Genomic DNA, 66,059 nt, shown 5'->3' with positions numbered 1-66,059 from the left:
ATGGAGGGCGGGGGGCGCGATTGAGTTAACGAGGTGACAGCCCTATCTTGCGCTTTGCTCCATCTCCAAGATTATTATGGTCTGTTGAAGTGCATTGTTAGTCAGTTGTCTATTGGTCTACCGAAGCTGTGAAAAACAGAGGTTTTTGTCACCACAAATAGCTGAATTACACTGTACATCTCAACTCTGTCACCTGAACTCTCAGAGTGTGATGAAAAGCTCCTTCAGGGCTCCTTGGTGATTGGGTAAAAGCCCCAGCAATTCACAAGTCTCTCAATTGGACCTAAAGGCAAAAAAAAAAGCAATCAAATGCCATGTGACAATTCACAGGATATGGACGGCACTCACTCTTTTTAAGATGAATGGCTTATCCTCTTGCTGTGATGCTAGCTTGGGAATTGCTTTTTTTTCTTTTTGCTTCTGTGTGGAATGAAAATCAGGGTCTTTGTTGGAAATTGAGGTCATTCTCGTGAGGGGCTGGGGTTTAACCAAACCTGTGACATAAATTAAACATAACAAGCCAAGCACAGGCCCCTCCTGAGAATGAGAAATTTCGTTTCAAGGGTAAATACAGTAATAGTCAATTCAATAGGGAAAAGTATTACATATTCCACTTAAATGTGAGAGATGCTGATAAAAAAACAAAACAAATCAAGCTCCTTGTTCCTCTTGTCTCCAATTAACTCCACCATTCACTGGAGCACTGCATTTCTTGACTTCAATGCTCACTTTAAGCTTCTACATTGAAAAATCTATTAGGACATGACAGACTTTAGGACCACAATAAAAATGTATCAAACAATATGTTTATCCTTTATTTGACTGGAGGTAACAGCAACATGAAGAGAGCATGCTGACCGACAGCTGCCATATTTAATTTTCACCAAATTAACATTAACATTTCACTAATAGCACTGGTGACATTTGCCATCTTCATTCCCAAAGGTGGCGCACAGAGTGTGAGACGCTGCTGCTGTGAGCCACAAGTCATTTATCATTGTTAGCAAGTCCTTTTAGTTATTTAATCAGCAATTTAAAGATACTGATTAATATTAAGTTTTCAGCATGCCGTTGAAAAATATATCATGAAACTAAATCAATCATATACTGTATAGTAGATAAGGAAAAGCAGTATTAAGAGAGCAGAATTATTAATATCATATTGCTACTGTATGTTTTTCTAACTACAGCCCATGTATACCACACTGTAGGTACCTATATTGCTACCCCTGAACGAATCTCTTTTCATAAATGATAATGATATTCCACCTGCCACTGCTACACTCCTCAATCCTCCATACAGCATCACAGGGTCACAACCTGGGTAAAAAGTGGTTTGTGCATGCGTGTCATACAGTATATGTATGAATATTTCCCCCCCTGTGGAAAACGCACTATGCCTTTATCATTTCAGAGGGAACATTGATCACATACTTTCATTCCATCACCCCTCATCCCCACTTCCTATTCTCTTAACTTGCCAATCTCTCCCGTTTTTTCCCTCACCCATGTCACATTCACTCATCTGTGCTTCCTCATCATCTCGTCTCCTACCTATTATTCAAACCAACCCCCACCTCCTTCTCCATCTCCTCACTAAGGTCGATAATGAGCCTCGCTGAGCACTGATCTGTTTCCATGGCATTTCCACAGGGTTTTCTACCCATTCACATTACAAACGTTTGTGCATTGTTTCTCTTGGGCTTGTCTGCAAGCAGTAGATTTCCCACCATGAACCTTGCATTCAAACACTTTATCTGGGAAATTATTTGCTGCAGTATTATTTGGTTTAGAACTTTATTTGAGTTGAATTGAATGAACATTTTTAGTTCATAATTTACTGTAACTTTTGTATGTTGTCAAAATGCTATTGTTTACTACTGTACATTCGGTAAAAATGCTGCTAGTCACATGCAAAGACTTCAACTCTATATTTTGTTTGATTGTCATACTAAAAAAATATCCATTTGATTTGTATGATTCAGTCTGAGAAAGCCTCACATCAGCCCAGGCTGAACCAAAGTGTTTTAAAATGGTTTATGTGCAGAACTTTTAACATCATGTAGTGCATGTAGTGAGCACTAGAACATGATCTTGCAACTCCCTAAACACATTCATTTTTGAGCCACGTGGGTTTTGTTGCATTTTCCTCTGCATTCATTTTTTAGAGGAACTGCTGTTACTGTAACACAGAAGTGAAGTCGTCTCCTGCCAGCATGCATGAACTGTGCGGATCGAAGCCTTTGGTCGGCCAGTTCCTCTTTTCCAACTGCAACCTTTGGCCTGGGTGAATTTCTCACAGCTCTTGCCCTCTCAGAAATGCACACAACACATTACTCCAAGGTAAACACTGCACACACACAGTCTCTTGAGCCCACCCACGCACACAAAACACTTAATCTACCACCTTTATGTAACCACCACAACAACAGCAACAATCCTTACATGACTAACCACCTATTCCTAAGTCTGACAGTATAACTTATTGATTTAATCATGCAGTGTGATGATCTGTTGTGTTAATGGAGGGAAAATCTGGAAGACTGTTGTGTAGCTGAAAAAAATAACACCCTCACAACTACACAGTGGCTGTATATTCTGCAGCAGACACAGTCATACTGTACTTGAGACTTGTTTTAAAATAATGTTGAAGCAGAAAATGGAGGCTGCTGTCAAACTCACCCACTGAATTCATACTGCAAATGCATGTAGATAGGCGTTACTGCTGTGTGCATCGTGTGCACAGTATGCATTCCTACTCTTCAGTGAACATCATTTTCATATGTCGTGTACAGTCTGCACTGTTGTGTTCTGTATGTAAAACACGCTCTCACAGTTTTACTTTGTTAAACTGTAGCTCTTGAATCACACAAATGCACACATGCATGTGAGTGGAATTATTATTGGTTCAACTACAGCAAACGGATGAACTGTCACTGATTAAAGTTTGCTGATTGCAATCACTAATCACACATTTGTCAGCAACTAACCCAAGGATCTGAAAGTGCGGAGAAGCTGTATAGAAATCAGTACAGGTTTGCTCTACATAATGAACAACCCATGTGATTTTTTTTTAAAAAGCATGCAGGAGAGATGGTATGAGAAGGGCAGGGGCGCCGAGGGCGAAGGACATCCATTCACATTAGGAACTGCACGAATGTATTTTGATGCTAATGTCCCATATTACCATACATCTCCCACATATTCTCCACTGAGATGGGAACCACAGATTTCAGACAAAAGGGGAGATCCCTGGACAAACAAACTCATCACGTTCCGTCGGCACGATTCTGTTTTGATCAAACAAAATTGCAAAGTGTCATAATCATCTACAAGCCGCTGAAACAATGAAAATAGGTCACCGTTTTTTACATCATACCAGATAGATAGGTCATACAAAGTATCGCTTCTGCTAGAGACTGCTGTCACTCACGCAATAACCCCGGTGAAAGGACTTGAAGTGAATACCAAGGCCCAGGTGATACACCCTTTCCCATGTTTCCAGGCACAGAGGGAAGCGTGTGTGTTTGTTTTTTCAGCTCTATCTTTAGAGTGTGATGAAACTGTCTGTAAGCCTTGTCATTTGTGAATCCTCAAACATCTGTTGCAAAGGAAGACAAACTCTCCAGAGGGGGACAAAAAGGACAAAACATCAGTTACAGACCTTCACCGTGAAGGCTTTTTGTTGTTGACAAGGAAAAATAGATAGCTGCAGCACAACTGAAACACCACTATTATATTTTTCCAGCAGTGCAAACTAGATCTCCAAACTAATGAGTTGCAACAGCTGACTTGTGTGTATTTCAGTTGTGTTTCTGTGTTAATGGAGTGTGTGGAACCGCGTTTGTTCTGCATACAGTATTTAAGCTCTGGACAGCAATCAGTCCTACCTTCTTTTTTTGCCCTCCTTCACCTCTCTCTCACTCACTTTCTCTTTCTCGCAGTCTTCACCACTTTGGTTGATACCTGTTACAGTTATCAGTCACCATGGAGACCCAGTGCCACTCTGTTTAACCGACAAATGGGATAATGAGAGGAAACACAGTCCACCTGGCCAGAGACAGGGCGCAGTCTGCTCTGGTTATTGCAGCAATAGTGTCAGATAGCAACACCACAACAAACATACAGTACTACACTGAATGCATGAAGAAATATCCAGACTTTTGTTCTGAGTCAGTGGAAACCTTTAAATCATACAGCTCTGGCAGTTCATTCTGTTAATTATGGTAAATTAAATATAATATGTGGAGCATAACAATGATCTCAGTGACAAATGGTTTAAATTATTTTTGCAATACTGAATGCAGCTACTTTTTACGTAAAATAACATTATTATGTGTACTGTTTTATCAATTGTATTTGCATTATGGTGGAGAGGAAGCTATAAAAACACATGGCATTCATTTTAATCAGACATGTTGTTTAGACTACAGCAGGGCCGACATGCTCATGTTGCATCTTTACAACCCCAACACTAAAATCACTGCTCCACCCCTGGTTCTAACTCTCTATCCTTTGTGTTCTTCTTCAGTATTTCTTTTAAGCAAAGTTGGCCTGTCAGTGACAATAACTTGCTTCCTACAATGTGTGATGTTACTGCCAGTGACAACTTGCCTCTACAGTTTATTGGCAATATATCAGCTGCAGCACTTGTGAGTTTGACATGACAGTGACATCTTTGCTGTATAGTGATGTAGCTGCACAGAAACAAGCAGGCTCTTTCCTGTCTGTTAGATTTTCCTAGACCTGCGTCAAGCTGAGATGGATGTTTTTCATCCTTCAGGAGGACACAGAACAGTACACACTGTTAACATTTACACATCTGTCCCTGCTCGACTTAAGAGAGGAAGGATATATAAATCCAACCATATGTTAACTCCACTGCATGTCACCAGGGTTATGAAATCATTAGGAGCTGTGTAGTCGACTTGGAAGATATGGCACAATCACCTCCCTGTACCTTTCTTTGTAGCTTTCTGTCAGTAACAGATGGCATCATGATTATATTTACTAGATGAGTTGTTTACATATTTTTGTGCCCAAACGAGAGAAATGGAAAAACCAAAATAGAACAAAAAATGAACACACAAGCTTGAATGTTCACACACCCACTTTCACCATCACTCTGCATGTCTTTAAACATCAGTCAAGCATAAATATCAAATGTCAAACAAACAGAAAACCTCTTGTGACTCTTGGATCAAAAGTAAGAAAGAAAGAAAGAAAGAAAGAAAGAAAGAAAGAAAGAAAGAAAGAAAGAAAGAAAGAAAGAAAGAAAGAAAGAAAGCGGGGACTTTGGGTTTTGACAGCAACCTCATCGGTTGTGTGTGTAATGTGCTTGTGTGAGTGTGTGCGCGCGCTTGTGTGTGTATGAAAAGATGACCGACAGCTCTGAGGTCTTGATTCATCTGGAAGGCTCTGCAGGGTCTCTATAAAAAGATCAAAATCTGATTGATCGCGGACCAGAATTTTCTTTTTTGAAGAGGTCAGAACAACCTGGATTGGCCTCCTTCGTCCTCCTCATTTACACAGCCGCTCCACCGTCTCCAGCTGTGTTCTTACGGCGGGTTAGTCTGACATTGGACTTCTTTCATGCAGCCAATGTACCTGTTTATGCAGCTGCGACATTTAGCTTTAATTCTTATTTTACCTGATGGTGAACTCACAGAGCAATGAATCTACATCTTAACTAGAAAGATGTTTTTCTTTTATGTCTCTGTACATACAGTACGTCTTAATCTGAATTAATCTTTAACATTATTCTACACACTGATGCAAACTTTGGGCCATTAAGCTGCAAATGAAGGGCATATTTTTTTGTCTGAGGCACAAAAAGTCCAATGGGGCAATCAGCCATGGTAAATTGCTGCTTGCTGATGACTAAGTGCTTCACAATTTTGCTGTGGCCACTAAACGGTGCCTCCAAGAGATTCACGTGGAATTGTAGAGTGTTATTTTTATTCCTGTGAGCAAACTGAAATGTGCAACAAGACAGGACACTTCAGTATGTACTGTACTTGAACCCCCTACTGCGATTTAAAGCTACAGTGAATGACTCTGGACCTCTGGCTGGAAAACATGCAATTGACTGAGAAGAAAATCAGAGCTGAGACTGACCTTTAAAAGTCTTATGAGACTTTATGCCAAGATCTCTTTTGTAATTTACATGCACTGTTTCGTCTCACTGAGGACAACATACACCCATTTATTGTTGTTCTCACGAAAGTGCCCTCTGTGTATATACAGTTGTTGTGCAGTGGGCTGCCAATCCATGTACTGTCGATAATGAAAGTGTTTGCACTTGCCAATTATGTCTGCATATGCAGCTTTTTTCCCCATTTGTCTTGAAAGGGGTTGTGTTTTTGTCTTTGTATATTTTGTATCTAGTAGTGTGTGTATGATAATGTATTCTGGCTTCCTGCAGCATATTTTCAGTTCCTTGTTTACTTTGTATGTGTTTTTGGTTGGGCATTGTTTGTGAATTTGCAGTACCTTTCTCTTTTAGGCTAGTGCAACGTGTTTGACAATGTGAGCCACTGTAGATACTGCGACCATGGCAAATATGTTGTTATCATTTTACTACTGCACTCACAATTGCAACTTGTCAAATGAGTTATATTTTTTCTGGCAATTAATAGAAAATATAATGTAATGTAATTATGTTTAAAACACATGTGTAGTTGCAAGCTCGCAGAAAGTTTGCATGAGATAGACTGTGCACTGTATAATAATAAGTCCTAGTGGGTTTAAAGTTCTTTGTTAATGTTGTGTAAAATATCTTTACCATGGAATCTTTACTGTGATGGAAACAATAATACATGTTAAAACAATTGTGAAGGCTTAGATTAAAAAATGGATTTATGTTCTTTAATGTTAAAATCAAAATTGTCAGTAAAGTGCAAAAACTATTTACAAGATTAGGGTAAAAAAAAAAACAACAACAACACAGTTCTTTAATAAGTCTTAAGAGGACACATGGCTCCTCCTCTGCTAGGCCAAGCCATACCTCCTCTCACTTTGTCTGATAATTACCAAGAAAAAGCAATAGTACATATATTTGACATCTGCACTCTTTTCACTCTTCAATCACAATTTGCGTTATATTTTCATAAATTGCTAACATAACCAAACCATAAGAATACCGGTCACATGACCAGGAAAACGCGCCGGATGACCATCAGCGGAAGTGCTTTGTCACGGTTTGGCCGAACATGCAGACAATAGGTGAGTTGTAGCTAATGCAGGTACGTGGACACAGTGGTCAGTTCAGTTGTTTGCAGAACTTCTAAGTGTGCACTGTGCAGCCTTGGTCGATGTGGAAGGAGAAAGGGGGTTTGTTGGCCTGAATATACGTAAAACGAACAGATGTAGTGTGGCACGCGTGGTGTATGTTTATGTGTGTGCGCAGTAGACTACTACGTGACGGAACCGCTGCGTCATACCGTGGTTTCCTGCTGGTCTGACTTTTATTGTTGAGTCATCTTTGCTCTCTGACCTCCTCGGTCCGTGTACTTCGCGGCCATTGGTTTTCCGTTTCAAACAAAAAACAAAAAAACAAAAATTCAGGCTGTTTTTTTCGTTTTTTGGTTTTTGGTTTTAAAACTAAAAAACGAGGAGACCAAAATCAAATAACGGCCAATTTTTAATTTTGATTGTTACAAAATCTCTCTTTTCGTTTTTGATAATAATATTAACGCTGATGACAGACCGGAAGTGTCTGGACTTCAAAATAAAAGCCCAGTGCATTGACTTATAGCCAAGAAAAAAAAAAAAAAACTTGTTTCCCCCTTGTAAATGTTGTGTTTTGAGTAGGTTTTGAGCATATGCATACATTTTCGCAGCTGTTTGCCGCTGATACGTGTGTGTGTTTGTTTATAAATATATATTACGATCTGCTGCAGTAAGGCCACCGCTGGGGGCTGGGTGCATTAGACCATACTTGGCATATTTGGCAGGTGGCAGACCCTTTATGGTTCTTTACTACTCTTTTCAGCCACATGAGATCCAGTCCCAGACCTCGGTTACAGTCAGGGAACTAGTGGAATCACCTCCGCTGTGCGTAATAGTCGCGCGTAATGACAGCTCCTCGCCGGATGAATCTACACAGTTTTCCCACTATGTCGGCCCATTTCAAAACTCATTCCGGCGCCAGCATACAATTTATATTATCATTGTTAAGATTACATCAGTGACATATTTCTTTCCAGTGTGATGTTTACTGAACATTATGTGTAAATCCTCTCTCCACACCCCGGGGATCCAATAACAACTTTTATTCTCAATCCATGCTGTGCATTTACAAAGAATTACCAGCAGGTGTCGCACTGCGAGCATACCCTTGGGGGTCGCCGTTTTACCTGTTCAATCTTTGATGTTTTATCAGAGATGGACAGAGTACTCGACCCCAGTAGGCTACTTGAGTAAGAGTACAAATACTACTGGTCAAATATCAATCAATATCAATCAATCAAATATAAATTGTATGCTGGCGCCGGAATGAGTTTTGAAATGGGCCGACATAGTGGGAAAACTGTGTAGATTCATCCGGCGAGGAGCTGTCATTACGCGCGACTATTACGCACAGCGGAGGTGATTCCACTAGTTCCCTGACTGTAACCGAGGTCTGGGACTGGATCTCATGTGGCTGAAAAGAGTAGTAAAGAACCATAAAGGGTCTGTCACCTGCCAAATATGCCCGGGGTTGGAGATCTCAGGGTCAGAATGAGTCGGGAGTAGGAGTATGGTCTATCATACACCCAGCCCCCAGCGGTGGCCTTACTGCAGCAGATCATAATATATATATATATATATATATATTTATAAACAAACACACACACGTATCAGCGGCAAACAGCTGCGAAAATGTATGCACATGCTCAAAACCTGCTCAAAACACAACATTTACAAGGGGGAAACAAGTTTTTTTTTTTTCTTGGCTATAAGTCAATGCACTGGGCTTTTATTTTGAAGTCCAGACACTTCCGGTCTGTCATCAGCGATAATATTATTATCAAAAACGAAAAGAGAGATTTTGTAACAATCAAAATTAAAAATTGGCCGTTATTTGATTTTGGTCTCCTCGTTTTTTGGTTTTAAAAGCAAAAAACGAAAAACGAAAAAACCAGCCTGAATTTTTGTTTTTTTGTTTTTTGTTTGAAACGGAAAACCAAATTACCAGCTTACTTTCGTTTTTTGACAGTTCTGTTTAAAGGAAAAATCGAATGGCCGCGAAGTACACGGTCCGTGTACCTTTTGTCAGTTTGATATTCCGTTTTAATAAAAAACGGGAAAACGGAAATACCGTGGTTTTTTCCTTTTTTACTTTTCAAACAAAAACCAATAAATGAAAAAACAGAGTCGTTTTTCCGTTTTTGGTTTTCTGAATCAAAAACGAAAAACGAGAAAACCACAGTCAAATAACGGCCCGAATTTGGTTTTTGTAAATGTTCGTTTTTCGTTTCATGTTTATCAATATAACGGCGGGCAGAACGGAAGCGGAAGTGACACGTAATAACTTCAAAATAAAAGCATGCTTATTTTCATCCAGACTACCGTTCTCTTTATACACTCATTTTTACAGTTTATGCTATATAGCCTACATTTATTTCAGTGAACTAAAGTATAGTTGTAGATGCCATGTACTAGTGTTTTGTGTGTGTGTGTGTGTGTGTGTGTGTGGGGTGGGGGGGTGGGGGGGGGGGGTGTCAGGTGGGATGATACGTCACCAAGCGTAGTAAAATCAGCTGTTCTTCACCTGTGACCTGCTATGTTTTAGCTTATCGACATTCCTCTGGAGCTCAGTTTTTATTATTGAAGCGCGTCCGGCCCTATTAGCCATTAATTGTTCCATCCATAGTCGCCCTAACAAGTAGGTTATTTTTAGCTGAGTGTGAATGCATATTGTGGGAAAGTTTTACCCTGCGAACGATACCAGCAGAGGTCCCCATCACACACAAAATAAAAGTAGCGTGCTGCTTACTTTCATACAGCCAAACGTTCACTTTATAGCCTAGCTACAGCCCTACACCAACGTTAATTAAGCATTATACAACAGTTAGTTCCGACCATGAGTGCTGATATACAGTATAACCAACAGCAGTGGGACTTTTTACAGGCGTGTGTGTGTGTGTGTGTGTGTGTGTGTGTGTGTGTGTGTGTGTGTGTGTGTGTGTGTGTGTGTGTGTGTGTGTGTGTGTGTGTGTGTGTGTGTGTGTGTGTGTGTGTGTGTGTGTGTGTGTGTGTGTGTGTGTGTGTGTGTGTGTGAGAGAGAGAGAGAGGTTACACCTAACAGGGCCTAATGCATTTTAAACAGGAAAAAGGCCTTATACTCCATTTTTACTGTAGGCCTACTATAACATCACTTTGGTCCATAGGTTCGGTCAATACTTGGTACAGTTGACTTCAGGTCCACCCTGGCTACTTCCTCAGTCATGATCAAACATTTTTACTGCATTATTTTGGAGAAATTAAGTCTCAAAATTGCATTTTTTGCTTTTTTAAACATGACAAAAAGGTCTAATACTCCATATTTACTGTACAATAACATCACTTTGGTCCATAGGTTCGGTCAATACTTGGTACAGTTGACTTCAGGTCCACCCTGACTACTACTCCCTCAGTCATTACCAAACATTTTTACTGTATGATTTTGGAGAAATTAAGCCTCAAAGTTGCATTTTTTTATTTATTTATTTTTTTAACAGGAAAAATTGCCTTATACTCTTTATTTACTGTACTATAACATCACTTTGGTCCATAAGTTTAGGAAATGGTTGGTACAGTTGACTTCAGGACCATCCTGACTACTCCCTCACTCAATATCAAACATTTTACTGTATCATTTTAGAGAAATTAAGCCTCAAATTTGTAAAAAAAAAAAAAAAAAAAAAAAAAAAAAAAAGTTTTGCAAAGCCTAATGTTCCATCTTTACTGTACAGTAATATCACTTTGGCCTAAAGTTCTGACAATGGTTAGTGTTGACCTCGGGAATATCCTGACTACTCACCCATGCAGTGTCAAGTATTTGGACTGTATAATTTTTGAGAAATGAATCCATTAATTTTGTTCAATATTCACGCAAATGTATCAATCCCTATGATACATAATTTTTGACAAAAGTTGATAAAGTTGTTTCCAGGACCATCCTTACAACCCACTGATCCACTATTAAGCATTTTCCTGCATCATTTTAGAGAAATTCAGCTATACAGTTCCATTTTTACATAGAAAGAGGCCTTATGCTCGGTATTTATTCTCATTTAGAGGCTTAATTTCTCTAAAATGACAGAGCTTTTCCAGTGCAAGTCCAAGGAAAGACAACTTCTAGGCTTAATTTCTCCAAAATGATACATTAAAAATGTTTGAAAATGACGGAGGGTGTAGCCTAGGATACTCCTGAAGTCAACTGTACCAACCATTGTCAGAACTTATGGGCCATAGTGATGTTACAGTACAGTAAATGTAGAGTATTAGGCCTTTTTCCTGTTTAAAAGAAGCTAAAGATGCAAATTTGAGGCTTAATTTACAGTAAAAATGTTTGATCATGACTGAGGAAGTAGCCCTCGTGGTCCTGAAGTCAACTGTACCAATGACAGAAGTTATGGACCAAAGTGATGTTACTGTACAGTAAAACTGGAGTATAAGGCCTTTTTCCTGTTTAAAATGCATTAGGCCCTGATAGGTGTAACCACCACTCTATAGAAGTGATTGCTGTCGGAAGATAGAACTATTTAAGACTTATATTAACACAAACATTCCCCTTACTTCTGCTTTAATGATGTGAAAAAAAGTGTTGAAAACACCTCATTACACTAACAGCCAATAAACAATGGTTATACACACACACACACACACACACACACACACACACACACACACACACACACACACACACACACACACACACACACACACACACACACACGCCTCGATTGCCTCCGTATTATCCTCGTCTTATTTTGAAAACCGGAAGTCATCTCGCTTGATTCTACACTAGCGCTAGCTTTGCCGGTGGACTCGGAGCATTCGCCGTAAAAAGTTCTCTGATACGGGCGCAGTTAAAATGACTGTGCGGCTGGCTTGACTCCGCGAAGACGAACGACGGCTCATTTGACCGCAGTTGTATGGGGAGGGAGCGTGGCTCTGACTTTACAGTCTATGCTTCCTACTGTCCAGCTGAACAGCGGAGTGATAATGCCTGTAAAAAGTCCCACTGCTGTTGGTTATACTCAGAGCGATAGATATAACATCGCTCTGGTTATACTGTATATCAGCACTCATGGTCGGAACTAACTGTTGTATAATGCTTAATTAACGTTGGTGTAGGGCTGTAGCTAGGCTATAAAGTGAACGTTTGGCTGTATGAAAGTAAGCAGCACGCTACTTTTATTTTGTGTGTGATGGGGACCTCTGCTGGTGACGTTCGCAGGGTAAAACTTTCCCACAATATGCATTCAGCTAAAAATAACCTACTTGTTAGGGCGACTATGGATGGAACAATTAATGGCTAATAGGGCCGGACGCGCTTCAACAATAAAAACTGAGCTCCAGAGGAATGTCGATAAGCTAAAACATAGCAGGTCACAGGTGAAGAACAGCTGATTTTACTACGCTTGGTGACGTATCATCCCACCTGACACCCCCCCCACCCCCCCACCCCACACACACACACACACAAAACACTAGTACATGGCATCTACAACTATACAGTTGACTGAAATAAATGTAGGCTATATAGCATAAACTGTAAAAATGAGTGTATAAAGAGAACGGTAGTCTGGATGAAAATAAGCATGCTTTTATTTTGAAGTTATTACGTGTCACTTCCGCTTCCGTTCTGCCCGCCGTTATATTGATAAACATGAAACGAAAAACGAACAAATGAATTTACAAAAACCAAATTCGGGCCGTTATTTGACTGTGGTTTTCTCGTTTTTCGTTTTTGATTCAGAAAACCAAAAACGGAAAAACGACTCTGTTTTTTCATTTATTGGTTTTTGTTTGAAAAGTAAAAAAGGAAAAAACCACGGTATTTAAGTTTTCCCGTTTTTTTATTAAAACGGAATATCAAACTGACAAAAGGTACACGGACCGTACACGGACCCTCCTCCCTACGCGGGTTTGTTGTTATAACAACAATACACTTTTCACTCCTCTTTAATCCCATCAGAATTACAATATCTTGGCAAAATTGTGTTTTTTTGTTCTTGTTTTTTTTTTTTGCTTCTGTGTGTCATCATAGGGTATCTGCTTGGGAGAGCACTCTCAGCTTTTTCTGAAATCTCCTTTTTTCATTCATAAAATTGTATCAGCAATAACTGAGGTTGTGTGACCAAGGTACGTTTTATCAGTCTGTTTTCTGGGAATAATTGACATAAGGAGAAACCAGAAACAAGCCGTTTTTTCGTTTTTTCGTTTTGGAAAAAAAAACGGAAATCAAAATTTCAGTTTGTTTTCTCGTTTTTGGTTCTTATTTAACAAAACGAATTTACCACTCAATATTTTGTTTCCGTGGGTGGGCGGGTCCTAGTGTGCTTCCTTGCCCTGTGCCCTTCAAAATAAAAGTTCCTCAATTTAATAATGTCGACAAAAATATTACTGTAGGCTAGTAGGCTACAGACACTAGCAGACATAGAGGACCCCATCACCCACAGTCAAGACTGACACGGCTTCAGATAACAATAATAGTAGGCTATTCATAATGAAAATGAAAACTTATGAAGTTATGATGACTTCAGTGTAGATGTTTAGCCACAAGGTGGCGCAGTTATTACACGAAGAGTAGATCTGAGGGCTTTACTACGACGGAGGCTCACAACATATCGTGTGTATTATTGAAAGCGAGGGGTGTGCCTATAGGCTAGTGAGTAGGCTACAGAGTGTCTACTCTGTACAGTGACTGTACAGTAACTTCGTTCAATATAGATACTACTTCAAAGTGGCCATTTCACTCGTGGGGAGCGAGATTCACGCAACGCGTGAAATGTGAGTGACAGTGATCACAAACGAGAGCATTATGACTGATAGCTCCCCTGGTAGAACAGCTCCCTCATTAAGCTGATTCATCCGCTAGTGTGGGTTCGAGTCTCAGTTTAGGTTGTACCATTAATTAATGTGTTTTCTTTTCTCATCATCATTATGATCACATAAGGCTTAAGTTTGAGCAAATAAATGAGCAAATGCAGGGCCGGCTCTAGCCATTTTGGTGCCCTAGGCGAGATTACTCTCAGGCGCCCCCCCAACAATGATCATAATGATCATAACGATAACATAACAGTGTATCTCTATGTCCCCTCTGACCCTGAGATACACAACTTGCACAACAATCAGTAAAATTGCATTGAGTAAATCCTGGGTGAAGACATGAAAAAATTAGTCTCTTCACAATCATGAGAACAAACTGTTGTGGTGCTTGAAATGGGTATACGAAAGTCTGGGCTTCACAAAAGCAGTGGAATATACTGTATGATATAAGGCGATAAGTGTGGAAAAAAAATTGTGAAATTGCTTTTTGAGCATAAATGTTAGGCCTAACTGTCATTCTCACCAAATGTCTCAAATGTGGGATAACAGAAGCTAAATGTTGACCTCATTGACTTCAACTTCATGAGATGTGTGTAGCCCGAAATGAGAAATTTTCTCCAAATATCAACTAAGTAGACAAAAAACACACAAAATGTACAATATTTAGCCTATATAATGTACCCTATATGTGTTGCCACTGTGGTACTGTTTGAGAGGTAAAAAACAAAACAAAAAAACTAGTTTGATAGCTCAGCAGGTCTGAATACAGAGCTGGAGCTGATCTGGAGCTGTGGCCCACTGGCCCTGCTGTCTGAGCAGGCTGAAATCTCTACTCTCTCTTCTTTTTTCATAATCTTCCTCATCAAATGAGTCAGAACTTTAAACCTCTGAAGCACCATCATCATCCTCACTGCTTCTCTCTCTCTCTCTCTCTCTCTCTATCTCTCTCTCTCTCTCTCTCTCCCTCTGAACGACTCTGCTGTTTCGAGGCGCTTCACAGTTGTTGTTTTGATTGACAGGTCGTCAAGGGCGTGTGGCCGTGCGTATTTGAAAGAGGAGAGTCTCCCAATCACAGTAGTTGAACCACATATCTACTGCGTAAATGACCGAAATATGAAAAAAAAAAAACATTGAGACGGTTGCGCAGACGCGCCGGCATTTGTGCCACACATCTAAATAAAAATGTGGCGTTTCTAACAAGAAAGCGGCTTGAGAGCATTCCTGCTGCAGACAGGTAGGTAGCCTATCTGCTGTGTGTGTGTGACTATACACAATTTAGGAACATGTTTGTCATTGTTTATTTATTTGTTTTGGGGTTTTTTTCTACACAGAAAACACTAAGTGAGGGGGCGCAGCGGACATAAATCATTATTATTATCTTTTTTTTTTTTTTTTCCCTTGACTGGCGGCGCCCCTCCAGCAGTTGGCGCTCTAGGCGACCGCCTATATCGCCTATGCCTAGAGCCGGCCCTGAGCAAATGAGCATTAATTCTCCGCCGGGCCGAGGCACCAACTTCCCTGCTTGTGTACATGTTTATAGGGATGTGAACGTGTACTTAAATATGTACACGTGTACACTGTGCATTTTCCTGGCCAGCACAGGTACCAGGAGACCAAGACCCCCTGTCATGTCGGTCCTCCACCCTTACTGATCCGCCGCAAGTTGCAAGAGCCCCGCGGAGCCCAGTCTCTCCCTCCTCTCCCACACTTCAGCACCTGTCCTGGGCTGTCAGTCTGCAGGGAAGGCGCGTGTCATAAGCCGTTGCAGACAAATACGTACACAAGCAGGGAAGTTGGTGCCTCGGCCCGGCGGAGAATTAATGCTCATTTGCTCATTTATTTGCTCAAACTTAAGCCTTATGTGATCATAATGATGAAAAGAAAACACATTAATTAATGGTACAACCTAAACTGAGACTCGAACCCACACTAGTGGATGAATCAGCTTACTGAGGGAGCTGTTCTACCAGGGGAGCTATCAGTCATAATGCTCTCGTTTGTGATCACTGTCACTCACATTTCACGCGTTGCGTGAATCTCGCTCCCCACGAGTGAAATGGCCACTTTGAAGTAGTATCTATATTGAACGAAGTTACTGTACAGTCACTGTACAGAGTAGACACTCTGTAGCCTACTCACTAGCCTATAGGCACACCCCTCGCTTTCAATAATACACACGATATGTTGTGAGCCTCCGTCGTAGTAAAGCCCTCAGATCTACTCTTCGTGTAATAACTGCGCCACCTTGTGGCTAAACATCTACACTGAAGTCATCATAACTTCATAAGTTTTCATTTTCATTATGAATAGCCTACTATTATTGTTATCTGAAGCCGTGTCAGTCTTGACTGTGGGTGATGGGGTCCTCTATGTCTGCTAGTGTCTGTAGCCTACTAGCCTACAGTAATATTTTTGTCGACATTATTAAATTGAGGAACTTTTATTTTGAAGGGCACAGGGCAAGGAAGCACACTAGGACCCGCCCACCCACGGAAACAAAATATTGAGTGGTAAATTCGTTTTGTTAAATAAGAACCAAAAACGAGAAAACAAACTGAAATTTTGATTTCCGTTTTTTTTTCCAAAACGAAAAAACGAAAAAACGGCTTGTTTCTGGTTTCTCCTTATGTCAATTATTCCCAGAAAACAGACTGATAAAACGTACCTTGGTCTTGTGTGACCTTTGCTACTTTTTTAATTTCATGCTTCACTGTACAGTAACACAGTGGCCAACTGACAGCTGGTCTGTTTGGTAACTTAAGTTGTATCACTTGTATCTAAATTAAGGAAGACTATAAAATGTAAACATATATTTTTACACAATACTGCAATACTATACACTAGACGAATATGTCAATTCTGCGTTGGTGTGAGGAGATGTCGTATGTGTCTCCTTCTCTGTGTGAGTGTCAAATTTAAATCTATGACTCATGACCTGTTGCATCATGTGAATGTTACCCAAACCCATCATTTTGCTCAATGACCTACTTAGTTACATGTGGAGATTTATCGTTACAAGAACAACATGGGTGCATATCATTTTGTGTGTGTGTGTCACATCCAGTTACATAGGAACAACTCACTGTCCAGATGAAGTTGGGCTGAGATCTGCTTTGTCCCATTTGTTGGCTTAATTTAGATGGATATGTGTATATATAGCCTGTGCGTGCAGATGTGCATGTGCTTGTGTCCGTGTGGCAACTGTGTAAATTGTATTGTTCATGCACGCACAGCGATCAGCCACAACAACATTACAGCAGGTAACTGGTTTTGCTGTTTGTCTCTGAGTGTATGTGCCTGTTGTGTGTCTGTTGCGTGTGTGTGAGCTTGGTCCAAAAATAGGATGTCTGGATGAAATCAGATTGTTTGCTGGTCATGAAAAGATTTTAAGGAACAGATGCACTTTTCTTTCTGCTAAATTAGTGTCAAGGGGAACGTGATGTCCAATGGAGGTGTGAGATATGTGTTCTTAATTTTTGTGGATGACTGTGGTTTGCCCTTGTGTGCATGTGCACTTGAATGTGTGTCTGTCTACTTGTATTCCTGCACGTGCCGTTCGCAGTAAGTGCATGCAAGCTCTGCGTGTGTTTGCCTTGTGTATGTGTTCGCAATGAACATTTTCCCCACCGTGCTGTCTTTGCTCTCGACCCAGTGTTTTTTTTTTTTTTTTACGTCAGATGGTTCATTGTTTACTTGTGCAGAACACCAAATGTGTGTGTTTAGTTCATAGAAAATGGAGGTTTTTCTTGTGTGTGTGATGTGTAAAGTCACCTGTGGTCTCACTGTTTAACATCAACATCTAATTAACACATTTACTGTAGTCAGAGTCTCTCAGTTGAAATCTAGTTTATTGGTTCTACTCCTTTTAGTGTTTGGTCAAATTCACATGACTTATTAAACCTTTACATGAAAATACTTAGCTTGTAAATGCCAAACAAGAAATCCAGACGTAGTAGCAGCCTCCTTCAGAGTAATTTAAATACCTTTTCTTTAGATGCAGTGTGTCAGCTGTGTAGTATCAGACCAAATTAATCCTTTGAGTGAGGATGACTAATCAGGTGAATAAGAGTTCCTTTATTATAGGTGATAAGAAACGACAAGCTGTGAAAGATCAACTCAAGCAGCATTTGATTTGTGTTGTGTCATCACCTATCTTTCATCAGTTAGGTGGCTCTCATTAGCAGGAATTGAAAGATCATATCAGAACCCACAGTGAGAACTATTCATGAATAAGATTCAATTCATTGAGCAGAAAAAAATGTCAGAAAATTAGATAATTATGTGGAAACTGAGTTGAGATGGAACAGTCCACAGTGACTGCTTCTGACTTTTATAAATGAGTTTCCCATACTAGCATCTGAACTCTTATGAATCATCAGCCAGCTGGTGAGAAGTAAAAATAAAATTTGAAGTCTGAACTTTTTTTCCTTCTGTATTGTTAAATATAGCATCATTTCAGAATGGCTTTTAAATTGGCTCTGTCATCTTCAGAGGATGATCCCCCTTGAAGAGTAAGCCACCTCCATTTCAGGTTCCCCACTCTTCAAAGGGCATCCTCCAATTGTCCTTCTTTCCACTATAATTGGAAATCACGTTAGACCCAGTCACCAAACATCTTGACTTCTCCTTCCTCCAATACCCTTGGCCACTTCAGGGCTGTGCTTGGAAAACACAAACAACACTCAAATGTAATGGAAATAGCAATCCACTTATTAGTATAAAAAAGCTACGCAGGGTCCCCTAGCTTTCAAGCAATTATTAGAAGAAGTGAGGATGCAGGGTGGGATTTGCCAGTCTGGTGATCAGGGTTGCCAGGTGTTATATAAAAACAAAGGTTACATAACTACACACACACACACACACACACACACACACACACACACACACACACACACACAAATAGTGACAGGAAACTGAAGCAGCAGAACATAATGTAAAGCTGTCAGGCTCTCTCAGAAATGAGAGCCATCTGGGTATAGTTTTCTGAGCACAATGAACCACATACAGTATATCAGGCACCAGTTTTACCTCCAGCGCACTGACCCCTATGCTAATGCAGAGCATAGATGGTGGATGGAGACCTAAAGATTTACAGAAACACAGTGAATGAGCACAAATTACCAAGAATTCCCCTCCTTTCTCCCAGGACCTGAAAGGTATGATGCATGGGAGTGCAATATACATGTGCAAGATAAAGAGATTACTTTTTGCCGTGAGACAATCAATGGCCCATTCATGCGAGAGTTGGAGGCAATTGCAATCCTCCAGAGACAGTGTGTTATGTAACAAGTACAGTATATGAAGCTCTATTGATCCATTTGAGATTCAAAGGGGTTTGATTTACATCTGGCTCAGTGTGTTCTCTTACAGTGCACCCCCCCAAAACTTGGACACTGACCATTCGTCAGCTTGGTTTCATACATTTATATGCAATTACACAGACAGATGTCGAGCTATTGATTCCGTATTACTTGGAACGGATCAATAAACTATGCATATTTCATAGATGGGATCCTGGAAATACAAAGATGTCTTCCATATGAGGGTAAAATGCAGGAAGCACAAGCAATTTTGTGACAAATAATTGGTTTTCTATGAACTAATAAAATGTGTTGGACACAACTACACAGACTCTGGCCACTTTAAAAGGGCTTTGATCTAATAATGGACCCGTTTTCCTTTGATGATGTGAGTAAGAGCTACATTGGCAGGCAGAATCACTAAGCCCATGCAAACGGATGCCAGGGGACTTTGTGTTTTAGATATGGAGTCAGTACCCGGATTTTCTGCTTTAAAGGACCTCAGGTGTTCTACCTACATGAAATTTAAATTTTCTTTACCCATTATCCTTGTTCTTGGACTCGCTGATGGCCAAACATCTACTCTTCTTGTTTTCCTCCAGGATGTGGTTATATGAACAATAGCAGCCATCAATACTTCCTGATCACGAGGTCAATCCTACTCCCTCTCAAATGTTGACTGGCCAGTGGTAAGTCCTCTAGTCTAGACAATAGGCCCTGATTGGAAACAATGTTCACTTAGTGCCAACATCCCTCTTTCAAATGTCGTGAGCTTTTCCTAAACTTAATCAAGTCATTTCTGCACCTAAACCAGGTTATGACCATTATTACAGTAACCATGACAACTAAGGAAGTACATCACTGACAGTATAGTCTATTATGTTTATTTAGGTTACCTTAGCAACCAAGGTCCAGTACACTTACTATTTCAGGAGACCCTCCTAGGCTGTGTGTCATTTGTGATGGTTGAAAAAAACTATTAGCATGGTTGTTCAGGTTGGAGTACTTGTTGATAATGTTACAAATCTAACCAACCTGGTTTAAACCTGCACAGCTAAACGTTAGATTATCCTATCCTCGGTATGCACTTCCATAGAAGCTGTGCACTGCACTTTACACAGCTAAACTGAAAAATACAAGTTCCTTCAGTGGGACGTGCTAAACTGTACTGGTTTTGCTAATATTTGATGCTGCAACTGAAGTCAGCCTCAAGGGCCCATTTCCCTCTGAAACACAAATATTTACAAGCATCTTATGTTCTGGCTTTTTTCAGTTTGATATGAGAGAAGAGTTGAGGGTTAGGAGTCGGACTAAGTGGTTGATTTTGCTAATGTACAGTGGAGTACTTGTCTCCTCCCCTGAGTTCAGCGGGGTTAAGTGTAATGGAGGGTCCGGGGGCACTCACTCACCCATAACAGATGTGCAAACCTGACTGCTAAGCGATCATTGACCTCTTGGCACAACAACTGTTTGCATCATCCCCCGCCGTGTGGGGAGACCAGGGTTCGAACCCCACCTGGGGCAGTCCGTACTGAAACACAACGCAGAGGGCCAGATAACATGTGACATGTGAAACCAGTAAATTCATTACAGGTGGCAGGCCAATGTGTGTGAGGATCATGAATAAAAATGAAATGTGAATATTTCCCTTCGCAAGTCGATTTACGGTGTGCGCCCATAAATTTTCTGCTTGCGCTCCTAAAATTTGTGTTATTTTTGTGTGTGCTCCTAGTAAAAGAAATTAGTCTGGAGCCCCGATCCATGGTTGCATCAAAGGAGTGTGCACCATTTGAACCAAAAATTAACACAGTACAGTCTGATTCCTAGCACTGAAGGGTCATCTGGACTTACACACAGCAACCATCCAATCCATTCTCAGTGTACTGAATATGCATTGGGTATTTGATTGTGTTGGCTTATAATATGTCACAAAATCATGCCCATACACACATCTTTTCTTCATATTTGTTTTCTTCATTACCCCAACCCTAACCCTAACCCTACAGTAACCCTTCTCATTTTAACTTTACATTTCTTGCCATCATGTGCTGTGCTGTGCCTGTGGCTCATTCTCTTCTCCTCTCAGTGTATTTAGTGCTCTCTGGTGCCAGTTTGCCTTTGCACACACTAGCAAGTGCTCCAGTATCCACTCCATGTTTAGGTGTGTAAATTGCTTCATTGACGTTGCCTTTTGCCTTCCCCCTTTGATTAATGTTCCTCACATGATAGATTACCTACAAAGATCCCGCCTCTTGAGTCCTCACCTCGTTGTTGTGATGAGATTTTTAGGTGAACTCTTGAACGGATAAATGTGAAAACAGCCTCAACGTGCCACACACTGCACAGTGAAGGTGAAACAATAACAAGCAAAATCCAGTTTGGAGAGGAATGATACTTTTAGTACACATTCAGCTATAAATCTATTTTTTTTTTAAATATTTAAAAAATGACTCTAGTGCTCTGTCAGCCCATTCAGTAATCCTGCACACTGCAGGATGACAGGCAGGCTTGTTCAGCTGTGAGACTGGAAATAGCACTTTCCTTTTTTAAAAGAAACACTTACTCTCCTTTGCTCACCTTTGATACCTGCAAAACATGTTAATTTAATCAGTCTGACTAAAGCTGCCAATTATTCTCCTAAATATGTCCAAATCTATCTTGCCAGCAAACAGCTAAACTGCATTTTATCATCCCTAACTGCTGTATTCTAATATATTCAAGATAAAGAGGTGAACATGTTCAAAAAATATTCTTCGAAAAGGATCTATACTTAAATGTATGTGATCTTGTACACTTTTACTGGAATTCTGAACTCATTTTAAATTGCTAATGTACTCGGTTCTGTAACTAGAGTGGATTTGTCACTTGGATTTTGTAAAAAGCTTGAGAACATGATTTGACAGGTGAGGATTATAACATGTGGTCTCCCAGGGAAACCAAAGATAGGAGTGTACAGTACTGCAGAGGTGCACACACTCATACACACACACTTATACAAACATGTCTGGCTGATATCTGTGAACTGTTTGAATGCACCACAATGTCCTTGTAAGAACAAAGCCTGAAGGTTGAATATACAATGTAAAGGGCCACATACTATATTTTTTATGAGGTCAACAATCTATTGTGTCATGGCTCACCTGAGTGCTGAGTGCAATTTCAGATGCTTTCATTTAGGCCTTCAGTCACTTGTTTGGTCTTATAGGTTTCCACAGAGCGCACAGGGAGGGACATGGGCATGTGCACATGGACCCTATCTTAGGCATGTAATAACTTAGGTCCCTTATATCTCCATGGGAGAGATGAGATCGAAATGTTTTACAGAGCCATCAAAAAGGGACAGTTCTCAACAACTTTTACACTTAGTCTGTCAAAAAGAAAGGGAAAAGTGACGCCCCATATTTTATCTTCACTGCCAGACCTGGAAGTGAGACTTAAACAGAGTGTGCAATCAAGCATGCTGCACCGAAGCACTGTAATTCTAATATTTAGGTGTCTTACGATGTCACACTGAAGACTTGTTGACAGACTTGTCGACAGGCTTTCTGAAGGCAGTGTCTGAAGACAAATGGCTTCATCTTCCGTTTGCAGAACAGCAGCATTGGTGCTCATTTTTATTCATATCTTTCAACACTTTTACTTCACTTCAATATTTTTCTTTCTCAGAAGAAAGCAGCCGAGGCACAGCTCCATCTTCCTATTGGGTTATTCATGTATTCTTTACAAAACAGCCTGTTAGAAGTCTGGCTGGATCAATACTAAATGTACAGAAAATAGATTAGGTTTTTCTTTTGGCATGCAACTTTGTGAATTAAAAAAAAAAATGAAGTCAGTGTTGTCAGTGGGAATGTATGAGTCAGTCATGATACTCTCTGATCTGCTATAAATGTCCACAGTGTGGAGGAGGGATCGAGTGTTTAATTAAACCTGCAATGATGTTACCTGACATATTTACAGACTGCACACAGACATTATAGTGTATTCAGTGTTTGAGCTACCACAGCTCTATGTAGTATAGTGACCTACAAGGAACATACTGTGTAAACTGGAGCAGTTAGACGTAAAATATATGTTGCTTCTTTAAGTGGAAATAACAGTAATGTACTTACTTGGACTTTACTTTTTTTCGTTTCAACCTTTATTAAACATAGCTTGCAAGAGATAAATATTACAAAGTTACAGTATTTCCTCCAAATTTAGCTTATTTTTTCAATCAATGCATTATTGTCAATCAACTGGCAGTATTCAAACAGAATTATTTTCTTTTTTACTTTTTTGAAGAACGTTAAATATCAAGTATGTGCAAAAGGTCAGGATTGATGTAAGCAAAAACAAAAAAGGACTTCAATTAATAATCTCTGGTCGATTTCATCTTGTTTCTGCTTCCCAAGGTGTTTGTTTATTTCAACATTGTCAACATTATGCAAAAAAGAAAAACGCTTCTACAGGAAAATCAAAAACTGATGAAACTGCTTTTGCAATTAAATGTTTCCCTGCGCTATAGCAACAACTAATAGAAGATTATAGCTGCTGCGCAGCGATGGGTCGGGTCCGGGCTACTTTTGGGCAAATTTAGGCAATTCTGAGCAACAAACAGGAGAATAGGAAGACAAGACAGTTGACCTTATAATGTTCAATTTGCACCAGTTGAGGATTGAACCCACAATCTCTAGAACCAAAGACCGTTGTCTATCGCACTGAGCTAATTGACAAGTGGCAGATCAATAGTGGCTTCACAAATTGTGTAAGCCATTCACTGTCGTGTAGGCAGAAAAAGAAAAATCAGTTTTTGAGGTAAAATAATGATATGTATTTGTCAAACATCTACTATGAGTCTAAGATGTTAGGAGCCTTCGCACATGGTCCAGTCCAAGCTATTTGGATTTTTAAACTTAGAAGCTTGCTGTGATGCCACCATTAGGACAATTGTCTTGTGTTTCATGTTGAGGACATTTGACATTTTGATCTGTCATCATCATCATCATCATCACCCTGGCTGGGTCTCGAACTCACAACCTCTGACACCAAGAACCAGCGCTTAACTCAGTGAGCTAATTATCTGGAAGTGAGACCTGCTGTGTGTCTTCTCAAATAGACTCAGGGAGTCAGTGTCCGGGCAGCTGTTGTGAACGCAGATTTCTGTTATCTAAACAAAAATCTGTTAATACATAAATTGCATTTAGACAGCAAAATAGCTTGAGGACATCTGACATTTGACATTTGATCTGTCATTATCATCATCACCCTTGCTGGGTCTCGAACTCACAATCTCTGACACCAAGAACCAGCTCTTAACTCACTGAGCTAATTAGCTGGTAGTGAGAACTGCTGTGTAGCTTCATTTATCCACTCAGGTGAGCCAGTGCCCGGGCAGCTGTTGTGATGAAATGGTCAAAAGTCAGAAATTCAGTCATCTAAACAAAAATCTGATAATACATAAATTGCATATTGACAGCATGGAAATGTTGGTGATTTGATTTTAATGATAAGTGTTTTGCTTCATAAGAGAAAATATGATGTTTATAAATTCCACACTCACATTGGCTGCAGTTGTTCCCATGAGAGCAGAATTCAAAATATTCTCAAAAATTCAGTTTTTTAATTAAAATTCTGATATTTGCCAAACTTCATCAACCATGACTCCAGAATATTGTCATTTTTTTTCAGGAAGATTGAAAATGTATTTAGCAAGAATTTGATGGTATATGTTTACAGTAGTGTTTACAGTCAAACGTTTTCATGCACTGTTGGCTCAATTTTTGCTTAATCAAAAATCCGAGAAACAAGTTTTGTGGAGGACAGTCTGGAGATGCTCTGTAGCAAGTTTGGTGTCAATTGAGCAAAAATTGTGGGAGGAGATACATTTTAAAAGTTTTACAGTTATCGAAAAAAACAGAGTGATGGACTTCATAATTTGTAATAAGTTTAAGTGGACAAAAGTTTCAGCAGTATTGAGGCTACATTGTGGTGAAGTTTCAACACTGTAGCATCTACCGTTGGTTTGGTAGGAATTTTTAAAGTTTTTAAATTTAAACGCTTATTGTGCCCCCCCTAGGAGGGGGGGGCACATGTCCTTGGAGTTGAGTGAATCTGGCATGGGGTCGGATGTTTCTGTGAAGTTTGGTGAGTTTTCGCCCATGGGAAGTATGACTTCCTTGGAAGAAGAAAGAAAGAAAGAAAGAAGAAGAATTCCTAGGAATACAATAGTGTCCCGGCAGCTTAGCTGCCCGGACCCTAATAAAGCCAAACAGTAGAGGACCCAACGTGTCTGTCGGCGTCTTACAGGTCTGATTCATTCCCAGTCGCCTGATGGTTGATTCACCTCCCGACATATTTGGGGATGTGTTACTTGGACTTTACTTTTATCAGATGTGAATGTCAGAGATACAACTGTCTGGCAGATTTAAAATGAATAGAAAATTAGCCTCACCTCACAAAATACTTATGATTGTTGTAATGACACAATGGGCATGCAGGACTTTTTTGGTATTGATTTTATGATGTTTTGTTGCTGTTTCTCCCTAGACCTGCAATATTGTTTTAAAGGAAAAAGAAGTTGTGAAAAAACTGAACTGTCATCACTTTTTGAGTAGATATGGTGAAGTTGTTCCCGTCATTAGCAGACTGTTGCACATCCTGAAGTTGCAGAGCAACAGCATATTGCAGTTGTGTTCCTGGCCATCTGATCAGTTCAGTGTTCTCTTGTGTTCCTGGTCTCTGGCTCCTCAGCTTCTAAATGCTTCGTCTCATTTCTAATGGTGTGTGTATCTGTTTTTTGGTGCAGAGTGGAAAATGTACAATAGGCTTTTGGAGCTTTGTCATTAATGGATGTGATGATCTGAAACCGACTGTAAAACTTCATGAAGCCGTGGGGAGCTACTGTATAAATTAGGGTGATAATTCTCTGTGAGCACCATGAGTGACCTCTTTCACATTGTTTTCACACTATCATCTGATACATTATTAAGATATCAATCAGACTTACTGCTTGTTTAATCATATATCATAATGTGCCAATTATATAAAAGTGACTGTGGCCATTTGGTAGTATGAGTGAGATGCTTTAAGCAGTCTCTTGGTGTTTAGTGATGTTGCGGCTTTAACTTAAAGCAGAAGTAAGTGGTCCGGTCGTTTTCGCTAATGCTGCGTTCCAGGCAGGCTTTTGAAATCGTAAATTACAGCTTCAAGTCACAACTTACGACTTTGTAGCGTTTCAGGCAACCCACTCGTGTTTTTCCGACCTGTTTTACCTGTGAAAGTCACTATAACGGCCACTTGTAACTTCCGACCCGTGAACTCGTACCAGATCGAACTGGTACGACTTCACGGTCAGAAAAATACGAGTTTCCTTGAACGCACCATAACAGTCCTCGTCCCTACGTCGCCACATTCACCGCGTCCCTTGGCTGCACACACAGCCCTGCATGCCGTTCTCTCTCCTCATTGGATAAAAACTGTAGGATACGAGAAATGTTTTCTCCTCGGCTCAGAGCAGAGCAGAGTGACTGACAGACCCGTGTTTCAGTCCAAACACTCTATGTAAGTGATTGCTGTCGGAAGATATAACTATTTAAGTAATAATAATAATAATTAATATTAACACAAATATATCACTTACTTCTGCTTTAAGTAAATAAACCAGCTTTACTCTTAATGCTTTGCTGAATAAAAACATAAAGTGCTGCATAATGGGAAGACATATTATAGTTTTAAAACACTAGTGCATTTTCTAAAATATGCAGAAAAGTGTGTTTGAGCAGAATGTGCATGATCTGAAATGGGTAAATGGAAAAAGAAAACCCACAGTCAGTGTTTGTGACACGCTGTGCGACAACTGTCACCAACAACCCTGATCTCTGTGTACACCAGCTCTTGGGGCAATTAATCCCAGGCCAACTCCCATTTACTGTAATGTTAGGTAACAGGCTATCAGTGCTTCACATAAATCTCTGCTGTTTGTTGACAGAATCTGGCTTTTATCTCCTCTTTCCATCCCTCCATTCCTCTGTCCTCTCCCGCTCTGTGACCCATCTATCCATCCTGTCTCGCTGTTTGTCGGTCAGTCATTTTCTTATCTTGCCTTCTTCTATCTGTCCACCCCTCACCCCACCTCCCTGCTCTTGTGTATGATATAACCAGCTGTGGCCACTCACCTGACCAATGACCACCACGCTGTCAGGGTGATAATGTAAACCTTTCTGAGAGGAGATAACAGTCCACTGCGATAATTGGCCAGACACACAAACACACACACAGATGAAGCCAGGGGCACACAGTGAGATACCTCTCAGTTACCATGGGAACTTGACCTGAAGCCCCTGTATACACTCAAACACACACACAAACACACACACTGCAGTGAAAAGACCGAACACCCCCCACTGTGTACTTTGCCCAGATGAGGTGCTCGCAGGAGAAGCAAACTTCAAACAGAAAGAGATGATGTAACAGAGCCGCAGGGCCACTAGTAGAAACAAACCCTATGTTTATGAGGTAACTCATAAATCATAAAATCCTACTGGTCATGTGAACTTCATTCCCCTGTAAGTGTGGAACAATAACAAGAAATACCAAAGAAACACACTGGCAATGTATTAACAGCTGACAATGCCATTATCACATTTCCTCTCTGACCCTGTCTGTATGTTGTATTATAAGATACACTCACAACAGTCTGTAAACCAACAGTCATCATTGATTTATTCACAATGAAGCAAAGTGTTTGCTGCTCAATGAAAAGGTTGTCTGGGTTCACCCATCAGTGACTTAGCCTTTTTGAACCCTACAGCTAAGCATCCACAGCGTGTGCAATGAGGAGCCACTATTTTGTCTGAGAGGATGAGTGTGGAACTTGGTCCCTCTTGTGGTTTGAAGTGGATGTTACAACTATATGTACAGTAGATTGACTCAACTGGAAAACAACATGCTATGATTTCTAGAAGAAAAGATTATTTTACTGCAATGTTTTCTGTAGTGCAGTTGACCAAACGGTCTATTCAGTAGCTTTCAATCATATGTTCTTCATCAATGGATGGAGCTGTAGCATTTATGATGTTGTGGATGTTTCTGATTTCTGCATTACTATTATGGAATTCTAAAAGAAATAATAAGAATAGAAAAAAGTGATAATCTGCAGTTTCGTCACAAAACTCCCGCATGAAGACTATGTGATATCACTGAAAGCTTGAAACCAACAACTGAATGAAACTTAACTGATGGTGAGATTGTTTCTCATGTTTACATTACAAAGTCAAGAATGAACTTTGAACTTAAAGAGGGGAGCTTCATTTGGACTTCCTGGTATGATTAACAGCTTCCTAAATTATATCATGTTGCATCTGTAATGAAGCGTTGGCATGCATTCAGAAAATCGGTTTCAGTTTTGTTTAAGCTTGAATTCAAATTCAAATTTAGGATTGTTTCCACACTTTTCCTCCAGTGATCGGAGATGGTGTTGTAATAGATTTTTGCCCTAACCCTATTTTTGTATATACTGTGTATATATTTGTACACTGTCTACTTTTGAAAACACGTTTTCATTTATTCATTTGGCAGAAGCTTTGCACAATTCACAGAATGACTGAACTCTGTTTTTGTCATAGAAAAAACAACCAACAAATAATTTTATTGACAAATTTCATTTAAAGGCTCCATTAGGAAACTCACAGAAGATGCAAATGATGGCATTTTGTTGTAAATTTAACATCAGTTTTAGCGTTTAATAGATTTTTTAAAAGATTATTAAAAAAGGAAAAATAAAAAATATTAATCATAATCATGAAAAATAATTTAAACATTCTCTGTTTTAAATTCAGGAGTAGAAAGTATAATACAGTAAATCAAAAACAAGCAGTGTTCACATTGAGTCATAATGTAATAGATAAACAAAACAGCTCCCTTTAAAGCAAATCACTGTGATTTATTATTGTTATTTATGACCATCTATTCAAATAGCTTTAATTTTGTGCTGGCAAATATATGGTGACAGTAAGAGGACTGTATTTCATTTAGTCAGTTCTCATATATACAGTATATTAAAAAAAAAAACATTTTAAGCAATATTCCTTAAACACATTTGAAGGAGCATTATTACACAACAATACAAATTTTTACTCAGCACTGCTGGATTGGTGTGTGTATGAGTCTATGAATGTGTATGTGTACGTGTATGTGTGTGTGTGTGTAGTAGTACTAGTAGTAGTAGTAGAAGTAGTCAAGGTGACCCTGTTTTCTTTTACCCCGTGGGCTTTCAGCTGCAGCAGCATCTTGCTAAAAGCTTAACACGCCCCTGTGTAGAGCCGAATTACTGACACCATTAGCAGGGAGTCTCTCTGACTTAAAAAGCCTGCCATATGTCCAAAGAGGGAGCAATGAGCTGTTGAAAAAGAGTTTTAGCCTTGAGCTGAGTTTGTCCTCTGGCTTCAAGCTACTGCTGCAAAGACTTTAGGAGTTAGAGACGGGGGGACAGGTACTGTAGGACAGGCAAAAACAGCTGAAATGATATGCGTCTCTTGTGTCACTGCTGTACCAAGGACACTGACTATAAAATAAATCAAGTATAAAAATTGGAGATAAAGAATAACTATAATCGCTTGTGTGAAGTTGACACTGTCTTCATTTAAGGGACTTTCTCACAACCCTCTGCATAAACTGGAGCCTACTAACACTACAAAAACAGCAAACCTTTGCCCTCCCCTTTGTTGTACACAGATGCAGCTGCATGTTTTGCTGATCTCAACTAGTTCACCAGAGGGCAGCATCCATCCACGAACCCTCCAGTGTTGCATGACTGAGATTTCCTGTGTTCAGCTATTTGATGTTTCTCTCACAAAGACCTTGCTGTTTCTGAGGGGAATTTGCAGCAGAGCTCGTCTTTTCAAGCCTGTTGACAGATTTTATTTCTATGGTATTCATGGTCACACGCACATGTCTGTGGTGCAGACACATGCTGGACACACCTGTCACTGATATTTTCAGAAATAAATATACCTGAATATATATAACCCTGAAAATAATCTGAGGCCAGAATGTGTGTAGCTCAAAGTTTACCTGAGCCAGGAGCCAAATGAACTCAAGTGTTTGCAGTTGTATGAAAGTGTATCCGAGTGTGTGTGCGTCTGTGTGTGTTTCTCTGTGTGATCTTGTTGTTTTCTAAATGTGCTCTGCTCCCTCATCTGTGACTCTCCATCGAAACAAGACAACAAAGGTATTTTATACAGCGTAGTGATTATCGGCTCCCTTGTAATCACCTCTAAACAATCTGTAATTTCCTTGTTCACTTCAGCCAGGAGCTAAAAGGAAGAATAAAACATTGGACTATGAGTCACTTAACTGCGAGAGCTTTGCCCTGGATTTGAAAAGAATACATAAATCTCAGTACCTCATTGTTTTTCATTGTTCTTAATCAGTGTTAAGCATCACTTCACCCTGATTTTATCCCACTCCATCATGTGGCTTTACCTCAGCAAATCCATTATTTCAGTGTGACAGCCAGTAAGATTGAAATACACAGGAGTGTCCTCATAGATGCCTGTGATCTGGCTCCACTGGACCGTGAGGATGAAGATCCAGCTCTGTTGACCAGGACCTCATCACTCGCGATGTATTTACCAGATTTGCTGCCCTTCAAAGAACAGTTGTAGGGCACATCTGAACTATTCCACTCCTTCAGCTCACTATGTATACTCAGCCAGCCCCTTTCGTCCACTCGTTTAGTTGTGGAGTGCTCTATGGACCCATCTGACAGATTGTGGGAGCCGTGAAACCAGTGCACCTCTCCATCTGGGTGCACATTGGTGAAGGTGCAGGCAGGAGCAGCTCCTTCTGAAAAAGTCTTGGCGATCTGACCGCACTCTGAGGGGAAAACCGGAGAAGAGTTTTCAAATACATCTGACATGCAAATGATAGGGGCAAATCTGATACAAATCTCAAGGGACAAGCAGTGGAAAGTACATTCAGAAGTACTATATTACTGAAGTTACAGTGCCTTACACTTTGTCTGTACAACATTTCAGTAAAATATCAGATATTTTTCAAAAAATGTATTTGACTATCATAGTTAATAGTTACTTTACATATTGAGGTGTATTTAAAGCAGATATCATCGGCACGGCCGTTTCGGCTAATGCTGTGTTCAAGGCAGGCTTTTGAAACCGTAAGTTACAGCTTCAAGTCACAACTACGACTTGGTAGCGTTCCAGGTAACCCGTAGCTCGTGTTTTTACCGTCCTGTTGTCTGTGAAAGTTCCCTATAACGGCCACTCGTAACTTCCGACCCGTGAACTCGTACCAGATCGAACTGGTATGACTTCACAGGAAGGAAAAACACAAAGTACGAGTTTCCTTGAACGCACCATGAGTTAGCAGCCCCCGCCCTTGTCAGGCATCAATTGGTCCTCGTGCTACGTCACCGCATTCACGCGCATCCCTTGGCTGCACACACAGCTAGGGCTGCACGATTATGGCCAAAATGATAATCACGATTATTTTTGTCGATATTGAAATCACGATTATTAATCACGATTATACATTATGTTAGATAAAACATGTTTTTATTGCACTTTCTATTTGAAACAAACAATAGGCTATGTGAACAAGGCTTTCAGTTCAAAATAAAACGTAAAATAAAAATAAATAATAGCCTAAAATAAAATTTACCCAAGACAAAGGGCTAGCGAAAAATAAATGCCATTGCAGAGTGCAGAGGTGTCATTCTGTACAGTAGCGTACAGATACTTGTGTAAAAAACAAAAAATAAAAAATAAATCTGGTAGAAGTAGCTGCTGATTCAACTCCTTTACTAAAATAAAAGTAAGAAAGTACAGGCTCTGAAATGTAATTTCAAAGTAGGCTATAGGTAAAAATTAATTTTGTGGTGTGTGGGCAAGAGCCTGTCTAGCATGGACCAAAGCACAGCACGGACGGTTCAGCAGCAATTTGGAATGAATTAAAAACATTTAATGAACAGACCAAGTGTTTTCACACAGGCAGCGTCCAGCAGGTCGGCCTGGCTCAACTGTGCTGCCACCAAAACGGCCATAGATCGCCGTTACCGGCCGTTATGATCACGGTCGGAACGTTTTATTTACACGACGTATGTAATTAACACCAAAACGGCCGCGTGGGGTGACGGGGTCTCGGTCCAGCTTCGACACCACCCCGCAGCCCGACCTCGATCCGATCCACAGCGAGACGGCGACAGTAGACAGCCTGAGGTGCTGACTGACCAGACACAGACACACGTCATGTCTACTGTCACCGTCTGCTGCCGACATCGTCTCACTCTCACTGCAGAGTGAGATCCATACAGTCTATGAGTGAGACGTAACACCGGGCGCAGAAGGTGACACAGTACAGCAGCATTTGAAGGTGCCGACTGACCGGCCGGGACACACACTCTGGACTGTAAACAACATGTAAAGGGAGGATGCGCTCGCTTGTTAGTTAGGCAGCTTCATGGAGCCCTGACCTCTCGTTCGCCCCCTGGTGGTTGGCGGACTATTGGTTGAGAAAGCGCTTGATTTGATATGCAGCACAGCCCGTTTTTTTACATGTTAATAATCGTGACGATCATCTTAATTTAATCGTGGCAGCCAAAATCGTGATCGTGATTAAAATTCGATTAATTGTGCAGCCCTACACACAGCCCTTCATGCCGTTCTCTCCCCTCATTGGATAACACTTGTATCCCACAAGGAAAATTTTCTCCTCGGGTTACAGCAGAGCAGAGTGACGGAGAGACTCGTGTTTAGGCTGAAATACTTCATGTAAGTGATTGCTGACGGAAAATAGGACTATTTAGGACTTATATTAACAAAAACATTCCACTGATATCTGCTTTAAATGATGGATTAAAGATAATATACAATACCTTTTTAAATAGACACATATTGCCTCAATCAGCTGTAACATGAAACTGAATTTTTATTTGAAGTGTAATTAGTCTTTGTGACTTGTGTTTTTCTCAGTGGATAATGCATGACTTAGGTTAACCACAATGCATTAAAAATTTCAACTTTTTGTTTTGGATGAGATGTAAGATAAAATATAGTTTTGCTGATGTTCATCCTCCCTCACCATAACCTGCTTTGCTTTAATGGCAAGGCAAGGCAATTTTATTTGTATAGCCCGTTTTTACACACAGTTTGTCTCAAAGGGCTTTACATGGCATCGCAACAACATCCTAATGGCGTTAGACCACTGAGGAAATGTAGTTTATTAGGAGAGATCCTAATCGATTAAAGTTCAGTCGAAAGAGCTGCCACCAAATCAGACAAATTTATTAACAACCTACTGTATGTCCTATATGCAAACTTGGTGGCTGAGTTTCTCATACTGAGATTTTACACATAAAACCACAGGTTTGTGTTGAAGAATATCGCAAAGTCATTAATAAAGGGTCATTAACTCAACAATGTTTGATCAATTGGTTCAATTTTGTTCTGATGGGAAGGTTTGTGGAAGAAGTAGTCCTGGGAAGTGGTCTTCCTCCAGAACTATCTTAGGAAGCAAAGCTAATGTTCTCCTGGAGGAGGAGGAACGTCATGTTTTTATGATGTGAAAGCTCAAAGGTTGTTTTTACAACCTCTGGTATTAAAACATAAAAATGGTATTTATTACCAATGTCAAACATGACAACTCACAAAGACTGTCTTGTTAGAGAGTCGTAGCATGCGGTTCTTGGACTAAGTTGCACTGGTGTGTCTGAATATTAATCAAATATTAATTGTATATGAGAACATTACACTGTAACCACTCTGTCTTATGAGAGATTTAACTTTCTATTTACCGTACACTCATTTTCCTGTTTATAACTCTGCACCTAAGCAAAAGTCAAAAATCAAAGAAGTATTACCACTTCTATGGCACCCTGTGCAGCTTCAGACCACTAATATACTGAAGTTACACACAAAGCTGATTTTTGTTTGTTTACAAGTGAACTCCACAGGGCACCTTTAAAGAAAGAATCAGTGTGGTCATGCCTCTACTGCAAAGGAGGAAACTTAGCCAAAGGGAAGGAAGGATATCTTATTTTGTACATTTATTACAGTCATTGTTGAGAGATGTTTCTGTTTGTTTGAATAAGGATTAAATGGAGTCTCACCTTGTAACTCCACAGTTGTGGAGTGATGTTTCGCCCCCTTGTTGGATCGAACTTTGCACATGTAGTGCTGTGAATCTCCGCTCTCCAGTGGCTGCAAATTTGTAAAGATGATGGACAATTGTCCATCTTTATACTGACAATAGAAATCACTCAATGAAGTAGTATCGTTGTGTGAAATCTCTCCCTCGCTGTTCACAGAGCATAAAGGCATTTTGCTGCGGGACCACTGCATATGTTTTATTGATAATCCACTTGGAGATGATGCGTTGCACTGCAGGGTAACTTGTTGGTCACACTCTGCAGTAATCCTGGGACTCACATCAAGTCTCACCATCTCTGTAGAGAAGGACATAAATATTAGTTTAATATTTGATTTGCCTTGTCAGTGTTATTAACAACATTACATCTGTTACATCTCTCAGTATTGCAAGCCTCCCTTTTGGCTTAAACTAGCTTGAAATTGTTTCACGCACCTTGTGTTGTCAGAGTGATTGCAGGTATAAACCAGAGTATATGCAATACTGTGAACTCCATTCTCACCACTTTTGCATTTCTCTGTAACAGGGAGAACAGTCAGATTAAAACAGATCTCAGACAGATTGAAACACTGATTTTAGCATAGCAGGCTAATTTAAATTTTAAGGAGCAGCATGTTTGCCAAGTCTTAAAATCAGATTATATCTGAGTGGAACTGACCTCAGGGTGATCGGTGCGTCTCTCCAGCTCCTCTCCAGGGCTCCTGGGCTTGTAGTCTCTTTACAGGATTGTAACGTCTTCCTTGTGACTTTTCCCTAAGAGCAGAAGTTAATGATTAAAAGAGCAGACAGCGTATTGTTGTGCTGCGCTATAACCTGACTGATAAGAGAAGAGGAAGCATGGTGGTGTTCGTTGTGAGAAAGCGAAAGAGAGTCTGTGAAAACAAGAGAGTGAAGGCCTATTCGTGACTACAGACCACAAGCAGAGACTTGTATGGCTCCCTTTGATGTGATTCACTGCTCCACGTCATTGTATTCAGTTTTCCCATAGATTTCTGCCATGAGCTCATCATGTCTATTTGATATAGTTAAATCTCCATGGCAATAGCGACAAGGGAAAAACTTTTTAGGCCTATCTGTTATGTTCACTTTCTCACAGTTAAAGCAGAAGTAAGCGGAATATTTGTGTTAATATAAGTCTGAAATGGTTATATCTTCCAACAGCAATCACTTACATAGAGTGTTTGGTCTGAAACACAGGTCTGTCAGTCACTCTGCTCTGCTGTAAGCCGAGGAGAAAACTTCTTGTATACTTCCTTGTATCCTACAAGCTTTATCCAATGAGGAGAGAGAACGGCATAAAGGGGCGGTCCTCTCTGTGTGTGCAGCCAAGGGATGCGTGTCAATGTGGTGACGTAGGGACGAGGGCGGGGGCTGCTAACTCCATCGGCTGACAAAAAGTTAGCCAAAACGACCGGATCGTTTAATTCTGCTTTAAAGATTTCATTGTGTCTTATTCTGAGTTCGTTAGTCAGTTTATATTCATTAGTTGCTTATTATAAGCAGTAAAATAATAGGAGTAAGATGAATTTCAATAACACACACACACACACACACACACACACACACTGGTCAAGCGGCAGGTACAGTAAATGACCAAACAGACTCATGTTTACAACCACATCCATTACAGTGCCACTTCTACATTACATTCACACATGGTAAAACAAGGAGAGTTACATAAATGTAGATTTTTATTTGCCTCTGTTTTTTCTTTAATCCCATCACTTTTTAGACAGGGGCCCTGATAGCTCAACACACTGCAAATTTGGGAAGCATAAATACACAAATGCCTCATCAGGGACGTTTTATTGTTAAACTTTAATTTATGAATTACATGGCAAAACTGCTGCTGCTCGTCTCTCTGTTTCGGGCAAGCATCTCCGATGATGCTCAGATTTGTATGTTAAATACAGGTATAAACTACACTGACCATGTCTATATGAATCAACAAATGCAACAACTGGTGCTCTGCGTGAAATTCTACACAGTGTGTGGTGACGAGGTATTTCTGTTCCCCCTTACTGTATGCCAAAATGTTCATGCAGATATACGGTATATCATTTTGCATGCATTGTATTGCACACTGCATTGCGATATGATCCCATCCTAACACTGATGTGCAATAGATGTTCAGTCATAATGACAATTGATTTTCAATAGTGTGAGGCAATTAGAGATCTGTGTGTGACAGTGAAAAGTAATTTCATTAATTCAGCAGTAGTTCACAGAGAGTGACCGAGAAAAGCAGAACGATCTCAGACACTTATAGGAGAAATCTGAGCAACTCAGGGAGAGTGTGCGGTGTGAAGGCCCCAGCATGTCTTTCCTCTGTGTAAACATTCTCCACGTCAGGTCCTATTACTCTGTTCCGATCACAAAATGGAAGAAAAACAAATTGTATCCACTTTTCTGGGAATGTACACAGCAGTGGTTATTTACAGGGCCGTCAATAAGAGGAGTTAAAGATCTCGCAGGTTGTAGGTGAAGAGGCCTGCAAAACTGCTGAGTACGTACAGCACATGCAAATTTGAGTGCACAAAGATGCAGACATCTTATACATATAGTCCCAGTGGAGGGCTCTGGCTGTGAGTCACCATGTGTAATTATCTATTTATCTCTCCATAAGGAAGCTGATTCTTGCTCAAACAGACAACAGCACTGCATGAAACCACAGCAGGGGCAGCCCAGCACAGGATGTTGGCAAAATATTAGATCCTGGCTCAGCTTATGCACATTCCTGATAGATTACTTTGTGATGAGAGCAGCAAGTTTCAACATTTTACCTGGCAGTTGTGGTGATGGAATATTGCACTAACTTTCTATACAAATGTTGCTCATAATACTTTCAATCACATCCACACCAATGCAGTTCTCCTGTGGTGTGGTGTGGTGTGATGTGATTTGATGTGAGGGAGAAAAAATGAAATTGAGGAGATACTCTCATGTGTGAAGCAGTTATCTCTTTCAGGTTAGAAATTGTTAGGATTGCAAAACAAGTCAAACCAAAATACATAAAAATAGCTTTTTAAACTTTCCTAAACATCAAAATACAGTAGAGTCTCTGTCAGTGCCCTGCAAAATGAGACCTATCACCATTGCAGAGTTGATATGAGCATTTTCTAATCTACTTGTGGACAAGGTTGGGGTGAAGGGCAGCTCCACTGATTTTACACAAAGTGTGTTTACAGGTCTGAGGCTGAGCTACTGGTTTCAGAGGGAGCTGCATGAAATCTGATAAAATAGCTTGAAGTGATGTTACAGCATTGGTTCAATTGGATGAGTACAGGTGTGAACATGACACAGAAATAACTAAATAGGGGTGTGGGGTTAGAAAGGAGGGAGCTCCCTTCTAACCTCTGCTTGAAGCCAGAGGCTCAAAGCTGCAATGACTCACTGGGACACTTAATAAAACAGTGTAACTGTGGTTTCCAACAATAATTGCATCAAACTCTCTGATGAGAATAAGGTCAGTGAATTGGAGAGGTTAGTAGTTGACACAGTCACATACAGTATAGAGCTGGTTGCAGCCATCACATTGATTAGTCTGTGAAGTGAATGAATGACAAAGCAGTGTTCTTTTCCTATATATTTTGCCGATTATTTATTTTGGTCACGACCTCAGTGAACTAAAGTTACTTCTGAAATGTGGAAACAGGTACCTTCCCCACAACAAAATCCAAAAGGATAACAAAAAATGTGGTTAAAGGGACAACGAGGAGTTTCTATTCGGTTATAAAAAAGTCTCACGTTAATGTGGATGAATCTCCGCTACCCACACTTGTTAATGGGTCCATTTTCGATAAATATATCGTTTTGTCTCTATCGTTATTTTGTTATTATTAGTTGTGGCGGAAATGCTGGTCGAGCCGACCAGCGTTTCCTTACTTTCGGTTTCGCAGCGAGTCATGAGAATAACACAGCTGAATCGCCGTTTATGGTCGGAAATACGACGGTATGTGAACATCTTTGAACCTCTGACTTTAATTATTGATGAATGAAAACATGAGTCTGTCTTGCGCCGGTCAAAGAAATGTACGGTGCGCGCAGAGGCTCATAAATGTAGTGTGAAAACGCTTCGCTTTTCCAAAACTCCTCGTTGTCCCTTTAAATGACAGTTTTGCCAGATTATATCACTTACTTTGGCGGTAAAACTGAAAGTGATCAGAATAGTGGTGTCTCTTATTACTGTGTACATGTAGCCTACATGTAACAATTATTTCAGAATAGTTCATTTTAAAAATATTTTTGGAAGATTTCAAGAAAGAAACTAATTTGCCATGACACAAATGAATTAGTATTCTTCTAGTAAATGAATCAATGTTTATAGTATGCAAATACACAAATGAGTAAGGTTTCTGGTAAATCAAGTACTCTTAGTAAAGTGATTAATTAATATTTCACAGGATTAAGGTCTCTTTGTATTGAGTGATGTTGCTGCATGACCAGATAAATGCCACAGATTTGGTTTTATAAAGTGGGTTGGAAGTCACAAGTACGAAATTGAAACCCAGCTTTCAGTAAACCAGAAGTAGACTGTATTTCAGTGTTGTACACTTCCCCCCAGAATGACAAGTAAACAAACCAAATGACACCAAATAATCCAGGGGTTTTTAGACTATTTTATTGTATAAATTATGATTGTCTCTTTGCTACCTTGCTCTTGCTATGTATTTTCTCGCTTGTTTTGATTGTTTGTTTTGTAATGCTTCCTGACCAGGACATCCTTAGAAAAGAGATTGTCAAATTTCAATGACTCCTTCCTGGATAAATAAAGAAAGAGATAAAAAAAAAAAAAAAAAAAAAAACTAGTGGGGGAGGATATTCTGACTGAAATCCAGTTTTGGTTTTGTGTGCATTTACTGTACCTACACGCACATGTGGAAAATGCACATATTATTCACTATCTCATATTATACTAGGGAAACATGTTGTCAGGCTCTCAGGCTTTTACAGCCCTACACGACAGCAGCGTTTGCATCTTATTTACACAGTATGTCCAGTTTTATCCTGTACTTAATTGCTGTGGGGACCAGATTACCCATAATGCTGAGGTTAATCTGTGGCTTTAACATGCTTTGCAATAAACAGCTGATTTTATTTAGTATCTGTTGAATTACGTTTGACAGTAATTCTTTGCTTAGTCCAGTCCAGTAACATTTTAGTTGAACCCTGGAGCAGTGGTGATTAGCTGGTAGATGTTTTTGCAGTCGGAAAGGACAAACTATCACTCTCATAGAAACGTTACCGTGAATGAATATTGTAAAATATGTTAGCTGAGTCTTTTTTGACAACAAACAGAGGCTGGTTTTTGACAGAAATTTGAGTGTTTGCTTGAGCCCATTTGCGAGCAATACATGAGCTGTTGATCTTGCATTGCATCAGAGTCTTGAAGATTCTGGTACAAGAATAATTCCTGTGTACTGTATCTAATTCCTGTTGAAGACTTAAGCTGTTAACCCCCCTGCCTCGGCATGCGCACACACACACACACACACACACACACACACACACACACACACACACACACACACACAACCCCAGTAAAGCTCAGCCTCGACAAGATTTAAAGAATCCAAGCTGTGCAGGGCTTCACTCAAAAAGTTGTTTAAAGATCCCACTTACAACATGTTGAATTAAAAATGTAACATGCCACATTAGTGGTAATTGGACTGAAGCAGTCATGTGTCATATTAGAACCAACAGGTTTATGTCGAATTTACAACATTGTGCTCATGTCAGATAAATGATAAAAGTGGAGCTGTGGCAACGTTTGATTCTTTATTACTTTATAGCCTCAAAAGTTGATGATCTCAAATGATCAACTGAAGTATTGGCACTAATGAGTGAGTGACTAATGATTACGATCGTCACTGAAAAGTTGTGTAAATTCACATCTACAACTTACTTTGAAGAGCGTGAGAATGTGCAGTGGGTTTATAGCTTTTCCTGAACATTTGATGAAATACCAGCAGGGGTACAGACGTAGGCATTCATAACTACTGGACATGTTGGGACAAAGACGACTTTTCTCAGACTGTCACTCATCAGTCTTTTGTATGACTGAACAGTCATTCACTGTCCTGTGTCTTCACAGATCACTTGAACTTACAGTAGAGGGGAACTGCTGTGGTTGTTTTGGTCCAGTGAAAACCAATGGAGATCCCCAAATTGTAATACTGAGCTATTAGTGTAACTTGACCCTCGTCTCAACTCCCGAGTCACTGTTTGACTTTCATTTTCTTTTCAAGGGCAAAGATCAAAGTAATATAATGTTTGTGTTGTCAAGTCCAAACTTCTTCCTTTTAATCAATCAAAAATTCTTATCATGACCGGCTCTACAGAATACACTGTCTTGCTGTGAGCTTCCTCACTGTGAGGCAAATAAATGCATGACTCATCCCATTTTACATTATCTTAACTTTAACTGGCTCTTTTAAGCTCTTCTTGTTTCATAGACCTTCTCAGATCATATAGTTATGGTCATTTTGATGAAGCAATAACCTCTGTCCATAAACCGAGCAGCTCTTTATGAATTCCCAGGTAAATGTAGCAAGGATATGATATTCGTGAAGGATTTGGCCAAGGTCACAGGACAAAGAAGCACATACAGTAAATGGCGATAACTGCTCTCAGTACAGTATTTTCGAGGTCAGGTTAAGAAGCCATTGTTTTGTTTTTTTCCCCCTATTGCCACACCTTTTGCTCACATGAACTTTGTCCATTCCTTTCTTTCCCTACTGGAGAGTTGAGAGTTGGCTGTCTGTCCAGTCAAACAAATAAAGTACTGTAAGTAGGCTACAGTAAATACACACTAACCTGAGCATTGCTCTCTTATCATTGCCCTTTTGTCCTTTCTTTGTGCCCTCTCCTCTCTGCAACTCAGACTGTAGATTCCAGCCATCAGTGGCATGGTCCTGAAGCTTAGTGCAGCCATTAGCAATGACTTGTGACATCTACGACATGGCAGGAGGCAATCAATGTTCCCCTCTCTTCCTGTGAGAGCTGAGAGTGTGAGGAACTCAGAGGAAGAAGAGAAAGCCTCTAAACTGCACAGAATTTGTGTCTCGAGCAAAGAAACAGAGTAGTTTGAGCAGCAGATGAGATTGTTTGTTGGAGGCAGGTATAGTGACTCGCCGCTTTGATAAAATTGAAGCAATTTTCCCGAACTGTCACAGGAGGATTGTCATTATACTGGGCTCATAGATACTGTGAAAAAACTGCATGTATGTGCTTTGTGTGTAAAAAATAAAATAAAATAAAATCTATTATCTTTATTGTGGGATATAGTTGGGACTTTACTCCTCAGTCTTCAGAGTTAATATATAACTTTCTTTCAAGTGCAGCCTGAGCATATACTTTTGCTTTCATCAGAAACATTCAACAATGTGTCATTAAGCAAACTAAACCAGGCAACTCACTTTCTGTTTTTAAATATTACCTGGTCTATTACTATCCAGCACTATATTTTGTTTTCCATCATCTGGTCACAATACAATCATTAAAGTCAGGCAAAGAAAATATGTGATAAAAGTAGAAAAATATCCAATATCTCTAACCCTAACTTTTATATTTATGCAACATGCACGATTAAATCTCCGCCAATCACTCGGCCTTATCTAATCTGCGGTTGCTATTGACTTTGTAATGAAAGACACATCACCATCACATAACTAATGAATTAGTCAGGAGACAAAGCTTGATGACAATGATTGATAATCATATGCAAAGCAACTGGAGAAGCAGCGTCTCCGGCCCTCCTCCTTTCTCATCTGTGATACTAAAGTCATAGGAATAAAACCATCTGATCACATTATTCACAGTATTTTTCAACGAAAAACTATGAAAATGTTTTGTTTTAAAATGAATACAGTATGTATGCAAGTTGTTACAGCAATGGTTAAACTGGAAATATGGGCCCTGTTTGCATGCAGTTTGTAATAAAACACAGACAAACTATATTCACACATATAGCATGCTCTATTAACCGAGTTGAATGCCTAAACTGGAACCTGTGAACACGATTTTCTCCAATTAGGGTGTGGAAATTGTGCCTGAGCGTGCCTGTTCTGACCTTTGTATTTTCGGTATTTTCCGGTATCAAAAAAAAAACAAACTGCCACATCATATTTTCGTGTTCATTGGCTGTTATTGAAACAAGTTCCTGCAGCTAAGGAGTAGAGTGCATGGTGTTGTGTTAACAGCTCAACAACCTGTTGAGGATATTTGATCTAAACACGTATTCAGCCCAGACAAACATTTTATCATCATTTCTTATAGACTGAAGACCTCTGTGAGATCACTGACAAAGCTTAGAGGCTGAAATTGGAAAAGCCATAGTCAAAGAATAGTAAGCACACAGGGGATGTTGGAGTCACACATAGAAGCACAGTTCCCTTAAAATCGCTGATGTAACAGTCCTTCAGTTACTACATTATGATACCAGGCCTTGACATGAGCAGTATTGAAAAACCAACCCAGTTATTGACATAAAATCTATACTGTAGTATAAAGAGACGTTCAGGACAGAGTGCACAACTCAGCAGCAAAACACAATCACTACAGATACATCTGTGGGGTGCGTCGACAAACACAGACACACATACCATCACTTAAAACTTGAAAGCCTCAAATAACCACAAACTCAAAGAAGATTAAATTTTCCCCTAATCTGACACCTTGATAACTGTGCAAACTGGACAATACAGATTGTATCGTCCTTGGCCCATTCACATTTCTGTTGTGTCTGTAATTTCTGTCAACCCGTGAGCCTGAACCTCAGACTGGAAATTAAAGTTATTTTTACTCCTAACAGCCTTGGCATCCTCAGATGACACCAACACATTGGCATGACTCCCCTGCCGTTCCTCTGCAAAACTCCTCTGTCTGTGCCCTCTGTTTGGGCCCTTAAACTTCGAGGACATCTCCATCACCCACAATCATGAATCACATTTATGAGCTGATGTAGAAGCTTTGCTGCACTCATAAACACACCACCCCAGCCAGTCTCCACCCATAAAGGCTGCTATCACAGAGTTAATGCCTGTTGGAAGGTTTATTAGAGGGTCCACTGTGAGAGGACTACTGTAAGCACCACCCTGATGGGCTGAGAGAAGCCATGCACACTTTTGGAAAGAACAGAAATGATATTGTTCAATCAAGGATCCCGCTTCAAAGGCTGACCCAGAGGCTGGACTCACTCTGATCCACTGCCATTTATTCTCAGTTTATCTCAGTGTAATAGAGCCCACACATCCCACATCTGGTAATTTAATTGGAAGAGTGTGAAAGATGTTTTGCATCCTTCAGCATTTTGAGCTGGAGCAGGTTCAGGCATATCTCTCTGGTCTTGCTGTGTCATGCATCCCAAACAGTCATGTACTGTAGTACTGGCAAAAAGGTTTGGGTATACGCCCAACAGTACAGAAGGCACACTATTATTATTATTATTATTATTTGACACTGCAACCAGTTATACACCTTTTCTTATCACTTCAGATATATTTCTAAATTATTAAATACAATCATGGCCAATAAGGGAATTATTGCAATTATTAATTATGAAGCATAAAGGTAAGGTTTTCTTAAAATTGGCATGTCCTGCAAATGTTTATGTCACATATAATGGACAATATATTGATGAATAAAGCATCTAATCCTTACTCTTAACTATATGACTTTAGAGCCACTTTTTACTTCATGTGGTTCATGTAGTAGATACATTTAATCTCTCATTTACCTTTTTTTTCACAATTTCACTTTTAAAAAAAATATGTTTGAAGTTTGTGTGAGAGAAAGAAGAGTTGATATCATGAATGATTCATCATGCTCCTGGCTTTTATACCTGACAATTACAAATGACCTTTTCAATGAAAAAGAGCAAGAACTTAAAAGTGTAGACGAGTGACAGAAAATGTAGACAGGAAAGGTTAATTGCTCATTGTTCATGAGCTCACTCCTCTGTTTTTGGCACACCACTCTAACATGCTATTCATCAACATGAAATCACGTTTCAGTGGGAAAATCCACCAGGCCTGTCAGATCGGTGAAACGTTCCTTGACATTTATGTGCCATGAATCTGGATAATTTGTTCACTCTGTGAGATCATATGACATTAACGGTCATTCCATGTAACACCATAAGACCTAACATCACAACTGCCATTATGTTGATGTACACAAAGCTGGGCTGTAGCTGAAATCTCCCTCATGTGGTTAGAAAACCCTGCACCTACTGCATGACCATTGAGACATTAAGGTGTGTGTTGCCATGTGAAAAGTGTGTTGCCATACATGTCCTCTTGTTACCAGTGGCGGCTGGTCAATAGAGGACGCTAGGGCGCCGCCCCTCCCTGATGAAAAGCAACTGTTAATGTTTATTATTTTTACCAAAATAGTCATTTAAAATAAATAATTATTGCGTATTGTACCTGTGAATGTGATAGGAATTATTAAAATCGAGTCACATATAAAATGAAACCATTATTTATAGGGTAATTTGCCCACAGGTTCATTTCTTTCTCTTTCGGGGGCGCTGGAGAAGTCGCCCCAGCTTGTTACATCAATCTCACCATGATCTACAGGCCGCTACAGGCTTCACAAGGATGCAATTGGGTAATCTTGATTGTAGCGCAGCTGCCTGGTGCAACTGGCAGAATCAGGACTTTGAGGGATTTGAGACTGGAGAGAAAACCACCTTGAGATAAAATGTTGTTATTACTGACATAAAAGACATATGATGCCCAGTTGCCCACAGTATAACAGAGTGCTGTAGTGCTGCACTGTGTCTTTGTAATCTCTTTTGTTGGTTGTATTATTTCATTTTTATGATTTCTTTTCTGAAGTGCATTAGTCTTAAATCGTCTTATTGCTTTTATTAATACTGACTTATTAGTAGCCTGTCAGGCATTTGTAAAGAACTTTGATTCTTAACTGCAGTAATCTGTTAATCAATTAATGGGGCTATGCAAATAAAGCCTGAATAAATTGTCTGATTTTAGAGCTAAATCTGAACATGTTAGTCTGCAAAATCTGCAAAGTCTTGGATGGAGTTCAATGAGACTTTTAAAATGATTTCTCTTTATAGTAGCCTACTTGTGCATGGCAACAAGAGTTTGGCTCAACACATCAAAGTTATTGGGGAGTTTTACGGCATATGTGGAAAAAAAAGTTGTATAAAGCCTTTTGTGGCTCCAGGAGGAGCTGTGGAGGTCTGATAAAAAGAGAGAAGTGATATTACCAGACTTTTGTTGCTGGCTCCTCATCTTGCCCTGAGGCAAGAGGCTCAGGGCTACATTAGCCACTATTAGCATAACACACCCAGTTCTCCAACTGAACAGTCAGCGGTGGGGTTTGACAAAGAAGAAGAATATGGATGTCTATGTATCTCTAGTTCTGCTGTGCCTGTGTGGGTACATTTCTAACAATTTGTTTTGCTGTACCAGAATGATGTTATTAGCATTTCTCAATGTGATTTTAAGATTCGACAGATTCAAGCTGCTGTTCTTGACCAGTTCACCAACGTCAGTCTGTCCTGCATAATCAGAATTATCCAAGCCATCATTATCTCTAAATTCGATAGGAACGACAATCTCAGGGATTCTTTTTATCTTCTGTTTGTACTGTAAATGGGGGGAATGTAATATTTAGATACATATCCCATGCCTCCAGTAAGCCCAGTGGTCTTGTCAGTGGCTTTGATGCAGGACAAATTCATATTTGTGAGAGAGTTTATCACTCTGAAACCAGCTCTGAGGAGATCAGAGGCATGTTTTTGCAGAATCAGGAAGCTAATCTGGCTCAGAGTGTGCAGGGAAGCTGGCCTACCTTCTTAGCGACTGTCGAGCTGTGCTCAAACTTGACGCCAATGTTTGCTCTTGTAGAGGATTAGCCTCTTCTGTTTGCTTGCACTTTGCAGTTGCTGATGTGTTATTGCAGCATTACTGGACCCAAACATATCCTTTATTTTGGCTCAACTCCCAGATGAGATTCAAGCTTCTAAAGGTGTTTTATGATAGGTTACCTCAGTGTAAAAATGACTTCCTGTGGGCCGAACAACACAAGGACAGCCACTTCACACTAAAAAGGAAATGATATGGTAATTACAGTGAAAGCACATAGGATCTCCATGCATTCTACCCTATTATGATGGAGAGGTCTGATGGAGAAATTATTTTTCATTTAATAATAAGGCTGTACAGATGTCTGCATACGGTGCTTAGAGAGCAATGTTTTACTTATAGTGTTTCATCTTGAAGTAAGCAAGATGAGTGCATCCAAGTTGCTAAATCACAAGCAAAGGACAGGGACTGAGGAGGAGCCACACTGTCTACAGGCTACAGGCACACTAGTTTTTGCAGAGATTTTATGATATTAAATGTAATGTGGATTAGCACAGAAAAAGAACCTACAAGAAATGATGATGATGGTGATGATCAAAAGATTTTATGATTTTTCAGATAATTTGGTCATAAATCACACTAAAAATTGAGAGATCAAGTAAATTTAATAAATATTTTCTGTAACATGTCCAAGGCACAGCCACAGTAAACCACCAAAGCCAGGAAGATTCACCCTGTGACACTGTGTGTGACACACTAATGTTAAATGCCATCTCTAAAATTCAAAACAACATCAAAGCACACACTGACCACTATCATGCCTTTACAGTACATCACCACCTTAAAGATACTCCAAGAAAATCTCAAGGGGTTAATACTAAATGTGCTAACTGCATTTAGGACTTTGCAAAGGGATGTAACACACTAATGCTCTTGGCATGGCAATACAAACTAAATAGTTTTAAGACAGATCCTGTTTGTACTGTAAAGATCTTCCCCACAGAGGGAAGGAAACCCATTTCCTCATCCATTCCTTCCTCCGCTATTGTTAAGGTTGATCCTCTAGTGTTTGTGTTAACCATCAGGGTGCCATCCCTCTTGCTTCCTCAAATCGTCCCCTGGTATTACATTTCCAGCCCAAACTCTGTGGACAATTATCAGGCGCTCTGCACCTTTATAGGTGTTCTCTCCTCCCCTATGGCTGCTCATCTTGGGCCCATCCATCTCTGAATTGACTATGTTTAGATATATAGGGCTGGCCTCGCTGCTGATGGTATTCATGGACAGTGTGTATTAGCCTTCTAGCCTCCCCTGGGCACTCATCCACTGTGATTTAGTGGAGCTGAGAACCATGAATTTCAGTCAGGCAGTTGAGGAGAAGCTTCAGTGATTTATGCTTTTGTTTACAGCTTGCTGTGGGGACCTTAATGTGGCAGTGATGAGAGGGGGAGAGGGTGTAAACATACTGTGTGTGTGTGGGTGTGTATGTGTGTGTGTGTGTGCGTGTGTGTGTGTGTGTGTGTGTGTGTGTGTGTGTGTGTGTGTGTGTGTGTGTGTGTGTGTGTGTGTGTGTGTGTCTGTGTGTCTGTATGTGAAGAAGCACTTGCAAATCTGTATGCAAGTGTTTCTCATTCCTGATGAATAATTAAGTGCATGAGGGAAGGAAGGAAAGGATGTGTTTATTTTGACTTTTGCAACAGGGAGATAAGAGAATTCACAAGGGAGAGAATCATCCCAGATGGGTTCCAGATGTTTTTAGTATCTTGCAGGTGAGTTTAACCCAACAAGCCATGCTCTGTGGGCTAAGAGAGAAAGCTGCAGGGTTAAACAGAAGAGAGTTGGAAGCTACAGTATTTATATTCACCTGCAGGGTACACTATCTACAATGTAAATGAACCAGTGAAAATAGAGCTCTTGACAATATCCAGCCATCAACATCACTTTGATACGCAGATCATTCATCACTAGAAGCACCCCATAAACGTATGAGTCTAAATGTCATTCAGCAAAGGATTGCTTCAAACAGAGTGCCGGTCAGATCATTAGCATCCATTGATGTCCCCTTTAAAGGCATTACCCTTCATAAATGATACCCTTGTCCATTAGTGATATAAAATGAGCAGTTTGACTGCTGATGAAAATGGCCTCCATCAATGCTGAGGATAATTCCCTTGGTTCGAGAAGGTGTTAAGGAAGTGGCATCCATTATCTTTGCCTTATAGGTCACCAATTCGGAAAAACACCAGCACAAGCATCAATAATATGTTCCCCCAGCAACAATCCCAGCGGATTTTAAGTGTTAAGTGGTGTCCTTGTTGAAGATGAGAGGAGTTAGGGTGGAGAGGGGGTGGTTTGAGGGACAGGAAGGTGCAGGAAGGACACAAACAGGCATAAGGGAAAAATTCTCCATACAACACAATGAAGCACATGGCCACGTATGTGTGCCACCACCTCACTATATTTAAAATTGACAGCTACTATTGTTCTAAGAGACATGTTGTGGAAAGAGAGGTGTGGAGTCCATTCCATTTCTTACATCAAAGAAGAGAGAAAGGCTGGATATTACACTGGAAGGGAATTATTTTCCTAACTTGACAAAGTGCCAGAAGTATACGCACTCTTTATATTAACATTCATTTCAAACATCAAAGCATGTCTGAAAATTAATCTAGTGGTTATGCTTCCCACTGACTCTTACATTTTCATCTGACAACCTCAGCAGCGAGCAGCAGGCCTTGTCTATTGCTGTCAGAGCTCTGTTTGTCTTTAACGTGGCTCTAATCTAGGTGATAGTCAAAATCAATAGAGGTTTGAGAAGACAGATTGCCAAAGGCTGGCTGGTCAAATCAGTCACCTTAAATTACTCAGACAAACACAAAGCATGGCTGCAAGGCTGTCTTAGGAAATGTCAGCAAGTAACGCACATGAAAGATCAAGAGAAGTAGTGAGGGAAACATTGGCAAGAATAATCATTAGGTAACAGGTTACTGACCATTTCACCTTTTCCTCCAGGAAACTGCAGCCATGGATTTGTGCATGTTTGTGTTTTATGAGTAGTAAGTTCCTTTACTCATATAATATATATATTATATCATTTAATAATGTGTTTTCTGGAGAATAATATAAATATTGTTTGACATCCAGTGGTAAAATCAGTGGTGTTATTCACAGGTCATTTTTCTGCAGTTCTGCTGTCAGGGTAACCAGGCACATGGTGTTTGTTTGCCGAGTTAAAGATAAAAACTAGACAACAATTAGATGGATACAGATGTTGAAGTGTTATCTCTGCTTACATCTCATACACTATCACCACTGTACAGGATCTGATGCTTGTTTGCATTTATCATGTAATGTACTGTCCACTTGTGGTGGCATGCCTCTGAAAGCTACTGTAGCTTGACTACCAGACTTTGAATCTGCCATTTCTGTCATGTGCATGACCTTGTCTCAAGATAAAGGCTGGAGCTTGTCAAGCAGAGAGGACAGAAGCCTTTTTGGGGAGCTGTGAGTGTGCATTGAGGATCATGATGGGATCTTTGACAGGTGGTTAGTGGTGGGTGCTTGTCAAGCTCTCCTTGACTCAGCTTTTTCAGTACTATTGTACTGTTCTGAGATCAGTTATGATATTGTATAAATTAAACTCATGTGCAAATGTGTGTGGAAACTCCACTGGAAACTTGTGCATTACAGTAAGCATTACACTTAATCCACTAATTTATCATCTTCCATTATCACTGAAGGCAGCAGAGGAACAGATAAACATATGACTCAACGAGCAGAAAGAGCAGGGGAGTAAGAAGGTTAGGAGCCATCACTTTCTGCTAAGCTCTAAGTGAAACTGGCAGATGAATAGCATGTAAGCAGAGAAAATGTCAGCAACTGGAAATTACATTGCAGCATGTCAGCACAGCACTAACAGCCCTGTAAAGAAATAAGGGGTTGCTGTCCACTTAAACGCAAGAGGGCTTTTAATTTTCGACACTTAGAGGAAATCACGAGTTTGTATTGTCAAGTAATACTGAATCTTAAACACAGCAGATGCACATCACAGTCCGTCAAACACATAACACACAATGTACACCACCAGACATTGAAAAAACATTCGCCCATAGCTTAAACACACAGTACATACATTATCACACACATAGAAAAGAGGGACTGGATATAAACAACAGGTTAAAATGGAGGTCAGGTTATTAAGTACAGCGATGGCAGAGGGGATGAAGCTCTTATTAAAATGAGCTTGTCTCCACCTCAGAGTCCTGTAGCTGCGACCTTAGGTACTCAATTTGGCACAATGACCACCCGTCCAGCCAGAAACTAGTTTTTGGCGTGATTAAATGTCATTCTATATTTTTGGAACTAACTTATTTTTACAGTGTGTATTCTAGATTTAGTTTTGAAAATGATTGTGCTCTGCTTTAAAATGCGAAATAAAGTAATTATTAAAAGTGCAAAAGATAAAGTACATTATTACTACCCTTTGTCATGTATTTGGAATAAAATAATTAACAGGACTATAAAAACAAATCATGTAAGAGGAACAGTTAATTTCCTTTTTCTCTCTCTCTCTGACTGTGAAAAGCAGCTGCTATCCTGTTCTGTAATCAACCACTGGATGCAGAACAATCATGTTTACATTTGTGAAGAGGGAGATCAGGGACACTTCTGATGAAGGTGAGCTGTCAGATTCCAGGTTTACCAGACCATTTCCTGTTTCCCCACAAATCAAAAAAGTTTGTTCCTATATCATAGGAATATTGTCATTTTGCCAGAGAACTTCAAGCAGCCTCTTTTCCTGAAACTCCTGTGTTTATTATCCTTCAGAGAAAGCTGGAACAAGCTTGGACAAAAAACAACGTAAAAAGTACACTTATATGAAAGTGGAAAGTGCGCCATGCTGAGGCAGTCAATTTAGGACATGTTTGCAATATTACTGTGGTGGCAAGGGAGAAGCTCCACAGACATTTGGGCCAAAACAAAATCTTGCAATTTTAATCCAGTCGAGAAAGTTCTCTCACAGGGCTCCGGGGCTTGATAAAAGTTTGCCAGCAAAAGTTAGGCTCAAAGCTTATCCCCCATTGTTCAAAGATTTTAACCTTTGTGCTTGAAGCTATAGTTCCACAACAAAACTGCCAATTTTCCCACAGTTTTTTTTTTTTTTTTTTTTAACGATTTGCACGTTTCAGTTTGTCCCCTGGTTGTGATTATGGTCTGTTGTTTTGACTGAATTCAGTGTTGTAAAGCCCTTTCTTCTTTTCTTTTTCCCAAGTGTAGCTGTCATTTGGTTGTCACTGTGAAGTCAACTTGTGATCCTCATCATACAAGCAAACAAATCTACCTTAATTACTGCCCTAACACCAGCTAATTACAAAAGTAATTTTCCTCTTACCTCTCGCCTTTCTCTCTGATGAGTGTTGAATGATGTTGAACTCTCATGTCTCTCCTGCGCTGCTCGTTGTCTCACACTCACACTGACTGCTCGACCATCTGCACTCTAACATCAATGATGTGGTCTGCTGACTCACTTCCTTTTATGAACAATATTGTCTCTGACATACCTTGACTTCCTGTCTTAAGTATAGACATGAATTTACTAGTGTCAAGCAATGCTCTTCCTTCCTAGTCTCCACATTCAAAGAAATTGTATACTTTGCAGTTTTCCTCTTTGTCTACTCTGCTGTATGTGGTAGTTTGTTTGTAGTCATTCATCATGAAAGTGACTGTAGAACTGTTTAGTTTATAAGTTTCAGTTTTTAAACTGTGTGAAACACACAGTGATTCAGATAGAGTGGTCCCAAAACTAATAACCCCACTATCCTTTTCCTCAGACTTCTCTCCGAAGCCACGCCTCCAGACCACAGGATACGTGCAATGCTTCTTCAGCATTGGATTCACAAGCATCACTAACTTTCCGCCAGCTTTTTCTCATGGCTCATTCACGCGTAAGGAAACACCTAACATCATAATTAACCATCCAGCATCGAGTTTAGAGGTAGGCTACATTGACACCTGCACTACAGTGTGGTACATTGGATTACTGCATCGTCTTTTCTGTATCGTAACTTGTTGAAGACTCACGCGTGATTAGTTCACGAAGGACTGTACGTGCAGAGGAGGGAGGGAAATTTGGATTGAATTGACTTTAATGTGACGTTCAGAATGATTGCTTGATAGCTTTTGTAAAAATAATAATAAAAAATAAATAAATAAGGAGGAGGATTTCAAGCAATTCAATTAAAAAATGCTCCAGAAAAAGATCTCATACCCTACCTTTAAATCAAAGGGGCCTTCAATTCTCCCAAAGTGGATAGTGAATGTTTTGATGTTATAGTTCTGAGTAATATAACAATGAGCTCATTTGTGGCACATTAGCGCGCTCATGAGTTGAGATGTATAGATTAAGATGAAGCTGCATTTCACCACAATTTTAATTTCCTCTCAGCACTGAAAGGTTTTGAGAGTTTCCATTAGGACTGCAACCACACCAGCAAGCTGCAGCACAATTTACGTGGCCACAATGTGCTGCTGTTACTGTATGGCTGGGAATGTAATGAGGTTTTAATGGGTTTCTGTCAATAACATTTTGCCGCATTTGTTGTACCGCGTGCTTATGAAGAGAGCTACACTAATGCTCTACAACAGCTACTCTGAACTTTTGGGAACATGCAACACTGGCTGATGCAGAGCAGTGTGTTAGAGGTTTGCACAACATCAACAAAAAAACTAGAAAAAGCATTTCCAAGAATGGAAATGGTGTGACTGCTGATAGCAACTGAACGCTGTTGCAGAATTAGCAAATAGTGCAAGCAGTGATCACCATACAAATGTTTGACCAAGGTCGGAATCGAACCCACAACCTCATGGTCATTAGACTTCCACTCTGCCTCTAGGCCACGGTGCACACACAGTTGCAGAGACTGTTGTCTGTTAATGATCTGCACACTGTCAACATCAAGAAAGCTTGAGAGTCAAGCTTGAATGACTTAGAATGAAAATTTCTGTGAATTTCAGGCTGAGAGCAGCAGTTTCAACATGAAGCAAGTTATCAGAAGTCAACAGAGGACAACTGGGAAAATAATTCACTATAATTGTTGTTGAGGCAAGAATTGAACCAGCAACCTTCAGGTCTCCAGACCAGCAAGCTAACCACTAGGCTACAGACAGAGACAGTATGTGAGGGGTAAAGAAAACCTTTGATAAGAGGATCACTGGCTTCTGCTTAAAAAAAAAAGTAAGGAATCGAACCCATGACCTCTTGATCAATAAACCTTTACTCTGCCACTTCGCCACAGAGAGCACAGACATAAGCATGTTTCAGACAGAGTTGTGGAGAATTCTCAGCATTGGGCTGAATGAGAGCAGAGAGCTCCCTGGCTGCATTTAAAAAATATTTAAAATTATTATCTAAGTCTCTTTGCATTTTTGACCAGAATTTTAGCCAGAAGACAAGTGTGGCTACAAAACTGGAGAAAATAATTTGTCTAGAGTTTAATTTGCAGAAAAAGTTAAATATTTGAAAAAGTATAAATAGTTAAAAAGAGAAAAGTAACGCCGATAAAGTTCAAAAAAAGCTGCACGTTTTGATATATGAATTGTTGAAATAGCACAACACCTAACACACTAACCATATGGCCACAGAGAACCTGAGTTACAATGAGCTTTATACTATGAGGAATCAAAGACTGTCCAATGACAGCTGAATAATTGGAATCAAAAGTCAAGCAATGAAGTGAAAAGACTGAGGCAGGAATCGAACCCATGACCATATGATCACTAAACCTTTACTCTGCCACTCGGCTACAGAGAGCACACTGCTTTCAAACCTGTTGTCATTCATTGTAATGTGATGATGTGCTGCAAACTGGTACGAGTAATCAAGGAGATAACAAACACCTGTAACCAATTGAAGGCGGGGGAGGAGAGCAGAATTCAACATAACATAACAAGAGTTCTTCCCTTGGATTCGAACCAGTGACCTTAGGGTTGGCAAACATCCACCCTAACCCCTACACTACAGTGGAGTTATGAAGAAGAGAGGTTGAGACTTTGATGAATGTGAGATTTTTTGTGAAAAAGTTAAATATTTTAAAAAGTATAAATAGTTAAAAAGAGAAAAGTAATGCCGATAAAGTTCAAAAAAAGCTGCACGTTTTGATATATGAATTGTTGAAATAGCACAAAGTATGAAGGACTAGAAGAAGACCGTAAAAAGGCGGAAGAAAATGGCCAAACAGAAGAACAATAGTGTGACTGCTTCAGCAGTCACACTAACAAGATAGAATCTCCTTTATTGATTTTTTTAATGGTGTTTTTTATTAGTGTGACTGCTGAAGCAGTCACACTATTGTTCTTCTGTTTGGCCATTTTCTTCCGCCTTTTTACGGTCTTCTTCTAGTCCTTCATACTTTGTGCTATTTCAACAATTCATATATCAAAACGTGCAGCTTTTTTTGAACTTTATCGGCATTACTTTTCTCTTTTTAACTATTTATACTTTTTAAAATATTTAACTTTTTCACAAAAAATCTCACATTCATCAAAGTCTCAACCTCTCTTCTCCACAACTCCACTGTAGTGTAGGGGTTAGGGTGGCTGTTTGCCAACCCTAAGGTCACTGGTTCGAATCCAAGGGAAGAACTCTTGTTATGTTATGTTGAATTCTGTCATTGGACAGTCTTTGATTCCTCATAGTATAAAGCTCATTGTAACTCAGGTTCTCTGTGGCCATATGGTTAGTGTGTTAGGTGTTGTGCTATTTCAACAATTCATATATCAAAACGTGCAGCTTTTTTTGAACTTTATCGGCATTACTTTTCTCTTTTTAACTATTTATACTTTTTCAAATATTTAACTTTTTCTGCAAATTAAACTCTAGACAAATTATTTTCTCCAGTTTTGTAGCCACACTTGTCTTCTGGCTAAAATTCTGGTCAAAAATGCAAAGAGACTTAGATAATAATTTAAAATATTTTTTAAATGCAGCCAGGGAGCTCTCTGCTCTCATTCAGCCCAATGCTGAGAGTTCTCCACAACTCTGTCTGTAGTCCAGTTGGTTACAGGTGTTTGTTAAGAGACACATTAATTGCTTCTGCCACCGTTTGCAGCACATCATCACATTACAATGGCAACATGCTTATGTCTGTGCTCTCTGTGGCGAAGTGGCAGAGTAAAGGTTTATTGAGCATGAGGTCATGGGTTCGATTCCTTACTTTTTTTTTAAGCAGAAGCCAGTGATCCTCTTATCAAAGGTTTTCTTTACCCCTCACATACTGTCTCTGTCTGTAGCCTAGTGGTTAGCTTGCTGGTCTGGAGACCTGAAGGTTGCTGGTTCAAATCTTGCCTCAACAACAATTATAGTGAATTATTTTCCCAGTCGTCCTCTGTTGACTTCTGATAACTTGCTTCATGTTGAAACTGCTGCTCTCAGCCTGAAATTCACAGAAATTTTCATTCTAAGTCATTCAAGCTTGACTCTCAAGCTTTCTTGATGTTGACAGTGTGCAGATCATTAACAGACAACAGTCTCTGCAACTGTGTGTTCACCGTGGCCTAGAGGCAGAGTGGAAGTCTAATGACCATGAGGTTGTGGGTTCAATTCCGACCTTGGTCAAACATTTGTATGGTGATCACTGCTTGCACTATTTGCTAATTCTGCAACAGCGTTCAGTTGCTGTCAGCAGTCACACCATTTCCATTCTTGGAAATGCTTTTTCTAGTTAGAGTGACTGCTGAAGCAGTCACACTATTGTTCTTCTGTTTGGCCATTTTCTTCCGCCTTTTTACGGTCTTCTTCTAGTCCTTCATACTTTGTGCTATTTCAACAATTCATATATCAAAACGTGCAGCTTTTTTTGAACTTTATCGGCATTACTTTTCTCTTTTTAACTATTTATACTTTTTAAAATATTTAACTTTTTCACAAAAAATCTCACATTCATCAGAGTCTCAACCTCTCTTCTTCATAACTCCACTGTAGTGTAGGGGTTAGGGTGGATGTTTGCCAACCCTAAGGTCACTGGTTCGAATCCAAGGGAAGAACTCTTGTTATGTTATGTTGAATTCTGCTCTCCTCCCCCGCCTTCAATTGGTTACAGGTGTTTGTTATCTCCTTGATTACTCGTACCAGTTTGCAGCACATCATCACATTACAATGAATGACAACAGGTTTGAAAGCAGTGTGCTCTCTGTAGCCGAGTGGCAGAGTAAAGGTTTAGTGATCATATGGTCATGGGTTCGATTCCTGCCTCAGTCTTTTCACTTCATTGCTTGACTTTTGATTCCAATTATTCAGCTGTCATTGGACAGTCTTTGATTCCTCATAGTATAAAGCTCATTGTAACTCAGGTTCTCTGTGGCCATATGGTTAGTGCTCAGCCTGAAATTCACAGACATTTTCATTCTAAGTCATTCAAGCTTGACTCTCAAGCTTTCTTGATGTTGACAGTGTGCAGATCATTAACAGACAACAGTCTCTGCAACTGTGTGTGCACCGTGGCCTAGAGGCAGAGTGGAAGCCTAATAACCATGAGGATGTGGGTTCGATTCTGACCTTGGTCAAACATTTGTATGGTGATCACAGCTTGCACTATTTGCTAATTCTGCAACAGCGTTCAGTTGCTGTCAGCAGTCACACCATTTCCATTCTTGGAAATGCTTTTTCTAGTTATTATTAGTGTGACTGCTGAAGCAGTCACACTATTGTTCTTCTGTTTGGCCATTTTCTTCCGCCTTTTTACGGTCTTCTTCTAGTCCTTCATACTTTGTGCTATTTCAACAATTCATATATCAAAACGTGCAGCTTCTTTTGAACTTTATCGGCATTACTTTTCTCTTTTTAACTATTTATACTTTTTCAAATATTTAACTTTTTCTGATTTTTTTCAGCTTTATAATGTGTGTGTATTGCGTCTAACGAGCAGAGCCAGAGTGGTGTCAGAGTGGAGAGAGGCAAAAAAACATTCTAGAGTTTTTCTGGCTAAACTGTCAGCATGGCCACAAATTAAACTCTAGACAAATTATTTTCTCCAGTTTTGTAGCCACACTTGTCTTCTGGCTAAAATTCTGGTCAAAAATGCAAAGAGACTTAGATAATAATTTTAAATATTTTTTAAATGCAGCCAGGGAGCTCTCTGCTCTCATTAAGCTCAATGCATTTTTTTCACATCAGCAGGAGAAGGAGCTCAACTTTGTAACTTGCTGTTAAGTGCTTTTTAATTCATTTGAATTCACCAAAAAATAGTCACAGGTCACAAAAAAGTCCTCTTCTTACTTGGTGTGGCTAATTTATATTAATTTATTTTTGTTTTAAGCATCATTGAAAAATCTCACATTCATCAAAGTCTCAACCTCTCTTCTTGACAACTCCTCTGTAGTGTAGGGGTTAGGGTAGCTGCCTGCCAATCCTAAGGTCACTGGTTCGAATCCAAGGGAAGAATTCTTGTTATGTTATGTTGAATTCTGCTCTCCTCCCCCGCCTTCAATTGGTTACAGGTGTTTGTTATCTCCTTGATTACTCGTACCAGTTTGCAGCACATCATCACATTACAATGAATGACAACAGTCTGGAAAGCAGTGTGCTCTCTGTAGCCGAGTGGCAGAGTAAAGGCTTAGTGATCATATGGTCACGGGTTCGATTCCTGCCTCAGTCATTTCACATCATTGCTTGACTTTTGATTCCAATTATTCAGCTGTCATTGGACAGTCTTTGATTCCTCATAGTATAAAGCTCATTGTAACTCAGGTTCTCTGTGGCCATATGGTTAGTGTGTTAGGTGTTGTGCTATTTCAACAATTCATATATCAAAACGTGCAGCTTTTTTTGAACTTTATCGGCGTTACTTTTCTCTTTTTAACTATTTATACTTTTTAAAATATTTAACTTTTTCTGCAAATTAAACTCTAGACAAATTATTTTCTCCAGTTTTGTAGCCACACTTGTCTTCTGGCTAAAATTCTGGTCAAAAATGCAAAGAGACTTAGATAATAATTTTAAATATTTTTTAAATGCAGCCAGGGAGCTCTCTGCTCTCATTCAGCCCAATGCTGAGAATTCTCCACAACTCTGTCTGAAACATGCTTATGTCTGTGCTCTCTGTGGCGAAGTGGCAGAGTAAAGGTTTATTGATCATGAGGTCATAGGTTCGATTCCTTACTTTTTTTTTTAAGCAGAAGCCAGTGATCCTCTTATCAAAGGTTTTCTTTACCCCTCACATACTGTCTCTGTCTGTAGCCTAGTGGTTAGGTTGCTGGTTCAATTCTTGCCTCAACAACAATTATAGTGAATTATTTTCCCAGTTGTCCTCTGTTGACTTCTGATAACTTGCTTCATGTTGAAACTGCTGCTCTCAGCCTGAAATTCACAGAAATTTTCATTCTAAGTCATTCAAGCTTGACTCTCAAGCTTTCTTGATGTTGACAGTGTGCAGATCATTAACAGACAACAGTCTCTGCAACTGTGTGTGCACCGTGGCCTAGAGGCAGAGTGGAAGTCTAATGACCATGAGGTTGTGGGTTCAATTCCGACCTTGGTCAAACATTTGTATGGTGATCACTGCTTGCACTATTTGCTAATTCTGCAACAGCGTTCAGTTGCTATCAGCAGTCACACCATTTCCATTCTTGGAAATGCTTTTTCTAGTTATTATTATTATTAGCCTTTATTTATTAGCCTTTATTTAACCAGGTAGGTCCCGCTGAGATGCAATTACCTCTTTTCCAAGAGAAGCCTGGCTAAGACAGCAGCATAGGGAAGTTGCAACAATTAAGAATACACAGAAACTCACACAAAAGGTTCAACTCTTCAGCGACACTTTATTCATTCTTGGGCCAGTACTGCAATCTATTTTGATTATAAGTCTTTTCACATATAGGATGAGGTGTGACCAATTCACAATAATGTAAATGGTTGCACCACAATAGACATTAATCAAGATAGACCATACGGACATTAAGGTCTATGATCTCCTGACATATGAGGCTCATGTGAAATAACTGCTTGGAACTGACACGAAGCTGCTGACAATTGAGCAGTTAATGTGACTTCAGTCTTTACACACAACTTCAGACATGGGGGAGGACAGGAGGAGGCTGCTGCTTTTACTGCCATCTTTGTTCAGTATTCCTCTCGCCTCTTTACTCCAGCTCCTCCTACTTCGTTCCGCTCTCCCCTGTTGCCCACAGGAGGCCTCCAGGCAAAAATGAAGGGATTTCTATGCTAGTGGAGTTTTCTCTCATCAATCTTGTTTGCCATGCTTCAGTCCCTGCCCGTCTCTCCCTCCCTCCCTCTATCCAATCGTCCATCCATCCATCCATCCTTCAGTCCACCCCTTCACATCCATCTCTCCCCTCCCCAGGTTCGGTGAATTGATTGCGTTAAGCTCGTGGAAAAAGGCACCCTCGGGGGACAAACACTGAAGCACCGGTCTGCCAGACCCTCTATTTTAATGAAAAGCTAAAGCCCAAGCAATCACACCTACACACACAAAGCCCTCATAGTGCCACACATAGGAACTGCCACACACATACATATGCACAACACAACACGGACAGCTAGCGGGCAAATCTGGGTCCATAATTACCCATACTGTGTGCAGTCCCTGCTGGCATTTAACAACTGCAGTTACCACTTCATTTGCATCTGCCTGATGGAGGTGAGTGTCTGTGGTGAAAATGTGTGTATTGTGTGTGTATTATGTATAAGTAAGGAAATTCAGTCATATTTCAAATCATGTGTTTTTAGAGGTGCATTCCGAGACTTGCTAACGCAAGGAGACGCTCTAACATCAAATCAAATCAAATCAGTCTTTATTTATAGAGCACCTTTCATACATGGAAAATGCAACACAAAGTGCTTTACACACATAGAAAATAAAACAATTACAAGTAAAAACCCCTCCCTCCCACACTCCATACTACACACACACACACACACACACACACACACACTCTCTCACTACTGACGCTAGGGAGACATGGCATGACACTGAAGATTGAGGAAGCGCTATCTTTGGGGCCGTCCACACTGGGAGGAGTCGCAGGCCGTGCCACAGGGGGCACCAGTGCCCAGGCCCCCCGACCCCGGCAGACCACAGCCAGCCGAGCCGAAGGGACCCAGGGACAGCGCCCCCAGCAGCAGCCCAGACACAGCTCCCAGCGTGGAAGACCCCCCTGAGGAAACACTGGAGTTAAAAACTAAAAACATAAGATAGGATAAAAACCCTGAAAAAATAAGTTAACAGGGTAAACAGTTTAAAAAGATAAAAAGTAAATAAACAAATAAATAAATAAAAATATGTAAGATAATAAATAAAATAAGTAAAACAAGTAAAATTATTTAAGGTTAATAACAACTTTAAAAGCCAGATGGAAGCAGAAACATAAAATAAGATAGAACCATGAGAAGAATTTAAAATCTAGTTAAAAGCCTGACTAAAAAGGTGTGTTTTTAACCTTCCCTTAAAAATATCAACTGTCTCTGCGGCCCTGAGGCTCTCCGGCAGGCTGTTCCACAGGTGGGGGCCATAATAGCTAAATGCCGCCTCACCATGGGTTTTGGTTCTGGGTTTTGGTATGGATAAAAGGCCGGTGCCGGAGGACCTCAGGGTCCGCGAGGGTTGATATGGTAAAAGCAGGTCAGATAAATAAGAGGGCGCAAGGCCGTTAAGACATTTAAAAACTAGTAAAAGAACCTTAAAATCGATCCTGAAGCGTACGGGGAGCCAATGCAGCGACTCTAAAACTGGTGTAATATGCTCCCGCCCTCTGGTCCTCGTCAGCACTCGTGCGGCTGAGTTCTGTAATAATTGGAGATTAAAAATACTCTTTTTGGGAAGACCAGAGAGCAGGGCATTGCAATAATCTAATCGACAGGTGATAAAAGCATGCATCAGCACCTCCGTACTGGCCTGAGAGAGAAACGGGCGGACTCTGGCTATGTTTTTAAGATGATAAAAACCTATTTTTGTCATATTTTTGATATGTGGAAGAAAATTCAGCTCAGAGTCAAAAATCACGCCCAGATTTTTTACTGACTGTGTTGGCTTAAGATCCTGTAGTTTTGGTAAAAGTTTCTCTCTCTGGCCTTCAGGACCAATGACTAAAACCTCAGTTTTGTCCTGGTTGAGCTGTAGGAAATTCACTGCCATCCATGACTTGATGTCTAAAATGCAGTTAAAAAGGGCATCAATTGGCCCTGTGTCATCAGGAGACACGGCGATGTACAGTTGCGTATCGTCAGCATAACTATGGAAGCTGATGCCGTGCCTCCTGATGACGTCCCCAAGGGGCAGCATGTACAGATTAAAAAGAAGTGGACCTAAAATTGACCCTTGGGGAACCCCACATCCAATTTCATGGATTTCCGAGGAACATGTATCCATACTTACATAAAAGCATCGGTCTGTGAGATAAGAACAAAACCAGTTAAAAACAGTACCAGAGAGGCCCACCAGGTGTCTAAGCCTATTTAATAAAATGTGATGGTCTACTGTATCAAAAGCAGCGCTTAGATCCAGTAGAACCAACACTGTGAGCTTTTTATTATCTAAATTCCACCTGATGTCGTTTAAAATCTTTAAAAGTGCTGTCTCGGTACTGTGGTATTTCCTAAAACCAGACTGATGCTTTTCTGAAATGTTCTTTCTGTTTAAAAAGTCATTAACTTGGTTAAAAACCAGTTTTTCTAAAACTTTACTTAAAAATGGTAAGTTGGATACAGGTCGGTAGTTATTAAAAATACTTGGATCTAAATTGCTCTTCTTCAGAAGGGGCTTCACCACCGCCGTTTTAAAGGCGGTGGGGAAGACACCCGTTTGAAGAGAGCAATTCATGATGTTTAAAAACTGTTCCTCAAAGAATCCATAAAATGATTTTAAGAGTGATGTGGGAATGGGATCTAAAAGGCAGGTTGTTGGGTTTACTTGGGAGAAAACTCGACCAAGCGTCCTTGCATCAACCAGGGCAAAACTCTCCAGTGTTTCCTCAGGCAAGGACAACAGTTCAGTGTCAACAGATAAAACCTGATGGGATAAAAGGCAGGATCTGATGTCCTTGATTTTGGTTCTGAAGTGGTCTGCAAAGTTCTCACAAAGATCATCTGTTGGTGCCTTAAAAACGTTATTAGAATTAGCACCTGTTAAAACATTAAAAGTGGAGAAGAGGAACCGGGGGTTGTTTTTATTGATGGTGATGAGTTGTGAGAAATGGGAAATTCGTGCCTTTTTGACTGCATTATTGTAAGTTTTGAGTTGTTGACATAAAATCTCGTAATGAATTATCAGTTTACTTTTCCTCCATCTTCTCTCGGCACTCCTGCATTTTCTTTTCAGTTCATTGATTTCATTGTTTTTTCTCCACGGGGGTGTTGGTTTTCTTTTTACTGTTTTAGTTAAAAGTGGAGCTACTGAGTCCAGAGTTGACTTCAGTCTACTGTTAAAATTATCAACGATAAAATCACAAGGTGCAGGTAAAATTTCAGCAGGAGTGCTCTGTAAAATCTCCATAAAATTTGCAGCCACTTCAGAAGTAAGATAGCGCCTCCTCACTGTTCTCACTGGGGCCTCCTCTCGGTTAAAACTGGTGATGCTAAAAAACACACAGTAATGGTCAGACACAGCCAGGTCGACAACAGAGGACACACCGATGGACAGGCCATGGGTTATGACCAGGTCCAGGGTGTGTCCTCTGTTGTGAGTCGGCTGTGCGACGTGCTGCTTAAAATCAAGACAACTTAAAAGATTTAAAAACTCTCTGGATATTGGATCCGAGGTGTCGTCAACGTGTAAATTAAAATCACCAGTTATTAAAATCCTGCTAAAAGAGGTGTGAATAATAGATAAAAGCTCTGAAAATTCACTGATAAAAGAGCTCGAGTAATGGGGTGGTCTGTACACAGTAAGACAAATAATTGGAGGACTGCTAAAAGTAAAGGCATGGTACTCAAATGATGCATAACTGTTAAAAAACACTCCATTTGAGTTAAGTGAATTGTCTATGATTGATGCCGTGCCTCCTCCTCTTCTACCCTCTCTAGTAGAGAATAAAAAGTTATAATTTGGTGGGGAAGCCTCAGTGAGAACAGCAGGTGCGTCAGTGCCAAGCCATGTCTCTGTTAAAAGAAGACAGTCTAACTTGTTATCTAAAATCACATCATTCATTAAAAAGGTTCTGTTTAAAAGAGAGCGAACATTAAAAAGTGCCATGTTGATGGTGACAGGTGGCTTGTTGATGGGAGAGGTGGATTGTTGTGTGAGTGATCTGAGATTGTGAAAGTTCACAGAGTGGGTGTGGTAGTGTCTGATGTGGTGATGGTGTGTAATGATAACGGGAATGGGTGAAGTGTTGATGTGCAGAGGTCCAAGTCCGGTATTGAGTGTATGGTGGAAGGTGGAACTGAATGCGTAGGAACATGGACCAGGGGGACATCAATCGGAGGGGGACAGAGCAGCTGGTGCGGGTTTGGGGTGATTGGCATGCTGTACGCCGTATGCCAGGTTGGCAGCCAGCATGCGGGCACCTGCCCTGTTCAGGTGGAGCCCGTCCGACCCAAAAAGATGTCGCCTCTCCCAGAAAATGTCAAAGTTATTAACGAAGCCTACCTGATGTGAGCTGCAGACAGAGGAGAGCCAGGTGTTGAGGCTGAGCAGCCTGCTGAAGCTGCCGATCCCTCTGCCGCAGGTGGGGGTGGGGCCGGAGATAAAAACAGTCACCTGGGACTGTGAGACGGAGTTAAAAAGGTGGATAAAATCTTGTTTTAAAAGTTCGGACTGTTGCCTGGCGATGTCGTTTGCCCCTGCGTGGATGATAATCCTTCTTGCCTGCGGATGGGAGCTCAGGATGTCCGGAATTTTCCCGGCGATGTCCGCAACGGTGGCTCCGGGAAACGCCATGGTGAACGCCCCCCTCATGCGGACGTGCCTCACAATGGAGTCCCCGATGACCAGGGTTGTGGGCGCGACCGCTCGGTCCTCAGGGGGGCAAGCCACATGGGTGGGGTCGCAGGAACCAGGAAACTAGAGAGGATCCTAATGTCTTACAAGCTGCTGTCTAACAGAGAATCAATACAATGTATCGATTGCTGCTGTGGATCAAGGGCTGCAGGTCAAGATAATGTGTTTGTAAATGTATGTGTGTGTGTTCAGCATGTATCTGCAGCGTGTATCAACAGGTTGTACCAGCAGCCAACAGTTTTAGCCTTAACAATTCTGAAGTTTAAAATGAATATGAGATGTCATGAGCTTTTAGTGTTGCATCATTTTAAAGCTCTAACAAGTAAATATGTCTGTAGAGGAGCTCTGCAGTTTGTGTCAACTAAAACTGCAGTTGAACTTTGTAAAAAGGAATGTGCTGAAGAAGTTTGCTTACTGCAAATTGCTGCTCGGGTTAGTGCAGCAGCTCTGGACTAAGCTGTCAGTATAAGTATAGTTGATGTGCCGAAGTCTTAGATGTGAATTAACTATTTTCTGAAGTTATTTCTCTCTTTAGTCATGGTGATAGAACTGTTTGGAGAATTCAGAGTAACATTTATCTAGGCATCGCTATGGTCCAAGAAATGTGCCCCCTCACTAGAGCTGCTTGGATCACTACACACTCACATGATTGCAGATGTTCCCCGCTGAGGGAAGTTGCTCAGCTGGAGTGTGTTTGTGTTGGCGCGCACGCGTGTGTTTGTGTGTGTGTGTGTGTGTGCAGAAATACACACGCTCACCTGTGTTCCTTGTGCCTCAGCCTTGATTGGAAGCTAGACGGACAAAATGTTTATTTTAAGAGTTGATTTTCTCCCTTCTCCGTTTTTGCATCCTTCCTCGGCCAGTCATGCTGCTGCATTTGGCCGATCAATAATGTAATTCTTAACCAGCGGCCCCTGCACACTGGAGTAATTACCTCCTCCATTATCTGACCACATCTCTCATTATACTGTAAGCAGCCTTCATTAGGGCCACAGACAGAAACACATGTGGGAGTGGGGGCCAGAAAACACACACACACACACACACACACACACACACTTCTATACAAAACACTGATAAGCATGCATACACATGCTCCACATGGTATTATTCTCAAGTGCTAAGGTAGACAAACAGACAGAGGCGTGTCGCCTTCCTGCACTCCTCATCTTCACTTGTTCGCCTCTCTTCCTCTCTTTGCCCAGTCAATCAGATAGCCATTAGCCAGTATTGGTCCCAGGGGCTAGTCTCTCACATACTGCACATCTATGGGAGCATTTCCATTCAGCAAGATGGCTCACCTCAGCGCCTCTATGTGATAGCAGCTCAGCCCAGGGGAAATAAAGACAGTCGTAGCCAAATCAAATTCACAGAACAGTGGGGGAGACCGTGGCACAGTATGTTTCTGGCCTGTTTGGCTCCCTCTGTGGCACTTCCTGGGTCAGATGGGAGCAGTTTAATGGTTTAATATTGTTAACACTACCTAGGCTGCAGGTTTGATTTCCACTGGGTAACTACTAGAGATGGCTCTGGATGATACTGGATGGCCTAATATAGTGCACATTAATGCATCGTCTGTATTTATAATACACCTTTAGAGTTCTTCCATGACAAATAAAAAAGCACACACACACACTCACTCACCATTCTTTGCGACTCCACCACAGAGCCCATCTTCAGCAATTGTACGCTTGTTAGCCCTTTCAGCAAAGGCAGCAGTCATGGTGCATTAGCATGGGGCACAGAGATAAAGGCTAGTGCGTGCCAGGAGCTAGCAGGTCACTGTATTCAATGACCTTTTTTGATAAGAC

At 40.3% G+C, this 66,059-nt stretch overlaps 1 protein-coding gene across 1 annotated transcript; it reads right to left on the bottom strand.

Annotated features, from left to right (window-relative positions):
- Window positions 1-29,391: 29,391 nt before the first annotated feature.
- On the bottom strand, window positions 29,392-35,233 carry LOC146991545 (uncharacterized). Its single transcript, XM_085774314.1, has 4 exons — window positions 35,122-35,233; window positions 34,899-34,980; window positions 34,426-34,761; window positions 29,392-31,175 (listed from the first exon to the last, which is right to left on the bottom strand). The coding sequence occupies exons 2-4, from the start codon at window positions 34,957-34,959 to the stop codon at window positions 30,796-30,798; spliced, it is 777 nt and encodes a 258-aa protein (XP_085630440.1). The 5' UTR covers window positions 34,960-34,980; window positions 35,122-35,233; the 3' UTR covers window positions 29,392-30,795.
- Between the last annotated feature and the right edge of the window lie 30,826 nt (window positions 35,234-66,059).

The sequence above is a fragment of the Trachurus japonicus genome, chromosome 1 (genome assembly GCF_045865225.1).
Source record: "Trachurus japonicus isolate A0001 chromosome 1, Traja_1.0".
Classification (NCBI taxonomy): domain Eukaryota; kingdom Metazoa; phylum Chordata; class Actinopteri; order Carangiformes; family Carangidae; genus Trachurus; species Trachurus japonicus.
Note: the sequence above shows the minus strand (reverse complement) of the source record. Positions and strands in the feature narration are given on the sequence as shown.

What these genes read in the sequence shown, in the direction of transcription:
- LOC146991545 (XM_085774314.1), bottom strand. Translation starts at nt 34,959, where the DNA reads ATGGAGTTCACAGTATTGCATATACTCTGGTTTATACCTGCAATCACT. An exon ending in AATCACTCTGACAACACAAG is followed by an intron (nt 34,762 to 34,898) that starts GTGCGTGAAACA and finishes CCTTCTCTACAG; the next exon opens with AGATGGTGAGACTTGATGTG. An exon ending in CACAACTGTGGAGTTACAAG is followed by an intron (nt 31,176 to 34,425) that starts GTGAGACTCCAT and finishes TTTTCCCCTCAG; the next exon opens with AGTGCGGTCAGATCGCCAAG.